This window comes from Triticum aestivum, chromosome 1B (assembly GCF_018294505.1).
Source record: "Triticum aestivum cultivar Chinese Spring chromosome 1B, IWGSC CS RefSeq v2.1, whole genome shotgun sequence".
Classification (NCBI taxonomy): Eukaryota; Viridiplantae; Streptophyta; class Magnoliopsida; order Poales; family Poaceae; genus Triticum; species Triticum aestivum.
Genome location: NC_057795.1, coordinates 476,117,457 through 476,189,545, shown reverse-complemented (window position 1 = coordinate 476,189,545; position 72,089 = coordinate 476,117,457). Strand labels below are relative to the sequence as shown.

At 45.7% G+C, this 72,089-nt stretch overlaps 2 protein-coding genes across 2 annotated transcripts; one reads left to right on the top strand and one right to left on the bottom strand.

The window, feature by feature from the left end:
• Nucleotides 1–34,311: 34,311 nt before the first annotated feature.
• Nucleotides 34,312–36,121, top strand: LOC123092876 (WAT1-related protein At5g07050). The gene is made up of 4 exons (XM_044514732.1): nucleotides 34,312–35,020; nucleotides 35,112–35,270; nucleotides 35,369–35,520; nucleotides 35,607–36,121. Exons 1-4 carry the CDS (start codon nucleotides 34,382–34,384, stop codon nucleotides 35,869–35,871), a joined length of 1,215 nt encoding a protein of 404 aa, XP_044370667.1. The 5' UTR covers nucleotides 34,312–34,381; the 3' UTR covers nucleotides 35,872–36,121.
• Nucleotides 36,122–41,432: 5,311 nt separating this feature from the next.
• LOC123132539 (65-kDa microtubule-associated protein 5) lies at nucleotides 41,433–47,103 on the bottom strand. The gene is made up of 11 exons (XM_044552368.1): nucleotides 46,856–47,103; nucleotides 46,115–46,318; nucleotides 45,715–45,969; nucleotides 45,420–45,635; nucleotides 44,590–44,745; nucleotides 44,321–44,480; nucleotides 43,288–43,439; nucleotides 43,057–43,144; nucleotides 42,559–42,632; nucleotides 42,390–42,464; nucleotides 41,433–41,852 (listed from the first exon to the last, which is right to left on the bottom strand). The coding sequence occupies exons 1-11, from the start codon at nucleotides 46,922–46,924 to the stop codon at nucleotides 41,571–41,573; spliced, it is 1,731 nt and encodes a 576-aa protein (XP_044408303.1). The 5' UTR covers nucleotides 46,925–47,103; the 3' UTR covers nucleotides 41,433–41,570.
• Nucleotides 47,104–72,089: the final 24,986 nt, after the last annotated feature.

Genomic DNA, 72,089 nt, shown 5'->3' with positions numbered 1-72,089 from the left:
GCCCGCAGGAAGGTGACGAGCTCGCTTTCCTATTTGCTGTCAAGGGTGGAGCTTATGGTGAACGCTCCCCCCGTGTCGTCCTCCTTGACGGGCACCTTCTTGGTCTCTGGTGGTCTAGCTCTGGACCTCTTGCTCTTGCCAGCGAAGCTCCCTGGCACGTTCTCAACGGAAGCACAACACCCCGAGGAGGTGTGCTTGTCGGAGTGGGTGTGAGGGGTCTCGCTGGTCTTCTTCTCCACTGGGACTTTGTCGGCGGGAGCAGGTGCCTTAGCGGCAGCTGCTGTTACTGCTTCCCGGTAGAGTTGGTCGGCGCAGATTAACGCATCTTTCTTGTCGGAGGGGATGGTGATGATGTTCATCGGCCTGGGCATCTTTAGCATGTTGTAGGCGTAGTGTGAAGCTGCCATGAACTTGGCTAGCGCCGGGCGGCCGAGGGTCCCATTGTAAGGCAAGGGGATCTCGGCTACATCGAAAACGATCCTCTCCGTCCTGTGGTTCAGCTCGCCTCCGAATGTCATAGGCAGCATGATCTTTCCCTTTGGCTGGCTCCTCCCCGGGTTAACCCCTTGGAACGTACCCATATCCTCGAGGTCTCCATCAGGGATTTGCAGCCTTCTGACCACAACAAGCGAGATCAAGTTCAGGTCGGCCCCGCCGTCAACCAACATCTTCGTCACCTTGAGGTTGTGGATTGTTGGTGAAACTAACAATGGCAAGCACCCGACCGCAGTGGTGCGGTCAGGGTGGTCCTCAGTGTCGAAGATGATGGGCGTGTTGGACCATTTCAGCGGCTTCCGTGCATCAAACGATTGCTCCACCGCTATGATCTCACGCGCCCACTGCTTGAGTTGACGGTGGGATGTGTGCAGCGAGGCGCCACCATCGACGCACATGGCCTCGGTGGCTTTTTGAAACTCGTGGTCGCCGGACTCGTCATCCTCGTCATGATCATTGTCTTCCTGCTTCTTATCGCGGCCCTGGGCGGGCCTCTCTTGCTAATTATCCTTGCCGCGGCGGCCTCCTTGGCCGCCATGTTTCTTGCCGGATCCCTCGGCACCATTTGGGCCTTTTTCCTTGTCCTGCCGCTCATACTCGGCTCTCTGCTTCTCGGCGAGCAGCTCTACCTACTGGCAGTTTTGGAGATCATGGCCCTTGGTGTGGTGGATCTTGCAATACTGCTTGTCGGAGCCTCCTGGCTTATCGGCAGCCGCCAAGGCCCGGCAAGCGGCACACCCGGCAACCTCCTTGCTGCGGTCACTTGCCTTGGGTTTCTTGGTGGCACCGGTATCGTCGGATCCCTCGACGGCAAGCACGGTCTTACTCCTGCGCTTCCTGTTACGGCGCCGGCCCTTCTTTGCAGGGGTGGCGATGTCATCTATGGAGTCAGTTTCCGCGTCGGCGTCTTTGTCGGGGTACTTCCTTCCTTCCTTAGGATGAGCGCATCGATTGGCCAGAACATAGAGCTCGGCCACATCTTTAACCTTGTTCATCGCCAGCTCTTCTCGCATCTTGCGATTGCGCACATTCTGATGGAACGCACTAATCACGACGGCAGGATGAACGTCGGGGATGTTGTACTGCACTCGGTTGAACCTCTGGATGTACTTGCGCAGGTTTTCTCCTTCCTTCTGGGGGATGATGTGTAAATCACTCGCCTGTCCATGAGCTTGGTGACCTCCGGTAAAGGCGCCAACTAACTCATGGCACAGATCCGCCCAAGAAGAGATGGAATCCACCGGCAAGTGCATTAACCATGACATAATGTTAGGCTTGAGCGCCAACGGGAAGAAGTTGGCAAGCACCTTATCGTCGCGGGCCCCAGCAGGTTGCATCGCGATGGTGTAGATGCTGAAGAACTCCGACGGGTGAGTCTTGCCATTGTACTTCTCGCCAACGTCGGGTTTGAACGTGCGGTGGGAGGGCCACTAGAACTGCCACAGCTCACGGGTGAAAGCAGGACATCCCACCTCGTAAGGTAGGCCGTCGTAGCCCCCCGGCGTTGGGTGGTCCGTAGCGGGCCCTGCCCGCTTGTCCGACTAGTGGCGCGCGTCACGTCGGCGCTCGATCGTAGTTCGAGCGTCCTCATGAGCCCGCTCCCGAAGGACTTGGCGCTGATCGCGGTTAGTTCGCGGGTCGGGATGGAGATATCATCATGAGCGTTGTCGCGACGGACCGACGCCCGAGGCTGTCGAGACGGAGGAGGGGAATGCACCATGGCCGCATCGCCTCCGGCACGATCTCCATTGGCATGCGGTGGCCCAGCAGAGCGATGGCCCACGGGTCCCGCCGGACGCAACTCATCATTGTTGGCGATGTCGACGAGGCTCCGGACGGTGGCCCGCCATTCGTCAAGCTTCTCCACGGCGGGAGGAAAATCGAGGAGCAGCTGCCCACGCTAGGGCTTCCGCCGGCGTGGGTGACGGCGAAGGCTGGGTGGACCGCGATGCGCCTCGACTCCTAACCATGTTAGAAGGAGCTGCGTCATGGCTGGCAGCCGTTCGCCACCTCCATCAGCACCTCGGCGCGCACGCTGGCCCTCTTCTTCATGTGATGGACGCACGGGGCTCTTCCCAGGGCGGCGCGCATGGTCACCAGCAGGGTGACGCTGCTCATCACGCACAACCTGAGAGGAGCGCACCGTGGGCGTCGGTGTCGGCGTCTTGGAGGTCGCCTTGCCGACTCCTGGTGGGACGGTGGCACCCCTGGAGGGCCCGCGCTGCCTGCGGGGGGCCCGACTCCACCTCCGGAGCCTGCAACTGGTGGCTCATCGCCTGGCGTGTGAACGACGCCACTCGCCAGGCCGGGACTAGTGGGATGATGCAGATGTTCGCGGGCCGCGCCATGTGTTCTCTCCGCAACTGGCCTGCTGCTGGTCCGCGCCAGTACCAACCCGGTCCTGGACGAACCGATCGCCATGGTCATCTTCTTCTTTGGAGCCAGGGCGATGAAGAACAGCTAGGTCGACTGCTAGGCCAGATCCTCACAATTGCGAGCCACTACCTGGCGCGCCATAGATGTCGGTGGGAAACGACACCTATGGGATCACTGGAATCCCTTCTACGGTTGCGGGGCACGGGGATCGTGAGGAGAGCAGGACTAGTAGACAACACAACGGGGATTTAGCCAGGTTCGGGCCGCAAAGATGTGTAAAACCCTATGATCCTGCTTTGGTGGATCTATTCAGTGTTCCTGAGCTCTTGAACTAGCTCTAGGTGTTGCGAGGTTCCAGAGAGCCGAATCCTTCCTCCGTGTGCCACGTGCCTCCTTTTATAGACGAAAGGGGCTGCCACAATGGCACACAGGAGGTGGAAAGTGCTACAGTGTTGCGAGCTTATCGCTGGCATTACAGGACAAGACGCATTTAATGCGAGGCTTAGGTGTCCCTCCGCTTTATTGGGGACGGGGGCGAGGCCCGTACCGTCCGTCGCTGCTCCATCTCGCTTCGACACGCGCCCTGGACAGCGGTGCATGCAGTGCCATGTAGGCATGCAAGCAGCTGAGGTGGCGCGGTGGGGGAGCCTCCACGAAGGGTTGCATGTTGCCACGCAGGTGCCTGCCCAGCTGGCTGGGTCGGCAGCTGCATGCGAACGGTGGCGAAGACTTGGCTGGTGCGGGCCTGGCAGTGGCCCCACCGATGCGCTTGGCGAGGGTCTCATCGGGTGGCCCGGCAAGGGTCTTGCTGGGTGGCCCGGCAAGGACCTTGCCGTGGCGCGCTAACGTCACCGGCAAAGATCTTGCCGAGGGTCTCGTGGGTTCCTTTGGTGAGGATAGTTGCTATCCTCATTTGATCTTGAGCATTTTATGTCTTCACAAAGATCTGCATACCACCATGGAGGTGCCTCCCGAGCCCTGTCCGACGCATTTATCTAGCGTCGGCGGGCTCGAGGGTGTCTCACTTCGGCTGGCGTGGGCGAGCCGCCCCGGCAAGGGTCTTGCCGGGGATGCTGAGGCTGCCCCTGCAAGGGTCCTTGCCGGGGAAACCTGCTACGCCTACCTGATCTTTGTGGCCTTGGTTCTTGTCGTTGCTCTGTTTACCTTGTGGCTTTGGCTTCTTCTCCGGCTTCCCTTTTCTGCCATGACTATGCGTGGCCGTGGTGGGAGGCTCTGACTTCCCATGCATAAGTAAAGGGGTCAAAAGCAGGGCCCCTACTTTTGTACACTGACACAATTATTCAGGTCTAAAACTAATCCTGATGGTAGATGTAGAGGTAGTGTGCCGAACGCGATCACATCGACTTTGGAACCATTTCCCACGCGCATCGTCACCTCGACCTTAGCCAATCTTAACTTTATCCGTAGCCCCTGTTTCGAGTTGCAAATATGAGCAACAGAACCAGTATCAAATACCCAGGCGCTACTGCGAGCATTAGTTAAGTACACATCAATAACATGTATATCAAATATACCTTTCACTTTGCCATCCTTCTTGTCCGCCAAATACTTGGGGCAGTTCCGCTCCCAGTTACCAGTCCCTTTGCAGAAGCACTCAGTTTCGCTTAGGTCCAGACTTTGGTTTCTTCTCTTGAGAAGCAACCTTTTTGCTGTTCTTCTTGAAGTTCCCCTTCCTTCCTTTGCCCTTTTTCTTGAAAGTAGTGGTCTTATTGACCATCAACACTTGATGCTCCTTTTTGATTTCTACCTCTGTGGCCTTTAGCATCGCGAAGATCTCGGGAATAGTCTTGTTCATCCCTTGCATATTATAGTTCATCACAAAGCCTTTATAGCTTGGTGACAGTGATTGAAGAACTCTATCAATGACACAATCAACAGGAAGATCAACTCCCAACTGAGTCAAGTGATTATGATACCTAGACATTTTGAGTATGTGTTCACTGACAGAACTATTCTCCTCCATTTTTCAGCTGTAGAACTTGTTGGAGACTTCATATCTCTCAACTCGGGCATTTGCTTGAAATATTAAGTTTAATTCTTGGAACATCTCATATGCTCCATGACATTCAAAATGTCTTTGAAGTCCCGATTCTAAGCCGTATAGCATGGCACACTGAACTATCAAGTAGTCACCAGCTTTGCTCTGCCAGACGTTCTTAACATCATCAGTTGCATCTGCAGCAGGCCTGACACCTAGTGGTGCTTCCAGGACGTAAGTCTTCTGTGCAGCAATGAGGATAATCCTCAAGTTATAGACCCAGGCCGTGTAGTTGCTGCCATCATCTTTCAACTTAGCTTTCTCTAGGACCGCATTAAAATTCAAAGGAACGATAGCACGAGCCATTGATCTACAACAACTTAGACATGAAAAATACCATCAGGTACTAAGTTCATGATAAATTAAAGTTCAATTCATCATATTACTTAAGAACTCTCACTTAGATAGGCATCCCTCTAATCATCTAAGTGATCACGTGATCCAAATTAACTAAACCATGTCTGATCATCACGTGAGATGCAGTAGTTTTCAATGGTGAACATCACTATGTTGATCATATCTACTATATGATTCATGTTCGACCTTTCGGTCTCAGTGTTCCGAGGCCATATCTGCATATGCTAGGCTCGTCAAGTTTAACCCAAGTATTCTGCGTGTGCAAAACTGGCTTGCACCCGTTGTATGTGAACGTAGAGCTTATCACACCCGATCATCACATGGTGTCTCGGCACGACGAACTATAGCAAAGGTGCATATCAGGGAGAACACTTGTACCTTGAAATTTAGTAAGGGATCATCTTATAATGCTACCGACGTTCTAAGCAAAATAAGATGCATAAAGGATAAACATCACATGCAATCAAAATATGTGACATGATATGGCCATCATCATCTTGTCCTCATGATCTCCATCACTGAAGCATCGTCATGATCTCCAACGTCACCAGCGCGACACTTTGTGTTCTACTCGTGCATATAACATCTACGCATAGACCTGGCTCTGATGCCACTATTGGGGAACGCGGTAATTTCAAAAAAATTCCTACGATCACGCAAGATCTATCTATGTGAGGCATAGCAACGAGAGGGGAGAGTGTGTCCACGTACCCTCATAGACCTAAAGCGGAAGCATTTAGTTAACGCGGTTGATGTAGTCAAACGTCTTCGTGATCCAACCGGTCCAAGCACCAAACATACGGCACACCTTCATGTTCAGCACATGTTCAGCTCGAAGACGTCCCTCGTACTCTTGATCCAGTTGAGGTCGAGGGAGAGTTTCGTCAGCACGATGGCTTGGTGACGGTGATGATGAAGTTACCGGCGCAGGGCTTTGCCTAAGCACTACGACGGTATGACCGAGGTGTGTAACTTTGGAGGGGGCATCTCACATGGCTAAACAATTGTCAACTTGTGTCTAAGGGGTGCCCCCCTTCCCCGTATATAAAGGAGTGGAGGAGGGGAGGGCCGGCCCTCTATGGCACGCCCAAGGGGGGAGTCCTATTCCTAGTGGGAGTAGGATTCCCCCTTCCCAAGTTGGAGTAGGAGAGGAAGGAAGGGGGAGAGAGAGGGAAGGAAAGGGGGGGCACCCAATTTGGATTGGGCTTGGGGGGGCACCCTCCACCTGGCCGCCTCCTCCCCTCTCCCACTAAATCCCAATAAGGCCCATACACTCCCCGGGGGGTTCCGGTAACCCCCCCCCCCCCCCCCCCCCCGGTACTCCCGTAAATGCCCGAACTCATCCGGAACCATTCCAATGTCCAAACATAGTCGACCAATATATCAATCTTTATGTCTCGGCCATTTAAAGACTCCTCGTCATGTCACCGAACAATCTTCGGTACAACATATCACATAAACTCATAATACCAATTGTCATCGAACGGTAAGCGTGCGGACCCTACGGGTTCGAGAACTATGTAGACATGACCGAGACACGTCTCCGATCAATAACCAATAGCGGAACCTGGATGCTCAAATTGGTTCCTACATATTCTACGAAGATCTTTATCGGTCAAACCGCATAACAACATACGTTGTTCCCTTTGTCATCGGTATGTTACTTACCCGAGATTCGATCGTCGGTATCTCAATACCTAGTTCAATTTTGTTATCGGCAAGTCTCTTTACTCGTTCCGTAATACTTCATCCCGCAACTAACTCATGAGTCACAATGCTTGCAAGGCTTATAGTGATGAGTATTACCGAGAGGGCCCAGAGATACCTCTCCGAAACACAGAGTGACAAATCCTATTCTTGATCTATGCCAACCTAACAAACACCTTCGGAGACACCTGTAGAGCACCTTTATAATCACTCATTTACATTGTGCCGTTTGGTAGCACACAAAGTGTTCCTCCGGTATTCGGGAGTTGCATAATCTCATAGTCTGAGGAACTTGTATAAGTCATGAAGAAAACAGTAGCAATGAAACTAACACGATCATAATGCTAAGCTAACGGATGGGTCATGTCCATCACATCATTCTCCTAATGATGTGATCCCGTTCATCAAATGACAACACATGTCTATGGTTAGGAAACATAACCATCTTTGATTAACGAGCTAGTCAAGTAGAGGCATACTAGGGACTATATGTTTTGTCTATGTATTCACACATGTACTAAGTTTCCGGTTAATACAATTCTAGCATGAATAATAAACATTTATCATGAATTAAGGAAATAAATAATAACTTTATTATTGCCTCTAGGGCATATTTCCTTCATATTTTGCTTAGTACGAAGGTAGCATTATAAAATGATCCCTTAACTAAATTTTCAAGGTATAAGTGTTCTTCCTGAGTTTGCACCGTTGCGACAGTTCTTCGTGCTGAGACACCACGTGATGATCGGGTGTGATAAGCTCTACATTCACATACAATGGGTGCAAGACAGTTTTGCACATGCGGAATACTTAGGTTAAACTTGACGAGCCTAGCATGTACAAACATGGCCTCGGAACACTGGAGACCCAAAGGTCGAATGTGAATCATATAGTAGATATGATCAATATAGAGATGTTCACCATTGATGACTACTCCATCTCACGAGATAATTGGACATTGTTTAGTTGATTTGGATCACGTATCATTTAGATGACTTGAGGGATGTCAATCTAAGTGGGAGTTCTTAAGTAATATTATTAATTGAACTTAATTTATCATGAACTTAGTCCTGATAGTTTTTTGCATATCTATGTTGTAGATCAATGGCCCGTGCTACCGTTCCCTTGAATTTTAATGCGTTCCTAGAGAAATCTAAGTTGAAAGATGGTCGTGGCAACTACACGGACTGGGTCCATAACTTGAGGATTATCCTCATTGGTGCATAGAAGAATTATGTCCTTGATGCACCGCTAGGTGAAAGGCCTACTGCAGGAGCAGTTACTGATGTTATGAACGTCTGGCAAGCTCGATCTGATGACTACTCGATAGTTCAGTCTGCCATGCTTTATGGCTTAGAATTGGGACTTCAAAGATGTTTTGAACGTTATGGACTATATGAGATGCTCCAGGAGTTGAAGTTAATAATTCAAGCAAATGCCCGATTTGAGAGGTATGAAGTCTCCACCAAGTTCTATAGCTGCAAGATGGAGGAGAATAGTTCTGTCAGTGAACACATACTCAGAATGTCTGGATATCATAATCACTTGACACAGCTGGGAATTAATCTTCCAGATGATTGTGTCATTGACAAAGTTCTTCAATCACTGCCACCAAGCTACAAATGGTTCATGATGAACTATAATATGCAAGGGATGGAAAATACTATTCCTGAGCTTTTCGCAATGCTCAAAGCTGCGGAGGTAGAAATCAAGAAGGAGCATCAAGTGTTGATGGTTAACAAGACCACTAGTTTCAAGAAAAAGGGCAAAGGAAAGAAGGGGAACTTCAAGAAGAATGGCAAGCAAGTTGTCACTCCCGGGAAGAAGCCCAAAGCTGGACCCAAGCTTCAAATTGAGTGCTTCTACTGCAAAGGGACTAGTCACTAGAAGCGGAACTACCCCAAGTGTTTGACGGATAAGAAGGATGGGAAAGTGAACAAAGGTATATTTGATATACATGTTATTGATGTGTACCTTACTAATGCTCGTAGTAGTGCATGTGTATTTGATATCGGTTCGGTTGCTCATATTTGTAACTTGAAACAGGGACTACGGATTAAACAAGGATTGGCTAAGGACGAGGTGATGATGCGCGTCGGGAATGGTTCCAAGGTCGATGTGATCGCCGTCGGCACGCTACCTCTACATCTACCTTCGGGATTAGTTTTAAACCTGAATAATTGTTATTTGGTGCCTGCGTTGAGCATGAACTTATATCTGGATTATTTTTTAATGTGAAACGGTTATTCATTTAAATTAGATAATAATGGTTGCTCTATTTATATGAGTAATATCTTTTATGGTCATGCACCCCTGAAGAGTGGTCTATTTCTGTTGAATCTCGATTGTGGTGATACACATATTCATAATATTGATGCCAAAAGATGCAAAGTTGATAATGATAGTGCAACATATTTGTGGCACTGCCGTTTAGGTCATATTGGTGTAAAACGCATGAAGAAACTCCATGCAGATGGACTTTTGGAATCACTTGATTATGAATCATTTGATACTTGCGAACCATGCCTCATGGGCAAGATGACTAAAACTCCATTCTCCGGAACAACAGAGTGAGCCAATGACTTATTGTAAATAATACATACTGATGTATGCGGTCCGATGACTATTGAGGCTCGCGGTGGGTATCGTTATTTTCTGACCAGATGATTTGAGCAGGTATGGGTATATCTACTTAATGAAACTCAAGTCTGAAACATTTGAAAAGTTCAAAGAATTTCAGAATGAAGTGGAGAATCATAGTAACAAGAAAATAAAGTTTCTACGATCTGATCAGAGAGGTGAATATTTGAGTTACGAGTTTGTCCTTCATTTAAAACAATGTGGAATAGTTTCACAACTCACGCCACCTGGAACACCACAGCGTAATGGTGTGTCTGAACGTCGTAACCGTACTTTATTATATATGGTGCGATCTATGATGTCTCTTACTGATTTACCACTATTGTTTTGGGGTTATGCATTAGAGACAGCTGCATTCACGTTAAATAGGGCACAGACAAAATCCATGGAGACGACACCTTATGAAATGTGGTTTGGCAATAAACCTAAGTTGTTGTTTCTTAAAGATTGGGGTTGTGATGCTTATGTCAAAAGGCTTCATTTTGATAAGCTCGAACCCAAATCGTAGAAGTGCATCTTCATAGGATACCCTAAGGGGAAAATTGGGTACACCTTCTACCACAGATCCAAAGGCAAGATTTTTGTTTCCAATAATGGAACCTTTCTAGAGAAGGAGTTTCTCTCAAAAGAAGTGAGTGGGAGGAAAGTAGAACTTGATGAGGTAATTGTACCTTCTCTCAATTTGGAAAGTAGCTCATCCGGGAAATCCATTCCCATGATGCCTACACCAACTAGAGAGGAAGCTAATGATAATGATCATGAAACTTCAGATCAAGTTACTACTAAACCTCGTAGGTCAACCAGAGCACGATCCGCACCAGAGTGGTATGGTAAGCATATTCTGGAAGTCATGTTACTTGACCATGATGAACCTAAGAACTATAAAGAAGCTATGATGAGCCTAGATTCCGATAAATGGCTTGAGGCCATGAAATCTGACATAGGATCCGTGTATGAGAACAAAGTATGGACTTTGGTGGATTTGCCCGATGATCGGCGACCCATAGAGAATAAATGGATATTCAAGAAGAAGACTGATGCTGATGGTAATGTTACTGTCAATAAAGCTCGACTTGTCGCAAAAGGTTTTCGACAAGTTCAAGGAGTTGACTACGATGAGACTTTCTCACGCGTAGCGATGCCTAAGTCTGTCCGAATCATGTTAGCAATTGCCGCATTTTATGATAATGAAATCTGGCAAATGGATGTCAAACCTGCATTCCTTAATGGATTTCTTAAAGAAGAGTTGTATATGATACAACCATAAGGTTTTGTCGATCCTAAACATGCTAACAAAGTGTGTAAGCTCCAACGATCCATTTATGGACTGGTGCAAGCATCTCGGAATTGGAATATAGGCTTTGATGAGGTGATCAATGTTGGGGAACGTAGCAGAAATTCAAAATTTTCTACGCATCACCAAGATCAATCTATGGAGATTCTAGCAACAAGAGAGAGGGGAGTGAATCTTCATACCCTTGAAGATCGCGATGCAGAAGCGTTACAAGAACGCGGTTGATGTAGTCGTACTTGCAGCGATTCAAATCGCGGAAGATTCGATCTAGCACCGAACGGACGGCGCCTCCGCGTTCAACACACGTACAGCCCGGGGACGTCTCCTCCTTCTTGATCCAGCAAGGGGAGAGGAGAAGTTGAGGGAGAACTCTGACAGCACGATGGCGTGGTGGTGGTGGAGCTCGTGGTTCTCTAGCAGGGCTTCGCCAAGCACTACGGAGGAGGAGGAGGTGTTGGAGGAGGGAGAGGGCTGCGCCATGGAAGAGGTGCGGCTGCCCTCCCACCCATCCACTATATATAGGGGCAAGGGGAGAGGGGGAGGAGCCCTAGGGTTTCCCCTAGGGGGGCGGCCAAGCAGATTGGATCTCCCTAGGGAAAATCCTAGGGAGACTTGCCCCCCAAGCCAAGCAGGTGGAGGATTGCCTCCCAAGCCAGGTGGAGGCGCCCCACCTCCCCAAATAACGTGGCAAATGGTGTGGGGGCGCACCACCCCTTAGCGGGCTGGTTTGCCCCTTCCCCTTTGGCCCATGAGGCCCTCCAACACTTGTCGGGGCTCCCGAAACACCTTTCGGTCATGCTGGCCATAGCCTGGTAACCCCGGAACACTTCCGGACTCCAATACCCTTCGTCCAATATATTGATCTTCATCGCCGGACCATTCCGGAACTCCTCGTGACGTCCAGGATCACATCCGGGACTCCGAACTACCTTCGGTAACCACATACTATTTCCCATAACAACTCTAGCGTCACCGAACCTTAAGTGTGTAGACCCTACGGGTTCGGGAACCATGCAGACATGACCGAGACGTTCTCCGACCAATAACCAACAGCGGGATCTGGATACCCATGTTGGCTCCCACATGTTCCACAATGATCTCATCGGATGAACCACGATGTCGGTGATTCAAGCAATCCCGTATACAATTCCCTTTGTCAATCGGTATGTTACTTGCCCGAGATTCGATCGTCGGTATCCCAATACCTCGTTCAATCTCGTTACCGGCAAGTCACTTTACTCATTCCGTAATGCATGATCTCATGACTAACCACTTAGTCACATTGAGCTCATTATGATGATGCAATACCGAGTGGGCCCAGAGATACCTCTCCGTCATACGGAGTGACAAATCCCAGTCTCGATTCGTGCCAACCCAACAGACACTTTCGGAGATACCTATAGTGCACCTTTATAGCCACCCAGTTACGTTGTGACGTTTGGTACACCCAAAGCATTCCTACTGTATCCGGGAGTTGCACAATCTCATGGTCTAAGGAAATGATACTTGACATTAGAAAAGCTCTTAGCAAACGAACTACATGATCTTGTGCTATGCTTAGGATTGGGTCTTGTCCATCACATCATTCTCCTAATGATGTGATCCCGTTATCAATGACATCCAATGTCCATGGTGAGGAAACCTTAACCATCTATTAATCAACGAGCTAGTCAACTAGAGGCTCACTAGGGACATGATGTGGTCTATGTATTCACACATGTATTAAGGTTTCCAGTTAATACAATTATAGCATGAACAATAGACAATTATCATGAACAAGGACATATAATAATAACCATTTTATAATTGCCTCTAGGGCATATTTCCAACAGTCTCCCACTTGCACTAGAGTCAATAATCTAGTTCACATCACTATCTGATTGTAATCAATTCAACACCCATGGGGTTTTATCATATCTCGCTTGTGAGAGAGGTTATTAGTCAACAGGTCTGAACCTTTCAGATCCTTGTGTGCTTTACAAATCTCTATGTCATCTTGTAGATGCAGCTACTGTTGGGGAACGTTGCAGAAAATTAAAATTTTTCCTACGGTTTCACCAAGATCCATCTATGAGTTCATCTAAGCAACGAGTCTAGGGAGAGAGTTTGCATCTACATACCACTTGTAGATCGCGTGCGGAAGCTTGCAAGGTGATGATGTAGTCGTACTCGACGTGATCCAAATCACCGATGACCAGCGCCGAACGGACGGCACCTCCGCGTTCAACACACGTATGGGACGGGAGACGTCTCCTCCTTCTTGATCCAGCAAGGGGGAAGGAGAGGTTGATGAAGATCCAGCAGCACGACGGCGTGGTGGTGGATGCAGGGCGTCACAGCAGCAGGGCTACGCCGAGACTACGAGGGAGAGATGTAACGGGGGGAGGTGGAGGCGCCAGGGGCTGGTGTGTTCTCCTCCTCTCCCCCCCCCACTATATATAAGGGTGCCAAGGGGGGGGCGCCGGCCCTAGTAGATGAGATCTACTAGGGGGGGCGGCGGCCTAGGGGAGGTTTCCCTCCCCCCCAAGGCACCTAGGGGTGCCTTCCACCACTAGGACTCCTCCTAGGGGGAAACCCTAGGCGCATGGGCCTATAGGGGCTGGTGCCCTTGGCCCATGATGGCCAAGGCGCACCCCCTACAGCCCATGTGGCCCCCCGGGACAGGTGGCCCCACCCGGTGGACCCCCGGGACCCTTCCGGTGGTCCCGGTACAATACCGATAACCCCGAAACTTGTCCCGGTGCCCGAAATAGCACTTCCTATATATAATTCTTTACCTCCGGACCATTCCGGAACTCCTCGTGACGTCCGGGATCTCATCCGGGACTCCGAACAACATTCGGGTTTCTGCATATACATATCTTCATAACCCTAGCGTCACCGAACCTTAAGTGTGCAGACCCTACGGGTTCGGGAGACATGCAGACATGACCGAGACTCTCTCAGTCAATAACCATCAGCGGGATCTGGATACCCATGATGGCTCCCACATGCTCCTCGATGTTGTCATCGTATGAACCACTATGTCGAGGATTCGATCAAACCCCGTATGTAATTCCCTTTGTCAATCGGTACGTTACTTGCCCGAGACTCGATCGTCGGTATCCCAATACCTTGTTCAGTCTCGTTACCGGCAAGTCACTTTACTCGTACCGTAATGCATGATCCCGTGTCCAACACCTTGGTCACATTGAGCTCAATATGATGATGCATTACCGAGTGGGCCCAGAGATACCTCTCCGTCATACGGAGTGACAAATCCCAGTCTCGATCCGTGTCAACCCAACAGCTACTTTCGGAGATACCTGTAATGTACCTTTATAGTCACCCAGTTACGTTGTGACGTTTGGTACACCCAAGGCATTCTTACGCTATCCGGGAGTTACACGATCTCATGGTCGAAGGAAGAGATACTTGACACTTGCAAAGCTCTAGCAAAACGAACTACACGATCTTTTATGCTATGCTTAGGATTGGGTCTTGTCCATCACATCATTCTCCTAATGATGTGATCCCGTTATCAACGACATCCAATGTCCATAGTCAGGAAACCATGACTATCTGTTGATCACAACGAGCTGGTCAACTAGAGGCTTACCAGGGACATAGTGTGGTCTAAGTATTCACACGTGTATTACGATTTCCGGATAATACAGTTATAGCATGAATACAAGACAATTATCATGAACAATGAAATATAATAATACTTTTATTATTGCCTCTAGGGCATATTTCCAACAGTCTCCCACTTGCACTAGAGTCACTAATCTAGTTACATTGTGATGAATCGAACACCCATAGAGTTCTGGTGTTGATCATGTTTTGCACGCGAGAGAGGTTTAGTCAGCGGATCTGCGACATTCAGATCCGTGTGCACTTTGCAAATCTCTATGTCTCCATCTTGAACATTTTCACGGATGGAGTTGAAACAACGCTTGATGTGCCTAGTCTTCTTGTGAAACCTGGGCTCCTTTGCGAGGGCAATAGCTCCAGTGTTGTCACAGAAGAGTTTGATCGGCCCCGACGCATTGGGTATGACTCCTAGGTCGGTGATGAACTCCTTCACCCAAATTGCTTCATGCGCTGCCTCCGAGGCTGCCATGTACTCCGCTTCACACGTAGATCCCGCCACGACGCTCTGCTTGCAGCTGCACCAGCTTACTGCTCCACCATTCAACATATACACGTATCCGGTTTGTGACTTAGAGTCATCCGGATCTGAGTCGAAGCTAGCGTCGACGTAACCCTTTACGACGAGCTCTTCGTCTCCTCCATAAACGAGAAACATGTCCTTTGTCCTTTTCAGGTACTTCAGGATATTCTTGACCGCTGTCCAGTGTTCCTTGCCGGGATTACTTTGGTATCTTGCTACCAAACTTACGGCAAGGTTTACATCGGGTCTGGTACACAGCATGGCATACATAATAGATCCTATGGCTGAAGCATAGGGGATGACACTCATCTCTTCTTTATCTTTTGCCGTGGTCGGTGACTGAGCTGAGCTCAGTCTCATACCTTGTAACATAGGCAAGAACCCCTTCTTGGACTGATCCATTCTGAATCTCTTCAAAATCTTATCAAGGTATGTACTTTGTGAAAGACCTATGAGGCGTCTCGATCTATCTCTATAGATCTTGATGCCTAATATATAAGCAGCTTCTCCAAGGTCCTTCATTGAAAAACACTTATTCAAGTAGGCCTTAATGCTGTCCAGAAATTCTATATCATTTCCCATCAGGAGTATGTCATCTACATATAATATGAGAAATGCTACAGAGCTCCCACTCACTTTCTTGTAAACGCAGGCTTCTCCATAAGTCTGCATAATCCCAAACGCTTTGATCATCTCATCAAAGCGAATGTTCCAACTCCGAGATGCTTGCACCAGTATGGATCGCTGGAGCTTGCATACTTTGTTAGCGTTCTGAGGATCGACAAAACCTTCCGGCTGCATCATATACAGTTCTTCCTTAAGATGCCCGTTAAGGAATGCTGTTTTGACGTCCATCTGCCATATCTCATAATCATAGTATGCGGCAATTGCTAACATGATTCGGACGGACTTTAGCTTCGCTACGGGAGAGAATGTCTCGTCGTAGTCAATCCCTTGAACCTGTCGATAACCCTTAGCGACAAGTCGAGCTTTATAGATGGTAACATTACCATCCGCGTCCGTCTTCTTCTTAAAGATCCATTTGTTTTCTATCGCTCGCCGATCATCGGGCAAGTCTGTCAAAGTCCATACTTTGTTTTCATACATGGATTCTATCTCGGATTTCATGGCTTCAAGCCATTTGTTGGAATCCGGGCCCGTCATTGCTTCTTCATAGTTCGAAGGTTCATTGTTGTCTAACAACATGATTTCCAGGACAGGGTTGCCGTACCACTCTGGTGCGGAACGTGTCCTTGTGGACCTACGAAGTTCAGTAGTAACTTGATCCGAAGTACCTTGATCATTATCATGGTTTTCCTCTTCAGTTGGTGTGGGCATCACAGGAATGGTTTCCTGTGCTGCGTCACTATCCCGCTCAAGAGGTAGTACTTCATCGAGTTCTACTTTCCTCCCACTTACTTCTTTCGAGAGAAACTCTTTTTCCAGAAAGCATCCGTTCTTGGCAACAAAGATCTTGCCTTCGGATCTTAAGTAGAAGGTATACCCTATAGTTTCCTTAGGGTATCCTATGAATACGCATTTTTCCGACTTGGGTTCGAGCTTTTCAGGTTGAAGTTTCTTGACATAAGCTTCGCATCCCCAAACTTTTAGGAACGACAGCTTAGGTTTCTTTCCAAACCATAATTCATACGGTGTCGTCTCAACAGATTTAGACGGTGCCCTATTTAAAGTGAATGTAGCTGTCTCTAGAGCGTATCCCCAAAATGATAGCGGTAAATCGGTAAGAGACATCATAGACCGCACCATATCCAATAGAGTGCGATTACGACGTTCGGACACACCGTTTCGCTGAGGTGTTCCAGGCGGCGTGAGCTGTGAAACGATTCCACATTTCTTTAAGTGTGTACCAAATTCGTGACTTAAGTATTCTCCTCCACGATCTGATCGTAAGAATTTTATCTTTCGGTCACGTTGATTCTCCACCTCATTCTGAAATTCCTTGAACTTTTCAAAGGTCTCAGACTTGTGTTTCATTAAGTAGACATACCCATATCTACTCAAGTCATCTGTGAGAGTGAGAACATAACGATATCCTCCGCGAGCCTCAACGCTCATTGGACCGCACACATCGGTATGTATGATTTCCAACAAGTTGGTTGCTCGCTCCATTGTTCCGGAGAACGGAGTCTTGGTCATTTTACCTAAGAGGCATGGTTCGCACGTGTCAAACGATTCATAATCAAGAGACTCTAAAAGTCCATCAGCATGGAGCTTCTTCATGCGCTTGACACCAATGTGACCAAGGCGGCAGTGCCACAAGTATGTGGGACTATCGTTATCAACTTTAAATCTTTTGGCATCTACACTATGAACATGTGTAATATTACGCTCGAGATTCATTAAGAATAAACCATTGACCATCGGAGCATGACCATAAAACATATCTCTCATATAAATCGAACAACCATTATTCTCAGACTTAAATGAGTAGCCATCTCGTATTAAACGAGATCCAGATACAATGTTCATGCTCAAACTTGGCACTAAATAACAATTATTAAGGTTCAAAACTAATCCCGTAGGTAAATGTAGAGGCAGCGTGCCGACGGCGATCACATCGACTCTGGAACCATTCCCGACGCGCATCGTCACCTCGTCCTTCGCCAGTCTCCGTTTATTCCGCAGCTCCTGCTGTGAGTTACAAATATGAGCAACGGCACCGGTATCAAATACCCAGGAGTTACTACGAGTACTGGTAAGGTACACATCAATCACATGTATATCAAATATACCTTTGGTGTTGCCGGCCTTCTTATCCGCTAAGTATTTGGGGCAGTTCCGCTTCCAGTGACCCTTCCCCTTGCAATAAAAGCACTCAGTCTCAGGCTTGGGTCCATTCTTTGACTTCTTCCCGGTAACTGGCTTACCAGGCGCGGCAACATCTTTGCCGTCCTTCTTGAAGTTCTTCTTACCCTTGCCCTTCTTGAACTTAGTGGTCTTATTGACCATCAACACTTGATGTTCTTTCTTGATTTCAGCCTCTGCCGACTTCAGCATCGAGAACACTTCAGGAATGGTCTTTTCCATTCCCTGCATGTTGTAGTTCATCACAAAGCTCTTGTAGCTTGGTGGGAGCGACTGGAGGATTCTGTCAATGACCGCCTCATCTGGGAGGTTAATGTTCAGCTGGGTCATACGGTTGTGCAACCCAGACATCTTCAGGATGTGCTCACTGACAGAACTGTTTTCCTCCATCTTACAACTGTAGAACTTGTCGGAGACATCATATCTCTCGACCCGGGCATGAGCTTGAAAAACTAGTTTCAGCTCTTCGAACATCTCATATGCTCCGTGATGCTCAAAACGCTTTTGGAGCCCCGGTTCTAAGCTGTAAAGCATGCCGCACTGAACGAGGGAGTAATCATCAGCGCGAGACTGCCAAGCATTCATAATGTCTTGGTTCTCTGGGACGGGAGCGTCACCTAGCGGTCCTTCTAGGACATATTGTTTCCTGGCAGCTATGAGGATGATCCTCAGGTTCCGGACCCAGTCCGTATAGTTGCTGCCATCATCTTTCAGCTTGGTTTTCTCTAGGAACGCGTTGAAGTTCATGTTGACATTAGCGTTGGCCATTGATCTACAAGACATATTTGCAAAGGTTTTAGACTAAGTTCATGATAATAAAGTTCTAATCAAATTATGAACTCCCACTTAGATTAGACATCCCTTTAGTCATCTAAGTGTTACACGATCCGAGTCGACTAGCCCGTGTCCGATCATCACGTGAGACGGACTAGTCATCGTCGGTGAACATTTTCATGTTGATCGTATCTTCCATACGACTCGTGTTCGACCTTTCGGTCTCCGTGTTCCGAGGCCATGTCTGCACATGCTAGGCTCGTCAAGTTAACCCTAAGTGTTTTCGCTGTGTAAAACTGTCTTACACCCGTTGTATGTGAACGTAAGAATCCATCACACCCGATCATCACGTGGTGCTTAGAAACGACGAACTGTAGAAACGGTGCACAGTTAGGGGAGAACACTTCTTGAAATTTTATAAGGGATCATCTTATTTACTACCGTCGTCCTAAGTAAACAAGATGCATAATACATAATAAACATCACATGCAATTATATAGTTGTGACATGATATGGCCAATATCATATAGCTCCATTGATCTTCATCTTCGGGGCTCCATGATCATCTTGTCACCGGCTTGACACCATGATCTCCATCATCATGATCTCCATCATCGTGTCTTCATGAAGTTGTCACGCCAACGACTACTTCTACTTCTATGACTAACGTTTAGCAATAAAGTAAAGTAGTTTACATGACGTTATTCAATGACACGCAGGTCATACAAAAAATAATGACAACTCCTATGGCTCCTGCCGGTTGTCATACTCATCGACATGCAAGTCGTGAATCCTATTACAAAGAACATGATCTCATACATCACAATTCATCATTCATCACAACTTCTGGCCATATCACATCACATGATCAATCGCTGCAAAAACAAGTTAGACGTCCTCTAATTGTTGTTGCATCTTTTACATGGCTGCAATTGGGTTCTAGCAAGAACGTTTTCTTACCTACGAATCACCACAACGTGATTTTGTCAACTTCTATTTACCCTTCATAAGGGCCCTGTTCATCGATTCCGCTCCAACTAAGGTGGGAGAGACAGACACCCGCCAGCCACCTTATGCAACTTGTGCATGTCAGTCGGTGGAACCGGTCTCACGTAAGCATACGTGTAAGGTTGGTCCGGGCCGCTTCATCCCACAATACCGTTGAGCAAGAAAAGACTAGTAGAGGCAAGTAAGATGACAAAATCCACACCCACAACAAAGTTGTGTTCTACTCGTGCAAAGAGAACTACGCATAGACCTAGCTCATGATGCCACTATTGGGGAACGTTGCAGAAAATTAAAATTTTTCCTACGGTTTCACCAAGATCCATCTATGAGTTCATCTAAGCAACGAGTCTAGGGAGAGAGTTTGCATCTACATACCACTTGTAGATCGCGTGCGGAAGCTTGCAAGGTGATGATGTAGTCGTACTCGACGTGATCCAAATCACCGATGACCAGCGCCGAACGGACGGCACCTCCGCGTTCAACACACGTACGGGACGGGAGACGTCTCCTCCTTCTTGATCCAGCAAGGGGGAAGGAGAGGTTGATGAAGATCCAGCAGCACGACGGCGTGGTGGTGGATGCAGGGCGTCACAGCAGCAGGGCTACGCCGAGACTACGAGGGAGAGATGTAACGGGGGGAGGTGGAGGCGCCAGGGGCTGGTGTGTTCTCCTCCTCTCCCCCCCCCCCCCCACTATATATAGGGGTGCCAAGGGGGGGGCGCCGGCCCTAGTAGATGAGATCTACTAGGGGGGGCGGCGGCCTAGGGGAGGTTTCCCTCCCCCCCAAGGCACCTAGGGGTGCCTTCCACCACTAGGACTCCTCCTAGGGGGAAACCCTAGGCGCATGGGCCTATAGGGGCTGGTGCCCTTGGCCCATGATGGCCAAGGCGCACCCCCTACAGCCCATGTGGCCCCCCGGGACAGGTGGCCCCACCCGGTGGACCCCCGGGACCCTTCCGGTGGTCCCGGTACAATACCGATAACCCCGAAACTTGTCTCGGTGCCCGAAATAGCACTTCCTATATATAATTCTTTACCTCCGGACCATTCCGGAACTCCTCGTGACGTCCGGGATCTCATCCGGGACTCCAAACAACATTCGGGTTTCTGCATATACATATCTTCATAACCCTAGCGTCACCGAACCTTAAGTGTGCAGACCCTACGGGTTCGGGAGACATGCAGACATGACCGAGACTCTCTCAGTCAATAACCATCAGCGGGATCTGGATACCCATGATGGCTCCCACATGCTCCTCGATGTTGTCATCGGATGAACCACTATGTCGAGGATTCGATCAAACCCCGTATGTAATTCCCTTTGTCAATCGGTACGTTACTTGCCCGAGACTCGATCGTCGGTATCCCAATACCTTGTTCAGTCTCGTTACCGGCAAGTCACTTTACTCGTACCGTAATGCATGATCCCGTGTCCAACACCTTGGTCACATTGAGCTCAATATGATGATGCATTACCGAGTGGGCCCAGAGATACCTCTCCGTCATACGGAGTGACAAATCCCAGTCTCGATCCGTGTCAACCCAACAGCTACTTTCGGAGATACCTGTAATGTACCTTTATAGTCACCCAGTTACGTTGTGACGTTTGGTACACCCAAGGCATTCTTACGCTATCCGGGAGTTACACGATCTCATGGTCGAAGGAAGAGATACTTGACACTTGCAAAGCTCTAGCAAAACGAACTACACGATCTTTTATGCTATGCTTAGGATTGGGTCTTGTCCATCACATCATTCTCCTAATGATGTGATCCCGTTATCAACGACATCCAATGTCCATAGTCAGGAAACCATGACTATCTGTTGATCACAACGAGCTGGTCAACTAGAGGCTTACCAGGGACATAGTGTGGTCTAAGTATTCACACGTGTATTACGATTTCCGGATAATACAGTTATAGCATGAATACAAGACAATTATCATGAACAATGAAATATAATAATACTTTTATTATTGCCTCTAGGGCATATTTCCAACAGCTACCACGCTCTATTTGGAACTATTCCAAATAACTGCTCTACTATATGAATCTGGTTTACTACTCAGAGTCATCCGGATTAGTGTCAAATTTTGCATCGGCGTAACCCTTTATGACGAACTCTTTTACCACCTCCATTATCGAGAAAATTCCTTAGTCCACTAGTTACTAAGGATAACCTTGACCGCTGTGTTGTGATCCATTCCTGGATCACACTTGTACCCCTTGACCGACTCATGGCAAGGCACACTTCAGGTGCGGTAGACAACATAGCATATTGTGGATCCTACGTCTAAAGCATAGGGGACGACCTTCGTCCTTTCTCTCTCTTCTGCCGTGGTCAGGTCTTGAGTCTTACTCAATACTCACACCTTACAGCCAAGAACTCCTTCTGTGCCGATCTATTTTGAACTCCTTCAAAATCTTCTCACGGTATGTGTTCATTTGAAAGTACTATTAAGCGTTTTTGATCTATCCTTATAGATCTTGATGCTCAATGTTCAAGAATCTTAATCCAGGTTTTCCATTGAAAAAAACTTTTCAAATAACCCTATATGCTTTCCAGAAATTCTACAGCATTTCTGATCGACAATATGTTAACAACATATACTCATCAGAAATTCTATAGTGCTCCCACTCACTTCTTTGGAAATACAAGTTTCTCATAAACTTTGTATAAACCCAAAATCTTTGATCATCTCATCAAAGCGTATATTCCAACTCCGAGATGCTTACTCCAGTCCTTAGAAGGATTGCTGGAGCTTTGCATACTTATTAGCATCTTTTAGGATTGACAAAACTTCTGGTTGTATCACATACAACCTTTCCTCAAGAAAATCATCGAGGAAACAATGTTTTGACATCCTATCTGCAAGATTTCATAAATAATGCAGTAATGCTAACATAATTCCAACAGACTCTTAGCATCGCTATGAGTGAGAAAGACTCATCGTAGTCAACTCCTTGAACTTGTCGGAAAACATCTTAATGACAAGTCGAGCTTTCTTAATGGTGACAGTTACCATCATTGTCTGTCTTCCTTTTAAAATCCATCTGTACTCAACAACCTTACGACCATCGAGTAGTTCTTCCAAAGTCTATACTTTGTTTTCATACATGGATCCTCTCTCAGATTTTATGGCCTCGAGCCATTCATCGGAATCCGGACCCACCATCGCTTCTCCATAGCTCGTAGGTTCATTGTTGTCTAGCAACATGACCTCTAAGATAGGATTATGTACCACTCTAAAGTAGTACGCATCCTTGTCGACCTACGAGGTTTGGTAGTGACTTGATCTGAAGTTTCCTGATCACTATCATCAGCTTCCACTTCAATTGGTGTAGGCACCATAGGAACAACTTCCTGTGCCCTGCTACACACTAGTTGAAGTGATGGTTCAGTAACCTCGTCAAGTCTCCACCATCCTCCCACTCATTTCTTTCAAGAGAAACTTTTCCTCGAGAAAGGACCCGTTTCTAGAAACAATCACTTTTGCTTCCGGATCTGAAATAGGAGGTATACCCAACTGTTTTGGGTGTCCTATGAAGATGCATTTATCCGCTTTGGGTTCGAGTTTATCAGGCAAAAACTTTTCAGATAAGCATCGCAGCCCCAAACTTTTAAGAAACGACAACTTAGGTTTCTCTAAACCATAGTTCATATGGTGTCATCTCAACGGAATTACGTGGTGCCCTATTTAAAGTGAATGCGGTTGTCTCTAATGCCTAACCCATAAACGATAGTGGTAATTCGATAAGAGACATCATGGTATGCACCATATCCAATAGGGTGCATTTATGATGTTCGGACACACCATCACACTATGGTGTTCCAGGCGGTATTAGTTATGAAACAATTTCCGCAAGGTCTTAATTGTGTACCAGACTCGTAACTCGGATATTCATCTCTATGATCATATCATAGACATTTTATCCTCTTGTCATGATGATCTTCAACTTCACTCTGGAATTACTTGAACCTTTCAATAATTCAAACTTGTGTTTCATCAAGTAAATATACTCAGCATCTACTCAAATCATTTGTGAAGTAAGAACATAATGATATCCACTGTGTGCCTCAGCACTCATTGGATTGCACACATCAAATGTATTACTTACAACAAGTTGCTCTCTTGTTTCATCTCACTGAAAAACGAGGCCTTTCAGTCATCTTGCCCATGTGGTATGATTTGCATGTCTCAAGTGATTCAAAATCAAGTGAGTCCAAACAATCCATCTGTATGGAGTTTCTTCATGCATATATACCAATAGACATGGTTAGCATGTCTCAATCTTTTCAAAACGAGTGAGTCCAAAGATCCACCAACATGGAGCTTCTTCATGCATTTTATACCAGTATGACTCAAATGGCAGTGCCACAAGTATGTGGTACTATCATTACAATCTTATATCTTTTGGCATGAACATGTGTATCACCACGATCGAGATTCCATAAACTCATTTTAGGTGCAAGACCATTGAAGGTATTATTCAAATAAATAGATTAACCATTATTCTCCTTAAATGAATAACCGTATTGCGATAGACATAATCCAATCATGTCTATGCTCAACGCAAACACCAAATAACAATTATTTAGGTTTAACACCAATCTCGATGGTAGAGGGAGCATGCGATGCTTGATCACATCAACCTTGGAAACACTTCCCAACACATATTGTCATCTCGCCTTCAGCTAGTCTCCGTTTATCCGTAGCCTTTTATTTCGAGTTACTAACACTTAGCAACTGAACCGGTATCTATTACCCTGGTGCTACTAGGAGTACTAGTAAAGTACACATTAATATAATGTATATCCAATATACTTCTGTCAACCTTGCCAACCTTCTCATCTACCGAGTATCTAGGGTAGTTCTACTTCAGTGACCGTTCCTCTCATTTTAGAAGCACTTCGTCTCGGGTTTGGGTTCAACCTTGGGTTTCTTCACTAGAGCAGCAACTGATTTGCTGTTTCATGAAGTATCCCTTCTTGCCCTTGCCCTTCTTGAAACTAATGGTTTTACTAACCATCAACAATTGATGCTCCTACTTGACATCTACTTTCACAGTGTCAAACATCGTGAATAGCTCAAGGATCATCATATCTATCCCTGATATGTTATAGTTCATCACGAAGCTCTAGTAGCATGGCGGCGGTGACTTTGGAGAACAATCACTATCTCATCTGGAAGATAACTCCCATTCGATTCAAGCGATTGTAGTACTCAGACAATCTGAGCACATGCTCAACGATTGAGCTTTTCTCCCTTAGTTTGCAGGCTTAAGAAACTTGTCGGAGGTCTCACACCTCTTGACGTGGGCACGAGCCTGAAATCCTAATTTCAGCTCTTGGAACATCTCATATGTTCCGCGACGTTCCAAAATGTCTTCGGTGCCTCAATTCTAAACTGTTTAACATTACGCACTGAACTATCATGTAGTCATCAAAACATGTATGTCAGATGTTCGCAACATCCGCAGACGATGCTCGAGGTTCAGCACACCGAGCGGTGCATTAAGGACATAAGCCTTCTGTGTAGCAATGAGGATAATCCTCAGTTTACGGACCCAGTTCGCATAATTGCTACTATCAACTTTCAACTGAAATTTTCTCTAGGAACATATCTTAAACAGTAGAACTAAAGCATAAGCTATGAGATAATTTGCGAAGACCTTTTGACTATGTTCATGATAATTAAGTTCATCTGGTTATTTAATGAACTCCCACTTAGATAGACATCCCTCTAGTCATCTAAGTGATACATGATCCGAGTCAAGTAGGCCGTGTCCGATCATCACGTGAGACGGACTAGTCATCATCGGTGAACATCTTCATGTTGATCGTATCTACTATATGACTCATGTTCGACCTTTCGGTCTCTTATGTTCCGAAGCCATGTCTGTACATGCTAGGCTCGTCAAGTCAACCTAAGTGTTTTGCGTGTGTAAATATGGCTTACACCCGTTGTATGTGAACGTTAGAATATATCACACCCGATCATCACGTGGTGCTTCGAAACAATGAACTTCCGCAACGGTGCACAGTTAGGGGGAACAGTTTCTTGAAATTTTAATGATGGAACATCTTATTTATGCTACCGTCGTTCTAAGAAAATAAGATGTAGACATGACAAACATCACATGCAAATCATAAAGTGACATGATATGGCCAATATCATCTTGCGCCTTTGATCTCCATCTTGAGGCACGGCATGATCACCTTCGTCACCGGCATGACACCATGATCTCCATCATCATGTCTTCATGAATTTGTCTCGCCAACTATTACTTCTACTACTATGGCTAAAGGTTTAGCAATAAAGTAAAGTAATTACATGGCGTTATTTAATGACACACAGGTCATACAATAAATTAAAACAACTCCTATGGCTCCTGCTGGTTGTCATACTCATCGACATGCAAGTCGTGATTCCTATTACAAGAACATGATCAATCTCATACATCACATATCATTCATCACATTCTTTTTGGCCATATCACATCACATAGCATACCCTGCAAAAACAAGTTAGACGTCCTCTAATTGTTGTTGCATGTTTTACGTGGCTGCTATGGGTTTCTAGTAAGAACGTTTCTTACCTACACAAAGCCACAACGGTGGTATGCCAATTGCTATTTACCCTTCATAAGGACCCTTTTCATCGAATCTGATCCAACTAAAGTGGGAGAGACTGGCACCCGCTAGCCACCTTTATGCAACAAGTGCATGTCAGTCGGTGGAACCTGTCTCATGTAAGCGTATGTGTAAGGTCGGTCCGGGCCGCTTCATCCCACAATACCGCCAAAACAAGATAGGACTAGTAACGGTAAGCAAATTGAACAAACCAACTCCCACAACTACTTGTGTTCTACTCGTGCATAGAATCTACGCAATAGACCTAGCTCATGATGCCACTGTTGGGGAACGTAGCAGAAATTCAAAATTTTCTACGCATCACCAAGATCAATCTATGGAGATTCTAGCAACAAGAGAGAGGGGAGTGAATCTTCATACCCTTGAAGATCGCGATGCAGAAGCGTTACAAGAACGCGGTTGATGGAGTCGTACTCGCGGCGATTCAAATCGCGGAAGATCCAATCTAGCGCCGAACGGACGGAGCCTCCGCGTTCAACACACGTACAGCCCGGGGACGTCTCCTCCTTCTTGATCTAGCAAGGGGAGAGGAGAAGTTGAGGGAGGACTCCGACAGCACGACGGCATGGTGGTGGTGGAGCTCGTGGTTCTCCAGCAGGGCTTCGCCAAGCACTACGGAGGAGGAGGAGGTGTTGGAGGAGGGAGAGGGCTGCGCCGAGGAAGAGGTGCGGCTGCCCTCCCACCCATACACTATATATAGGGGCAAGGGGAGAGGGGGAGGCACCCTAGGGTTTCCCCTAGGGGGCGGCGGCCAAGCAGATTGGACCTCCCTAGGGAAAATCCTAGGGAGACTTGCCCCCCAAGCCAAGCAGGTGGAGGATTGCCTCCCAAGCCAGGTGGAGGCGTCCCACCTCACCAAATAACATGGGAAAGGGTGTGGGGGGCGCACCACCCCTTCGTGGGCTGGTTTGCCCCTTCCCTTTTGGCCCATGAAGCCCTCCAACACTTGTCGGGGCTCCCGAAACACCTTTTGGTCATGCTGGCCATAGCCTGGTAACCCCGGAACACTTCCGGACTCCAATACCCTTCGTCCAATATATTGATCTTCACCGCCGGACCATTCCGGAACTCCTCGTGATGTCCAGGATCACATCCGGGACTCTGAACTACCTTCGGTAACCACATACTATTTCCCATAACAACTCTAGCGTCACCAAACCTTAAGTGTGTAGACCCTGCGGGTTCGTGAACCATGCAGACATGACCGAGACGTTCTCCGGCCAATAACCAACAGCGGGATCTAGATACCCATGTTGGCTCCAACAGCGTCATGCCAAAAGTGCGGAGGCACATTGGCATGAAAGAGAAGAGTCCTAACGCAGTCATTAAGAGTGCGAAGGATGCGCTCAGCACGACCGTTCTGCTGCGAGGTATACGGGCAAGTGAGACGAAAAATCGTGCCATGTGTGGTGAGAAGATTACGAACAACGGTGTTGTCAAACTCCTTCCCGTTGTCTGTCTGCAACGCGAGAATGGGTCGACCAAACTGCGTGAGAACGTAAGAGTAGAAAGCGGCAAGGGTGGATATAACATCCGACTTGCGGCGCAACGGGAAGGTCCACACATAATGCGAAAAATCATCAAGTATGACAAGATAATAAAGAAAGCCCGTATTACTTGCAACAGGAGATGTCCAAACATCACTATGAATTAATTCAAACGATTACGATGCAACAAAGGAAGACGGCCTAAACGGAAGACGAGCATGTTTGCCCAGGCGACATGCATGACACGAGTGATCCTCGTTCTTATTACACGTGAAAGAAAAACTCCGAAGTATGTGGCGAAGGGTGGCAGGATTAGGATGACCCAAGCGAGCGTGCCAGAGATCCACTCCGGTGGCGAGAGCGACAGGGGCGGCGGAAGTGGTGGAGGTGGCGGAGTGAACCGGGTAGAGCTCGTCGGGGCTGTCACATCGGTGGAGCACCATCCGCGTGCGAGCGTCCTTAACAGAAAAACCATATTCGTCAAATTCAACAGTGATCGGATTTTCACGTGTAAGAGAACGAACGGAAACAAGATTTTTAATAAGGTCAGGAGAAACAAGAATATTAGACATGGATATAGGAGTGGAGTTAGATGGAAAATATGTATGTCCAATATGGGTGATGGGAAGAGAAGAACCGTCACCGACGGTAATGCAGTTGGAGGTGTGGACAGGATGCGCAGTGTGGAGGTTACCGGGATACGCCGCCATATGAGCGGTGGCGCCACTGTCCATGTACCAATCGCCGCCACTGGTGTAGCTGGGCGGGGAAGGGGCGGTGTGGAGAACCGCCAGAAGGGCCGGGTCCCACGGTGCCGGCGGGAGGGGCGGCGCAGCCGTCAGGGGCAGCAGCGGCGGCCCACCTCGCGGCGGCTGCTGCCTGTAGGGCGCTGCATAGGGCTGCGATGCGGCGTAGTACGCCTGGTGTGACGGAGGCCGAGTGCCGAGAAGGCCCGGAGTAGGAGCACGAGGAACCGGCATGGAGTAGGCATGGACAACGCTGGTCCATGGGTTCTGGCCGGCGTACCACGGAGCCGCCGGCTGAGGGGCCGGCTGCTGCTGGCGAGGTGCTCCTCCCTGAGCACCGCCGCCGCCTCCCTGCTTGCGGCCACCCCGGCGGCCGCCGCGACGACCCCCTCCCCCCCCATTGGCCGCCGGCTGGGGCGGCGGGAAGGGGGCGGCTGGGGCGGGCGGGAAGCCGGGCGGGAAGGCGGGCGCCACCGGCTGGGGCGGCATCGGGCGGGGCGGTGGCGGGGCCGAGCCCCCGCGGGTGCCGGCGACAAGGGCGGTGTGGGTCCCACGCGTCTGTGCCACCCGCATCCGGCGCTCCTCTAGCTTGAGGTACGCGACCACCTTGGCGAAGGTGGGCTCCGGGATGAGGGTGAGGTTGGAGGCGGCGTTCCCGAAGTCCTCATTGAGGCCGCCGGAGAGGGTGCTGATGAGGAGCTCGTCGCCGATCTTTTCCCCCAGATCACGGAGCTCATCGGCGAGCTTCTTGAGGCGCATGCAAAAATCATCGATGGACGAGTCAAGTTGCTGGCACCCGTAGAACTCACCATAGAGGAGGACCTTGCACTGCAGCCGATTGTCGGTGAAGAGGCCGTTGAGCTTGGTCCAGACCGCATAGGCGTCATCCTCGTCGTTCACCACGGTGTGGAAGATGTCGCTGGAGATGGTGAGGTAGAACCAGCGAATGATGGTGGCGTCGAGGATCATCCACTCCTCGTCGTTGATCATGAGCGCCGAGTCCACGGTGCCGTCCACGTGGCCGTGTAGGAGGTACTCACGGAACACAAGCAAAAAATACCGCTTCCAAGCGGAGTAGGAGGCGATGGTGTGATCGAGCTTGACCGGGACGCGCTCATGGATGTTGAGGTCGCGGACGAGGGTGACATCGGGACCGGCGAACGGGTTGGAGACGGTGGAGGAGGAAGAACTCATGGTGGTTCGGCTCGGGTGGTTGGGTGCGGCGCGGGTTAAGGGAGAGAGGGGGTAGGGCGCGGCGCGGGGAGAGAGGGAGGGGCGCGGCACGGGTGGAGGGAGGCGGAAGCAGTGGGGCGCGGCGGCGGCGGCCTCGGGGGGAGGCGGTTGCGGCGGCGAGCGGGGCGGGGAGGGCGGTGCGGCGGTGACCAGCGGCGGCGGCGGCGGCTGGTGACGGCGGCATGAAGAGGCGGCGGCGGCGCGGAGGCGCGGCGGCGGCGGCGGCGGCGGCGCGGAGGCGCGGCGGCGGCAGCGGCGGCTAGGGTTAGGATCTTGCTGCGATAGATACCATGTAGAAGGACAAGTTATGGGCTGTGCAATCTCAATGTATTGATCGGTGCACCAGGCACGTATATATAAGTACAGAGGTGGGCCACAACCTCAACTATACAAGGAAACAAGAGGTGGGCCCTACACACACATATACACGTACACAATATACTCAACATTTTGTGTAAATTATTAAAGGATGTCGACCTACCCCTTTTTTGCGGGAAGTCGACGTACCCTTTGAATCGAACCGTGTAAATGGATTCCGCAGATACATATTATTTTCCTTATGCGTGTGGCAGGTGTTTGCGCCATATCTCACATATCGAATCCAAGCTGGAATTTCGTCCCATCAAATTAGACATGATCGATATCTGCGCTGAAAATCCTGACGGCGGTTCCCATATCTGCATGCACGTCTGATGGGCACATGCAACTACCAGGCAGGCATCGAATGCGTGCTCCGTCAGCACCGATCGAATCCGACGCGCTCACTATCTAGCTGGGTATCTAGGTACGTAGTACGTAGCACACAGACAGAACTTGTTCATCTCCAACATCTGGGCGCCGGCCGGGGGAGATCCTCGTCAGACTAATTTCATTTCTGCTTCTCACTTTTCTGGCGAGTGGCGAATAATCAACGCGGATGTTGCAACGAAAGAGCACTAGCTAGTTTGATCATAGATATAGATGAATTCCATCATGCCGTATATGTGCGTGCATGCATGCCGTCACGCCGTATATATTCGTCGAGGAATCCTGAGGATTTTGTTAATTTCTGAGAAGCCAGGTGGTCTGGGAATTGTACACAGCTGCGAGAGGAATTTTCCCGCGGGATCTGTGAGGCTCAAGGATAAAATCGTGGCCCATGCCGTGCATACCTGGGCATGCAGGTGTAGGCTTGTAGCCGCTGCATATGGATGCGGAAATTAGACATGCAGGTGCGAGGATGAGGAGTGTTGTGCTGATCTTTCGGTGCAACTCTTGGCCTAAGAATCCGGCAAATTGCCGCGGATGAATATAATCGCGGTCGTGCGGGCTTTTATCCGTTGCAGATATGTGTTTACTCTCTCTCTCTCTCTCTCTCAAAAAGGTTGCAGATATGTGTTGTTAAATAGGGCGGGTCGTGCCTGCTTATCAGCCACATATGTAGCTTCCACGCTGGCCGGAACGGCCATCGCATCGTAGATAACACGTCGTCCACTTGTATTGTTTCTCAAGTTGATGCGTGAGTGCTTGACCTCGCGCCGTGCTGCTTTGAGCTCCACTGCATGCTCTGTGGCCTTTGGGGCCTTCCAAATATGCAGCCTCGTAGTGTTCATTGGCAATGCAATTTAAAGAAACGCTCGCAATCAGTAACAGACATGATGATTTCTTCTACGTCCAGCAGTGTTCCTGTTGCCGCTACAAGCTACATGCTTTCTCTGCTGATTTTCCAAGCTGTCTCAGCCTTTCCTTGGTTTTTTTTTTCTCCTGTCACACAGGCGCTGACAGAAGGCGCGCGAGCGGCCGGGGGAGTCGGGCCAATGCCGCGCAGACACGGGAGCAAACGGCAAAGCCTCGCGGGATGTGGCGTCACGGCGCACCAGCTGAGTCCACATCGGCCGCCACCACTCTCGAGTCTCGACTCCGCCTCACTTATTCACAAAACAGGCTCTAGACACGATCGGCAATTCGATGCCGGGCTCGTCTATCTGTCATCTTCGATCGGGATGAACAGTAAATGTAAAATAGTTCAAAATGTTAATATAACATTTGGCATCAAATTAAGATGATCGAATGCGAGATGTACGTGTAAAGTTTCAAGCAGTTTGGACATCTGAGGACCTCCTTGCGCACCTGAGCCCTCTTACAAAGAAGATCCCGGGATAACTGATCAGGACACACGCACACGGTTATGTTGCCGAAAACAAAACAAAAAAACATGAAGGACCGAAGACTACGCCACCCCACGCCCTAGGACGCCTAAACTCACGACAACACACTTAGAAGGGACAACGAGGCAAAGCGTCGCTGTTGCCGAGTCCAAATAGACAAGAGTCATCACCCTGAAACCCTGGCATGGAGAGGAGAACTCAATGATGCCCACGGGCGTCGCCATCGCCGGTGTCGAAGCGCGGGGCTTACACCCAGCAGCTCACCCATGGTAGCAAGAAGCCCCTAGGACAACTGCGGCAAGCACATACCTCCATATCCGGATCTGGACGCCGTCACTGCCAGCAACAGAGAACATGACCGAGCCACCCACGCTATACCCCTCGTCGCCCCACGACCAAGAGGCATAGTCACCACCACTGCCATGAAGCCCGCGGGAGAGCGAAACATGGGGACCACCATCCGGGGCCGCTGCCCCGGCATCCAAGCCTCGAGACCCTGCCAACCATCCACATCACAACACTTCAGCCCCGGTAGGAAGATTAGCATGCATCTCCTTCCACCCATCGCCTGACATCAGCCACCGGGTCTGGGCTGCACCTTCATGGTAGGATGCGTCGACACCTGCATCCCCAATCAGTCCCATTGGACCAGGGAGACACAACCCCAAGACTGTTGACGAGTCGCCGCCAAGCAGGCCCCGGCCAAAGCCCATGTCTTGATCCAGGCGAGCTCACACAATGCCAAGTCAGAGGCCACCCGACTTGATCAGTTTGACGGTGTAGCAGCCTCACGACCATCACCAGTGCACACCATGCTCGTGAGAAGAGGAAATCACCGCTCACGGACACATCCCGGGCCGAGCCCCACCTCACCTACGTGGAACACCCCCCCCCCCCCCCGGTCGCCCCGGCTTGATCTTTAGAAACAGCTTGCCCCCAAGCCAGAGCATGGGGGAATACTGGTGAAGAGAATTCTGGTCCTCCCAATGCTTTCGTTCACGTGGCAACACAGTCAACAAAAATATGTTGAAAGAGATGAAGAAACAAATAATGAATGAATAAGATAAATTAAAATGACCAACAATAAGAAAAAAAAATCAGAACATCCATTGAAGGCCGACAAATATTGTGAGAATTCTCCAAACAAACACCTTTTCAAAAATATTTATGATTTTTCGCATATTTTCCTCAATGAAATTTTATAATTTATAGTTTTTCAGTATTTTTTTATATTTTTGAGAATATGTTTTCCAATTATCATGATTTTCTTTACATTTAAAATATTATGTATTCATTTTGGCGAACTTTTTATTATCTTGTTTTTCTGCTATGCTGTTGTTGAAGTCTGTTTTTCGGTGTAACTAACAAGTGTGCGGAAGTTGCACTTAATTTGTAGGGAGTATCTAGAACTCATCTAGATGAGATATAATTTGGTCTCATTCAAAACAAGAATAGATACAACCCACATCAGGACACACGCATCTTATAGCATCACATTTAATGGCTATAAAAAATGAATGAGACCAAATTATATCTCATCTAGATGAGTTCTAGCAAAACTGTAATTTGTATGAGACATACGTCATCTCAGGTTACCAGACGGACACAGGGCACTGTTTGCCCAAGTTCGGACCTCCGCGATGCGGGTCACAGCCATATTCCTGCCTTGCATTGGATTATATTACAAAATGATATCAATAGTGGCGTACAGGTTGTTTCTGTCGAGTTGGGGCGGACAAACTAGACAGAATGTCTAGATCAGATCCAATGGCTCTATTGGTCCATCGAGATTAGCGTTCCGAAGACCCTATAGCGAGCTATCCTCTCCTTGTCGGGCAGACGGCTATTTGTAGTGGCCATGGTCGGTTGTTCGTCCGTGCATCGTCTTGATCTGCAGTCGCAATCCCTTCTGGACTCCATGGATGTTAGTGTATTTTTTGTTACCGATTGATTTTTTTTACCGTTATTACTAGATCAGATAATTATTTTGCAAACAAAAAAATGTGCCTGGTATAATTAGCAAAAAGCCAAGCAGAAATGCACATGTAATTGGAAGTTTGGAACAGAGGCAGCCGACGCAGGCTACACGGACTTGCATATGGATAAGTTCATCCGATCAACCGATCCATTCCTTCCATTCAAGCACAGTAGCAAACAACTAGCTACTCACAACCAACACACCAGTGGCACGCGAGCATCCGCACCAGTGTGGGAATAAGAGCATCCCGTGCAGCGAGCGAAGCCGCCGACCGGCGCCGGCCCCGCCACCTACGTAAGCTCTGGCCCCCGCACGCCCGTGGAGCGGCTATAAATACGAGCCCGCGCCGCTTGTCATTCCTCAGGCGAAGGAGCAACGGGCACACCACACCACTCCTCCACTCCACTCCACTCCCCGCCAGCACTTCACGTACCTAGCCAGCCAGCAATGGCGATGCAGCCGGGCGGCGAGGGGGAGACGCTGATGCAGCGGTGCAAGCCGTACGTGGCGATGATCTCGCTGCAGTTCGGGTACGCCGGGATGAACGTGATCACCAAGGTGTCGCTGAACCACGGCATGAGCCACTACGTGCTGGTGGTGTACCGCCACGCCTTCGCCACCCTCTCCATCGCGCCCTTCGCGCTCTTCCTGGAGCGCGGCAAGGCCCGCCCGCCGCGGATGACCCCCCTCGTCTTCCTCAACATCTTCCTCCTCGCCCTCATGGGCCCCGTCATCGACCAGAACTTCTACTACGCCGGCCTCAAGTACACCTCGCCCACCTTCTCCTGCGCCATGAGCAACATGCTCCCCGCCATGACCTTCGTCATGGCGGTCATCTTCCGGATGGAGAAGGTGGACCTCAAGAAGGCCAGGTGCATGGCCAAGGTGGCCGGCACGCTCGTCACGGTGGCCGGCGCCATGCTCATGACGCTCTACAAGGGCCGCGCCGTGGAGATGATCTGGTCCAGGCACGCGCACCTCCCCGGCCCGCACCAGGACGCCGCCGCCGCCGCCAAGGACTGGTTCAAGGGGTCCATATTCCTCATCATCGCCACCCTTGCATGGGCCTCCCTCTTCATCCTCCAGGTCTATATATAGCTAGCTCGCTTCCCTCCTGTCCATGCGACCATACATGCATGAACTGAGAATCCTAACAGGTAGTGTTTGGTGCATGCAGGGCCCGACGCTGACGAGGTACGACGCGCCGCTGACCCTGACGACGCTCATCTGCTTCGTGGGCACCCTGCAGGCCATCGTGGTCACCTTGGCCATGGAGCACACCACCGACGTCTGGAAGATCGGCTTCGACATGAACCTCCTCGCCGCCGCCTACGCCGTAAGCCTCACAGGCCATACTAGCACCATCAGATCGAGACAATAACTAAACATGGCATGGTACTGACCATGAATCTCTGTGAATATGTATGTGTGCAGGGTATCGTGACGTCGAGCATTGCCTACTACGTGCAAGGGCTGGTGATCCAGAGTCGGGGCCCGGTCTTCGCCTCGGCCTTCAGCCCGCTCATGATGATCGTGGTGGCCATCATGGGCTCCTTCATCCTCGCCGAGAACATCTACCTCGGAGGGTACGTGCATCTCAATCCTCATCTCCATGCATGAGAGACAAGATAGAGCAACAGTCAGTTACATTATTCTTGCTGTTTCTGGCCAGGATCATCGGGTCCGTCCTGATCGTGGCCGGGCTCTACTCGGTGCTCTGGGGGAAGCACAAGGAGGACGTGGAGAAGAAGGAGATCGAGGCGAGGGAGATCCCCGTGGCGATCAAGGGCGTCGAGGGCAACGGCAGGATCATGGACATGGTGGAGCTGGACGAGGTGGAGCTGGAGAAGGCCCAGGCCAACGGCAAGGCGGTCACCATCTCGGTGCCCGCCGCCGCCGGGGAAGCTGCCCGGGTGCAGCGCGACGACGAGAACTGATCGTTGGAGCAAGAGATAGGTGGATCTTGATGCTGTGGTGGTGCGGTGGTCTAGTGCTCTGAGCAGTGGTGGTAGTAACAGTAAGAGTATAACTGGTCTTCCTGGTGACGAACCTGGTAAAACATATGCTGTGAGGAAGAGCTTTGTAACGTCTCTAGCTAATTAAGCCGATGCTTTCTGTTTGTGGTAGCCTGTCTTATCTATCTGCATCTCTTGTATCAGCTACCCCCTTCAGAAGTTAATTATGACATATGAGCCATGATTATGCTATACCTCAGCTAGCTCTTCCAATCCTATATGAGGAAAGTGCTTGATCATGTCAGGCTATCCTGCTTCCCAACTCCTCGCCTAGTAGTGCACAAAAGGAATCATAGTCTTTGGGCTCACATGATTGATTGGACGTGGGATTTGTGGGCAGGCAGGCAGGCAGCACTCCTCAAACTCCGAAAGGGAAATAACCATATCTCTTTCTGCATTTTCCATATCTTTTCAATTCTATATATTTGTCAAATGTGCGTTTTCGCTACGTACCGTTCGGATGCGGCGGTTGGCGCATAGCCGTATATATCTTACATTATTCATGAACTTTACCCCCATTGCATCTTGAGAGGTTAGTTAAGATAATGCTCCCACCATACATGTGATGTACGTATGTGCTAGTGATTCCGAGAACCCTCTGTCTTAAGTAATTGGCAACTATGGCCTTAAAGAATCAGGGTTATTAACAAGTGATGAGAGCTGGAAGGAGCTAGGAATAAACATTTCCCCAGAAAAGAAAAGCATGGAATCCTACTTAGCGCGCACTCGCAAAGATTCAGTGTCAAGTCTTAAACCAGCATGAATCTCCTTTAGCCGGGAATAAAGATTCGAATCCGAGGTCCCATCCCCGGGCAAGTTGGTGCCCCAAAGCCCCGGGGCCAGGAACAAGAACAGTTATCTGAATCATGTGCCCCCTGCCTGCATGCCTCCTCCTCCACCACCTTTCTCATGCTCCGTCTTTTCGCAGTGTCAATCCTGGGCACGGCATGGCGGACCCGGTCGATCGACGAGCTCTCGTAGGTTCCCTCCCTCCACCTCCCTGGCTTCCATTGCCTTGGGGGGAATAGCAGGTTGCAGATGAGACTGGGATGTGCCAATGCAAGTTAATGGATTCTACATCACTGGCTACTTGGAAACCGAAAAACACGTTTCGCACCGCAAATTGTCCATGGTGATGGGTACATATCACTCCTTGTCCTGGCTCTAGTTAATCATGTTTTCAGACAGATCATTGCCTGAAGAAGAAGAACTGCAACAATAACAGTACATATAATGGCAAGTTTTTTTTTCAAGTGATAATGGCAAGTTTTTAATCACGCAAAGTGTCATGATCGATCCACATAGCGTCTTGGGAAGGCATTGCAAGACGACAAAAAAATGCGTGCTCAAATTGTTTGAAAACGCATTAGCTATGCCTACACATGCAAGATACGTTTCAAATGCAATTCTGCTTTATTAGCTCCTTTTTTCAGCTAGGACAGCACCAAAAAACGCACGCTTGTGACTTATCTGACTGCTTAGCGTGTAAGATGCTTGCTCCAGTTGGTTTTACGAGTAGACGATTAGCGAGTCTCCAAGCTTATCCCCCTGTGATCAGCCAGGGAAAGTGCTCCCACCGAACATCGGTCGACGTCTTGGAATAACCGAAAGCCTTCTCTGTGTAGAGAAGCAATGCTTAGCATAAAGCCAACCACACTCATAAAATTAGTGTTTCTACACTCAGCCCACACGCAGCAATTCGCTTAATCTCCGAAAACCAATGAAACCCGCTGTATGGCAAGTAGGTAACCTCAGCAGAATGCTAAAAACAGGGGCAGAAATGCTAATAGAATAAAGAGCATTACACGAGGCCGTGATCTTACTAAGATACCTTGTTCCAAACCAGAAAATGATACGGCATGGGCATAAAAATAAGAGCGAACTGTCAGATGGTGATATGCCAAAGGACAAACCATGTCACCCCCCTCAAATTGCAAAATATATGATACCACAAACCCGAATCGCCTTCTTGGTTTTTGTCTCTTGATATCCTGATATGTTATAAGCAGGCATCATGGGTGCTCTAAACAGCATGTCTGGTGTATCATAAGCTCCAGCACAGGTTCAGAAGTGCACAAATTTGTGGCCCCATCTATAATTGAGGTGTCAGTATCACCCAGATCCAATAAAAGAAGAGATTCGTAGATGACCAGGCCAACATTCAACCAAGGATAAAAACAAATTGCTACAATTGGTGGAACTTTTGTACTTTAACCAACACCTGATTTTTAACACGCCAAGTAACATCAGGAACCCTCGTGATTTAACTTTGCGAAAAATTACCAAAACAGCTTATGCTCAGTGCTTTAACTAACATGTAAAGCACTTTCTGTTGAGTATTTGTCGATATTAACGCCACCGTCGACTTCTCGGGCACCCAAGGCAGTGCAATCCTTAATTTTCTACTCATCCGACTCAGCATTAGTTGTCAATAGCTTTATGTGATGCATGCGGTAGCGGACTCCTTAGTTGCTTTTATTTTGAGTCAATTACACCACTGGTGCCACAACTTGGCGTGAAAAATCAGTTTAGTGCTAAAACTTGTGGCATACATTAAATTGGTGCCACAACTTGGTTTTGGCGTGCATATACGATGCAAATTACGTTTCTATACGAAGAGGGTGTTGATTAGGCACGCCAATATGACATGGGCCCGCTGTCAGCAAGGCAAAGAGGACATGTGGCCTGCTATTTTGCACAAAAGAAACCTCTTAATTTTTTCCTCACAAAAAAGCTCTTGCCACGGCCGCAAGGGTCCACTTGTCAGCGTCTCAAAAATAATTAAAAAATGGCACCTGCAAGGATTCAAACCGCTGTCCTGTAGCTCACAGCTGCGCGCGGCTAACCGCCTGAGCAAGGACAAATTCATGTAACAACTGGATCCTGCCCCTATATATTTTTTGAATATTATGCGGGCTACAGTCCCGACAACCCATTTTACACTGTTCTTTTACGAATTTATAGGATATTTATAAATTATAATCGTGCGTTATAAATAATATACATATTAATAAATTAATTTAAATTATAAAATAATCATTTATTAATTTAACATTATCCATGTAAATTATAAATAAAGAACTGTTCATGTAATAATTTGCACATTGGATAAAAACATATACTCAACAAATGCTTATATAAGTTTAATTTTTGTCACATTTTTAAATAAATATTAATGTAATATACAAAAGTATTCATGCTTTAAAAAGTGTTTAATTTTATACTATATTTTAGTAAATGCTTTTATAAGTTTAAAAATGTCACAGTTTAAAAAAATCATGTAAGTATATAAAAGTGTTCATGCTTTAAGAAAGTTTTTAGTTTTCTATATATTTTCATAAATTTTAAATATTCACAGTTTCACCAAATTATTCATGCAGTACATAGAAGTTTTCATGCTTTAAAAAACATATATCCGCATAGTGTAATTTTTTTTACACGTATAGTGTAAAAATAGTTGGCTGGGATTCGAAGCAGCAATATCTGGGCATCAGGTGTGAGTGGCCACCGCACCACCCAGCCGTGTTACTTTTTGTAGGAATTTATAAAATATTTGTAAATTATATTCTTATGTGAGAAATAATGATAATATAGAATAATATTATGTTATAAAAATATTCAAGTATTATTTAAAACTTATCTATATTATTAAAAATATTTATGCAGTATATAAAAGTGTTCATTGTTATTTTGAAATTTACTTTATTTATAGCACATTGTTACAATAATCATGTATTTATAAAGTGTTTTCAAATAACAGTGCAAAATGCGCTGCTGTGACTCCTTTCCTCTTAAGATAGAAAGTTTATACTCTCTCCATCCGGAAATACTTGTCATCAAAATGAATAAAAATGAATATATTTAGAACTAAAATACGTCCAGATACATCTCCTTTTGTTCATTTTGATGACAAGTATTTCCGGACGGAGAGAGTATATGCTACGTATCAATTTTATTATAAGGAACGTTGACGACTGTACTGGTGTGGCATTTGCTCCTGCAGGTCACGGAATCGAATCCCATTGGCGACAATTTTTGCAAAATGTTGTGGGTTGCTGACAGATGGACCCCGCACAGCTCCATCCATGAGAGAAATGTAAAAAATTCTGAGGTTTTTTTTTTGCAAGATAAGCTCCTCGTCAACCTGTCCCTGACAGCGGGCCCGTGCCACGTTGGCGCACCTAATCAGCACTGTGTTCGTATAGAAACGTGATTTGCACCGTATATGCACGTCAAAGCCAAGTTGTTCCACCAGTTCAATGTATGCCGCAAGTTTAAGCACTAAACTGACTTTTCACGCCAAGTTGTGACACTAATGGTGTAATTGACTCTTTTATTTTCCATGTTAGACCTGAACTGTGGTGTGAACTAGTTGTGCATGTTACATCCTGTGTGTTGCACTACGATTCAAGACCTACACGCCAAATCCTGTGTGTTAACATCACCGCTGTCTTTATAAAAGTCACTAGGTAGTTCAGGCGCGTCGTCTTGCGAGGGAAGGAGTAATTTCTTCCACTTTCTAAGTTGAAAACCACCTGGCTGCTGCTGTGCTCGAGGATAATAACAGAGACCTAGTGGTAATTAACAATGAGCACTATTCTTGGTTCCAAGGTCGCATTTTATTAAGTTTCGCACTGAAGGAACACCCATAACTTCAACTAAAATGCCGACTAGATGAATGCTACTTTGGGATCAGATCTTGGGGGCATATGTCACTGAATTATTTAGCTGGAGATTTACTGTCACTTTACCTGCTGGATTAGCAACAAGAGAGTAAAGAGAGTAGACATGAAGCACCAAAGCTGCCTTTAGAATCAATGGAATGACCAAGCAAGGCACACTAACATGTAGTGTGCTTGAGTGAGATCATTACACTGGAACTGAGCACAGACAACTACTAAGGCCTTGTACAATGGGAGGTGCTTAAGGAAGATGCTTAATGAAATAAACCAGGTTTTTTTAAGCACCGGTGCTTATTTGTACAGGATAGACACTTAACTAAGCGTCTCTCCTGTAGAAATAGGCACTGGTGCTTAAGAAAAAACCGGTTTATTTTTCTAAGCATCTCTCTAAGCACCTCCCATTGTACAGGGCCTAATGAAGACTGCGCATGAGGGAAAAGAGCTACGACTCAGAAGGAACCGTAGATTGTTCGGTCATGTGATGGCAAATCTCAAATCCACACTATGACATATTTTCAAATTTTCCCAACAGTTTTTGTTGATGACTTTTAGTCATTAAACATTGACACTACAAGGTAAGAGTTTCTGAACATGAGGCAACAAACTGCTGAATCCTAACCCAGACTGGACCAGCAAAAACTGTACTTTTTTCACAAAAGGATAACCAGAGATCAAAATAACTATATATAATTGACGCATATTATATAAAACAGAAAGCTTCTTCAGCGCAAATATCTGAGATATCGAGTTTCTATTCTGCAGACGCATTTTTTTAGGGATATTCTGCAGAAGCATTGTGCGGGAGCAGAAACAGGTTTTGCATCAGAAGTTAAGATCAACGATTCAAACAATTCAAGCATTAACAAGCAGTTAACCTATATGAGACCAAACGTATGAAAGTACAGGCTAGAGGCCAACTTGTTGGAGGTGGTTACATTTTCACATGTAAGAATTGTCTGAGCAATCCTTGGGAAGAGAAACATAATTTGCCGGTATAGAAGCAGCTGTCTTGCCAGTATCCTTCATTTTTCCACAAGACAAGCCTCCCTTGCGTGAAACTGGGGTAGTCACACGCCGGCTGTTAGGAGTTCCACCAACAATGTTGACATTAGTACTCTGCCCAAGAGGTTTCCTTGCCGAAAGCGGGCGCATAGGACTAGGCTTTGCTCCATATGGCGCACCTTGTTCTGCTGCAAACTGTTCTTGTAGTTTCTTAAGTTCCTGGAGATAGTTAAAACATTTCAGCAACCCATTAGAGTTGAAATTAGTAGCAGGAAAGCCAACATACAAGGTAACACACCCATCCTAACTCTCCTATCAACTCCCCAAATAAGTGATGTGGAGAAGAGAACAAAACATCTAACATGTGATATGGTGAATGAGAATTGTAAGAGGCAATTTGAGCTATCTTAACGAGGGAATGGCTCGATTATTACTTCCATGTTGATCATTTGTACTCATGATACTGACCCAGATTTGAATATATATCTCCAGAAATGTTATCAGAGAAGATTTCAAGAAAGCTAAAGAGGGAACCTACAAAGACACCAGACACACACACTGATGAATGTGACAGATTGAGTGGAACAAGAGGCATGGAAAATATGAAACAAGTATTACTTGTTGTATCATTTGTATTCATGATACTGAGCAAGGTTACAATATATATTTCCAGAAATGTTCTCAAGAAGCTAAAAAAAGAGGCCGAACACACTGATGAACAAGGATTGAGTGGAACAAGAGGCATGGAGAACCAACCCGTGATCGACGTTTTTCCTCTTCCTTTTGTTGTCTTTCAGAGGTGTATTTTTCTAAGCTATCCAAAAGCCTCTTCTGTAAATGAATGCGGCAAATGTTACATTAGTAAGATGAAATTGACAAATTGAAACATATTCGTTTGAAAAGAGCATTTGGTAACTGAACTTGCCTTATCATACATAAATGGCATGCCCTTCTCCTTTTCCCAAGCATTAACTTTAGTAGTCAAATTCTCCAGCAGGGCTACATGGTAAAACAATATTGAAGTTGAGAAACAGAGGTATCAACAAAAACTTCTGTTAGAGAAATCAAACCTAAACATCAGTAGGACAAACACCAGAAAACAGAAGGAAATGAGTGTCAGAGATAGTTAAAATGTTATAATTGCCATGCTCATTGTAAATTAAACTAACTGGGTGTACCTTGACTAACAGGTGCATCAAATGACCCATAAGCATGTTTCCAGAAGATTTCACATTGTTGAATATTTTAAATAAAGCTTCAGTTATGTCCAACTATAGTATTCATCTAGAACAAATTAAGCAGCGGGTAAAATTCAACATAATCACAGCTATTGTCCAAGCAATCCAAAATGATAATCACGTAAAGGCTCATCCAAACAATAGAAATTACCAGTAGACACACACACACAAGTATAGAGGCATACATGGAATTTTGCTGACCAATACCCTTGCCTTCTCCGCGCGCTTGAGATTTATGTGAGCTCCTCGACCAGCATTATAGCGATTTTGATCCTGAAATTGAAACCATATAAATGGTCTATGGCAGATGCAACAATGTAATACTTTGACTAAAGATAACTAGCTGGTCGATTAACCATTGGAACAAGTATAGACCAAAGAGCATTTAAAGTTAAGAAGAAGAAAATTCAATTTACCCCCTCATATTCACCGAGCCAACCCTCCTCTTCAGTTGCTGATGTCCATTTTTCCACCTTTTCTAGAATGTCCTTTCTGCTTAGAGCAAGATCTCTTGCTTCTGCAATTCGGTCATCCATATCTGTAAGCAGCTCTGAGAGATCTGCTCTACCTACAAAACAAAGTTTATACATTGTCAAATTCAACAGATAATAGTACTGTGCCATTAGGGAATAAACTAAGAGCAATATGGTAACAGTAAAATATCTTCCTTTAGGAAACTACCGTTGAGATACTTAGTAAAAACAACTGAGTACTTATAAAAATAACCTCATGTCACTGGCATTTCAAAAAATGCCACTATTTGAGTATTATCAGCCTTTACTTCTGCAATTAAATATTGCCATTTATTTTAGACGATTTTGATGATTAAATCCAGTTGTTTCTGGAGATGTTTATTTTATCATGATTAATGCTCCACAACTTTTATGCCTTAATGCTTCGAGTCTAGTAGAAATATGCAATTGTGCTGGGTCAATTGCCAAGGGAAATAAGTTGCTATGATGGATATGTTAAAAGTAAAGGAACTGAGTGCTCCAAGTTTAAAACTTGTGTCTGATGTGCCAACAAATCCAGAACAGTAGCTCAAAAAACTTAATGTAAGAAACAAAGACAGCTTTTAAACAGAATAGTGCATACAATATTAAGAAACCAGCATTTCAACAGAACAGCAATTTTCTCATCCAACCGCCCATTACTGCATGCTCTTTTAGTTTTGATAAGAGCTTATTCAATTTGTGTCAAAATTGATCTGCCTAAATATTCAAGCTGACACTAGAAGACACAAAGTTGAAAGACAGTTTCAGAACCTACCTACCATTGCATTTGACTAAGAAATTCACAGAATTTTAAGGTGAGATAGAAACGGCAACGTTATATAACTAAGGAGCACCAGTTAAATCATGCATCAGGTAGTTCTTAATGGAAACAAAACTGTATAAAATAACTTCAGTTATGTATCTTCAGGATGAAAGGCATGGGAAAGAAGTGAACCAGAATCAATAAGCTCGGTGAGAATCCGCCACTCATGATCGCTGTCAATATGCATGTGAACACTTCTGTAGATTTCTTCAAGCTGAGTCATTTTCTTTAAGACAAGCTCTTTCATTTTGCTAGCTTTCAAATGCTTCAGCCTCTTGACCTCAACCTCTACCTAAACAAGGGGGAAAAGGAATTTTACATGAAAATTAGTATAATTTGAAGAAATTAGCTTGATGAAAATCCAAAGAAAATAAGTAAATAAATAGACAATCAATTGTAACCTTCTCAATAAGGTCATGTGCAAGGCATCCTTGGGGCATCACTGTATTGGGTGAGACTGAAATCAAAGAGGTAACATGATCAAAGCATTTCTGTTCATCTAATGGTGTGTCCATTAGACTCCATAACTCAATGAGTGTGCTTCCAAGATCTTGTAGCTGCAATAGATAATGCAAATTTCAACAATGTGGATCTTTGATACAAAGAAATATGGAACAATATTTAGCAGAAGTTGAAAGGAAAGCATGCTAAAGTGCACAAGTCCATAAACCATACACTGGTCAAAAATTAAACAGAATTAGGATGGCAATTACAGTATGAATGTATGATTGATTGAAGAATTTTGAGCGCTGCCCAATGAACAAATACACTGGTCAAACCATGTCATGTATAATGTATGTGAATCATAATGGAATGGCATAAAACCAAAGAAATCATACTACAAAAGGTATAGAAAAAAAATCATGATATGCTTTGCTAAGCTGAATCGCATCATAATGTCAAGTCTCAAAGTCAATGACTCACATACTGGAGGTCAAATAGTAAAACAATATACGCCAAGGTGAAAGCATTGAAGTAAGATACATGCAGACTCCTGCTTTTATTAAATGTACAGGTACATTCAATCATAAGAGTGACAACCAATACAACATATTCAACAGTTCAGAAAATAAATCATGATATGATTTGCCAGGTCAACTACTCAAACACAATGCCAGGCCCATACTGGACGTCAACAGTAAAATAAATATACACTAAGGTGAATACATTAAAGATACACAGAGACCCATACTTTTGTTAAATGACTAACATGAACAGCAAACATCAGTACCTTCCGCAGCCTCTGTTTCTTTTCTTGATTTAGTGCGTGAAGTTTTCCTGCAAGCCTATCAAGTGTGCTATCACTTATACTCATGGATTTGATTCTTTCCAATTCAACAAAGCTGGGATGAACTTCATATAATGTCTTCTTAAGATCAAGAGACATCATGTTGCACATTTCATTAATACACTTGATCTGACCATCAATCTTTTGCAGTCTGAGATTCTGAAAACATCAGGACAAACAATTTAAGCGTCGGAGTTGAAAGATTCAGGAAATGATAGGCTTATACCAGGTGCCTAACCTTTTCTGTTTGGAGCTCATTAAGCTGGGTTTTCAGTTCAGCCAGTCTTCCTGTAGATAGGTCAGTCTCATCCACTAAAGGAGCTGCAGGATCCCCATGATTAATAGTTCCTGAAATCTCAGCTTGTAGACGAACTATATGCAGCTGAACAGCCAAAAATTCATTTATGCGCTCATCTCTCCGCCGTCTCAGATCATCCAGAACTGGCTCTAGTTTTGCAAGTTGTTCCATTAATGTACCCCCAAGCTTCTCCACCTAAAGAACAAAAGCCAAACATAGCACATAAGACTGGAGCATGATATCAGCAAAAGGCACGGAAGGGATCAGGAAATAATATTTTTTATGAAAGGATCAGGAAATAATATATTTTTTGAAAGGATCAGGAAAAAAAATCACTGACCCTAGAAAAGGATTCACGCTCTCCCAGAGCAGAAAGTATCTTTTCTATCTCAGCTTCGCCCAAGGACATCACTTGAAGCAGGTCTGCCTTTTGCTTTCTAGTTTGTTCAACTTTCTTCCTGTAAACATTGAGGCAGTCCTCCTCCAACTGCAAGATCATCCTATCTCTTTCCAGTTCATCCGGGCCTATCTCTCCCCATAGTTCCTGAATCAACAAATGCGATCTTCAGCAAAAGGCTGACAGTACATACGGCAATTACATGAGAAGTGATGCTTATAAAGACACGAAAGGATCAAAGAAAACTGCATACTTAGCAGTTAGCACCAGCAGACAATGAGGCAAACATGTAAACAGGGGGAAATTTTGGGCAACGGCTTACCAGAATCATAATCACGGACCAATTAACTACCACAAGCAGTACAACAACCATCAGTAAGCACCGAGAGATGCAATGTGGCAACCGAATTCGGGGATTAGGCAGCAAAATAACCAAGACCAAGAAAACATCAAGAGATGCGCAGGTCACCACCGAATTCAGGGACTAAGCAGCGAAATAACCAAGATCTTTTAACCAAGAAAGCATCAAGAGATGCGCCTAGAACCACCGTCTACACAACTTTCCGGCAAACAACGCAGCATCACGAACGCGACGAAACGAAGACCGGGTCGGTCCTTTACCCAAGAAACTAGCACCAAAGTCGTGCGCCAAGAAATGGAATCACAGGAGAGGCGAGACCGTACCTGCAGTTCCTGGAGTAAAGAGCCGCAGGAGGCGCGCGTGGGCGGCGGCGGCGACGGCGGAGTCGCCATGGACGAGGACGACGGGGCGATGGAAGAGGGGTTGGATAGATCTGGGCTCTGGGAGTGGTCTGCGGGCGCTCCCTCGCCTAGGTTTATAGGGAGGGGGGAGGGGGGTTTGAAAGGGGAGGAGCGGGAGGAGGAAGGGGAACGATGGGACGACGAAGAGGGGAGGAGGGGGAGAGGATTTGAAAGCGGGTGCGGCGTTCTCGCCGACTTTGCTGGGCCGTGATTGAAATTGAAATTGAAACCGGTGGGGTTGTTACGCTCTAGCCGGCCTAGTCTACTCTGATTGATTGATCGATCCGGAGCAAGTGGCGAGAGCAACTAATTACCAGCACTTCTTCGGGGGAATCGGATCCTCTAACATTAAGAAGGAAAGTTAGAGAAACTATAATCCCCTAACTTTCCTTCTTGCAATCCATATGATTAAGGCTAAAATGATTTAAATTAATATGCAAATTACAAATTTAATGTGTAAATTAATCATTACATACAAACAATTTGATGGTAAAATAAAATTAATTATAGATTATTTATATCTACAGTAAATATCAATAGTAAATAATCCACTAAATGTCTCTAACATTCCTTCTTCATTTTACACTATGATTACATTGTAGCATCGTGACTTTACTTCTCTAAGTTAGAGGATTCGCCTCCTTTTTCGGGAGCCTCGCAACGATCAGCGCCACTTGACGCGCTCTCAGTCATTCGTCACATGTCGCGCTCTGGACGCTCCCTCCAGATTTTGTTTTTTTATATTTTTCCGCACGCGTTTTCGGCTTTTTAAATGATTTTTTTCAGGTTTTTTCGACGTTTTGGTTTTCCACCGGTTTTCCCTAGCTTTTCGACAACAACAAAAATTCAAAAAAAAAATATTGCGCAAAAAACACATTTTTTCTTTCGCAAGAGTCACGGCAGTGCCTCTCGGAAACGAAAAAAAACGCAGTTTCTGTATTTTTCCTTTCGCGAGAGTCACGGTTTTGCGTCCGCAAGAGGCACGGTTGTGCTTTCGCGAGAGTCATGGTCGTGCCTCTTGGAAACGGAAAAAAATGTTTTCTATTTTTTTCGTGAGAGTCACGGTTTTGCTTCCGCGGGAGGCACGTTTGTGCTTTCGCGAGAGTCACAGCCATGCCTCCTCGGAAACGGAAAAAAACGCGTTTTCTGTTTTTTTTCTTTCACGGGAGTCACGGTTTTGCTTCCGCGAGAGGCACTGTTGTGATTTTGTCAGAGGTACGGGCGTGCCTTTTTCGGAAAGGAAAAAAAGCCGTTCTCCCGGTTCGGTTTTTTCGTCGGTTTTTTTGTCCTTTTTTTGTGAAAAAAAGTTCGCCAAAACCTATCAACATGGGATCTACTTTTGAAGATCTCGACGCGAGGAATCCAATGGCGAAAACGGTTCAAGATTTGGACGCACAGTTTAAGAGATAAAACATTTTGAACAAACGGATCTACGAAAAAAGAAAAAAAACTCCCAGCGCGCCACTTGTCGCAACCTGAAAAAGTTGGAGTGATCTTCGCAAAGAGTACTCCTTAATTAGTGATTTTGGCAAGTGGCGTTCAAAATTTCCCCGGTTTTGGGTACAGTTTTAAAGTTTTTTTTACTAAATAGGCTAGGCTTGTTTTTTCTCTCCACCCCTTTTTTTAGTCTGCATATAAGATTTGATCAAAGTCAAACTTTGTTAACTTTGACTAAGTTTATAGAAAAAATTATCAAGATTCACAATATGAAATCAATATTGTTACATGCATCATGAAATTAATTTTCATAACATAGAACTTTAGTATTCTAGATATTGATATTTGTTTTCAGAAAGTTGGTCAAACTTTACAAAGTTTGACCAAATCTTATATGCAGACTAAAAAGAAACGAAAGGGAGTACTTTTGTACTCCTTCCGTTCAAAATTTGTTGATGCTCAAATGGATGTATTTAGAAGTATTTCAGTGCTACATACATCTATTTGAGCGCCATGGAGGAAGTATTACTCATGACGTACATTTTTCCTCTGGTCCTGGCGGCTAGGGTCTAGCCGTCGTCAGGAGGCCAATCTTTCAGCGCTATCCTCCGATGGCGACCTCGGTCGTTGGTGGTGAGGGAGGTCGCCGGATCCACGCGCGTGGATCGTTTTACTCTCTCATAGTCTAGGTTTTTAGCCTGTTCATCGTCTTGGCTTCAGCGGCAACGATGACGGCGCTGAATAAAGATTTTTTGGATCCATGCCTCACGAGGCCTTCGGTCCAATGTTTGGGGGTGAATTTGGAAACCGGTCTGTTCAAGTAAGGATGGCATGGCGGCGGCGGTATCCTCGTGGTGGACCTGTGTCCTCGGGCTCCGCCGTTGCAACAACGTTTGCTCTAGTGTCGGCGCGGAGCTTGGGAGGTAGTCCAGGAGCGGATGCAGATTATGGTCTACATCGACGACATCTGGAAGACGAAACTTGTGCTGGGTTCGTGGTTCGTGGATGGCAGGTACGGTTTCCTCCTTCGGCGTCTTAGTCGTGGTGGGGTGCCAGATCTGGAGTTCGATGGCGTGTTCGAGGTGTTACCCCGGTCTGATTCATTCAACGGCAATGGCTTCACTTTTGGTGAGCCACCTTGGAGGTCTGTAAAGCTGCATATCAGCGATGGAGTCGCGTCGAGCTCGGGTGAGGAGGTGGTCTGTCATTCTTTTCTTTGGTGGCTGTTATGGTGGTGCCGGAGGTAGGTGACGGACATTGATGTGAAGCTCAGAGATGTTCTGCTGTCTTTTCAGTTTTGTCATGTCCTTACATGACTTGTACTTTGATCTTTATAATATGAATGAGACATGTATTACCATGAAAAAAAGAAAGTATTACTCATGGTTTAAGGATTATAATCCCACCTGATAATGTGTGGCTCCTTCTGCACCGGAACCAATCCATTACGACATTGGGACCTATCAGAGTTTGTGTGACTAGCATAATTAGCGGTTATGACATATGTGAATAATTTTGCAAAACAAGTGTAAATATATAAGAATTAGGGACAATTCCAATCTTTCCCCTAATTTGCGTCCACTCTTATCTTTATCCCTAAAAATCAGGTGCCTAACTTTGCCCCTCTTTCAGTCTTGTGCGCTTATGAAAATACCCCATTGTGTCGTTTTCGTCCGGTCAAAGGGGTTTGACAATCTCCAAAACATTTTATGGACATTTTTAACCCTCGCTGCATATGTCACTTACATGTGGGCCAGGGGAAATACTTTCACGACAATACTATCCACTCTCACTGACCGATGGGGCCAGTCAAAACTGACTATGTCAAGTCAAAACTAAACATGGGATGTTGTGTTTTGAAGGAAATATGCCCTGTAGAGGCAATAATAAAGTTCTTATTTTATATTTCCTTATTCATGGTAAATGTTTATTATTCATGCTAGAATTGTATTAACCAGAAACGTGATACATGTGTGAATACATAGGCAAGACACCATGTTCCTAGTATGCCTCTACTTGACTAGCTCGTTAATCAAAGATGGTTAAGTTTCCTAGCCATAGACATGTGTTGTCATTTGATAAACGGGATCACATCATTAGGAGAATGATGTGATGGACAAGACCCATCTGTTAGCTTAGCATAATGATCGTTCAGTTTTATTGCTACTGCTTTCTTCATGTCAAATACATATTCCTCCGACTATGAGATTATGCAACTCCCGGATACCGGAGGAATGCCAAACATCACAACGTAACTGGGTGATTATAAAGATGCTCTACAGGTATCTCCAAAGGTGTTTGTTGGGTTGGCATAGATTGAGATTAGGATTTGTCACTCAAGTATTGGAGAGGTATCTCTGGGCCCTCTCGGTAATGCACATCATAAGAAGCCTTGCAAGCAATGTGACTAATGAGTTAGTTGCGGGATGATGCATTGCGGAACGAGTAAAGAGACTTGCTGGTAACAAGATTGAACTAGGTATGAAGATATCGATGATTGAATCTCGGGCAAGTAACATACCGATGACAAAGGGAATAACGTATGTTGTCATAACGGTTCGACCGATAAAGATCTTCGTAGAATATGTTGGTGCCAATATGAGCATCTAGGTTCTGCTATCGGTTATTGACCGAAGAGGTGTATCAGTCATGTCTACATAGTTCTTGAACTCGTAGGGTTCGCGCGCTTAACTTTCGATGACGATTTGTTTTATATGAGTTATGTGATTTGGTGACCGAATGTTTTTTGGAGTCCTGGATGAGATCACGGACATGACGAGGAGTCTCTAAATGGTCGAGAGGTAAAAATTTATATATTGGATGATAGTATTCAGACACCGGAAGTGTTCCGGAATGTACCGGGTACATATCGAAGTACCGGGGGGGGTTACCAGAACCCCCCCCCCTCGTGGGAAGATATGGGCCATATGGGCCATCGGAGGGAGACACACTAGCCCACAAGGGGTGGCGCGCCCCCCACCAGGGAAGGAGGCCGAATTAGACTAGGGAAGGGGGCGGCGCCCCCCTCTTTCCTTCTTCCCCTCTCTCTTCCCTTCTTTCCCCCCTCCGGTAAAAGGAAAGGGGGGGGGGGAATCCAACTAGGATCCCAAGTAGGATTCCTCCTACTTGGGCGCACCTAGGTCCGGCTCCCTCCCCCTCCCTTCTTTATATACGTGGGGAGGGGGCGCCTACAACACACATCAATTGTTCCAAGCCGTGTGCGCCCCCCCCCCTCCACAGTTTACGCCTCCAGTCATATTCTCGCGGTGCTTAGGCGAAGCCCTGCACACATCACATCACCATCACCATCACCACGCCATCGTGCTGATGGAACTCATCTACTTCCTCGACACTCTACTGGATCAAGAGTTCGGGGGGCGTCATCACGCTGAATGTGTGCAGAACTCGGAGGTGTCGCACGTTTGGTACTTGGTCGGTCGGAACGAGAAGACGTTCGACTACGAGAACAGTGGTGCTTGATGGCAACAGATGATTTGGTAGACCATTTCACTCTTCTGCAAAAGAGCTACATTTGGTTGGAGGGACTTGCGATTGAACATAGGAGTAAACCTCTCCGTCCTATTCTCCTAGGCATGAAGCTCATTAGACTTTAGTTAGTAGATTCTTCTCGGCGATCTCCAAACCTTCAACAAACTTGCTTCGCGAACCACATTTACACTTTGTTGCTAAAGACTTTGACTTGGTGAGGACAATACTCTTCGTCACTCAAGACGAATCCTAACCATATAGAGAGTTGGCAGCTCTCAATAGTAATAAGCACAAGAACTCTAAACTTAGATTTACTGTGATGCTCAACCACTATCTAAGTTTCTACTCTTGGTTATCTCTTAGTGGATCTTAAACTCAAATCTTTTGAAGAGGGATGCTCTATCAATCTTCTCATAATCTCAAGCAGAGCAGCCAACGAATCACATTAATGTGGGGTGACTATTTATAGCCGCAACCTTCTGGGAAAGGAAATGACCATCTAGGACATGCGGTCCAGCCAATGGCCAACCGACACATTTCCAGTAGTAAGAATTTTGGGCACATGGCAACTTTACTTGAGGAACAAGTAAAGATGACTCCTCGATTCGAACCATATCTCTTGCAGCCCAGAAGGTCAACATCTTAGGCTGGCAAGTAATGTTTCAGAGCACAAAGAGATTTCTCTCAACTCTCATAGGTTTCGGTTAAGCATCACAACAAACATTTGTCTCAAAATACGTATACCCCCTTAGTACTATGGTGGTCCTATGACACAAATAAGAGAAAAAGAACGACGAAACAAATGATATACTTTGCTTCACATTCAATCTTCTCGACAGCAGTAATTTCTTCTCAGACACCTTGAGTACAAATTGCTTCACTTGAGCAATATTTTTAGGGGTCAACTCCGTCACACAATCTTCTCAGTATTGTTTCTTCTCGAAACATATCTATCTTCTCCGTTGCGCAGTACTTCTTGGTTGAATTTATCTCAAACTTCTCATCAGAATGTAACATTATTCTCAATACGCCAGGGATTACTTCTCTCTGTATGCACTAGGAAACAAAATCAGTCCCATACTGTTTCTGACAACAATCTCGAAAACACAAGGGGGCAAGACATTGCACCAACAATCTCCCCCCTTTTGGACGATTGTTGACAAAACAGATAATCAACGGCGAGTGTATTAAAAGGTAATCGATAACATGTGGAAAGTAAATCAAAGATAAAATATGCTCCCCCTAAATGTGGGAAGCTCCTGAAAGATTTGAAGTTCAATATTGATACGTCCATTTTGCATCATGATTTCCTACTGTTATTTATATTGTTTTGGTCATTATTCCACCTTATGATGCAATTCTAATGCCTTTTCTCTCTTAATTTGTAAGATTTACATTGAGAGGGAGATTGCCAGCAGCTGGAATTCTGGACGTGAAAAAGCTATAGCAGAGATACCTACTCTAATGAACTCCAAATGACCTGAAATTTCACGGAGATTTTTACTGAATATATAAAAAATACTGGAGCAAAAAAATACCAGAGCAGGCCACTAGCTGCTCACAAGGCAATAGGGCGTGACCACCCCCACCCCCAGGCATGCCCTAATGCCTTGTGGGTCCCATAACTGGCCTCCGGTGCCCATCTTCTGCTATATGACGGGTTTTGACCTAGAAAAAAAATAAAGAGAAGACTTTCAGGATAAAGCACCGCCGTCTCGAGGCGGAACCTAGGCAGGAGCACTTTTCCTCTATGGTGGAGCGATTCCGCCGGGGATACTTCCCTCCGGGAAGGGGAAATCGAAACCAATGATCCTCTCATTGTGGGAGGACCAATCTTCATCAACATATTCACCAGCACCATCTCATCTCAAATCCTAGTTCATCTCTTGTATTCAATGTTTGTCCCAAAAGCACAGATTGGTACCCGTGGGTTGCTAGTAGCACTACTTTAGGATGGTCCAAACCCGACACTAGAATCAGAGAACCTTCGATGAAAGTGTGTGTGATGCATTAATTGCAAACGGTGTTGTAAGAAAACCGTCAAAAATGATACAAATTGTTTGCGATGTCGGAGACATCAAACACAATTCAAATTATAGTTGTGTGTGCGATGCTTGGCATATAATTCACTCAAATAAACTGTTTGCGATGAGCATAACAAAAGAAACGGGCAGCCAGATGAAGGTGTGTGCGATATACGGCATACAGTTCACTCAAATGAACTATTTGTGATTAGGCAACACAACAGAAACGGTCAGCCAGATCAATGTGTGTGCGATAGAGCACATATAGTTCACTCGGATGAACTGTTTGCATTGAGTCAAGAGAACAAAAACGTTTCAACTGAATAAGATGTGTGTGATACGTGAAAAACAGATCCGTAATCAGAAATGTGTGTGAATACCAATAATAAGACAAATGATTGCTGATAATAAGCCGTGTGTGTTCTTGGCAAACGCTTGTTGGTATACAACTGTCAATAATTGATGAAATCATCACCGACGGGTTCCCTAGCTTAATCCGTGTGTGATGTGATTGCATACAGAACAACAACATATATACTTTATAAGGACTTGATTGCATAACCAAATTAAACATCCAATTAGGTGGCTAGCATACACATGACATTTGCACACACCAAATTAAACTATTACACGCATAATTAACTAGGGTAAACGATCATATGATCATCATCTACTTCTTGTTGTGACACTTGTCGCCGCTACTCTGTTGGTGGCTCAATCTGGCCTCGTCGATTATGGGAAGGAGGCACTTCCTCATGTCAACGATTCTCCTGTGCATATCATAGCATGTCTACACGTTCTTGGCCGCGAACCTGAGGTGAGGTTCATCCAGTTGCTGTATCTAGGCACCATGTCAGGATACATGAAGTGTTTTGTTGGCATCCTGCTTCATCTTTTCGTGGTAGGGGTCGATGATGGCCAAGGCGAGTTCATCCAAGGAGTCCTTCGTGCTGCCCCAGACCCTGTAGTGGTCACAGATTTCGACAAGTTTCTTGCTGGCCAAGCCAGTAACCTTGAGTGCTTTTACATCGTCAGAGGTTTCCACCGTAGCAAACTTGTAGTTGGTGCTGATGAAAAACCTGGCGAAATAGTCACAAGGCTCTGTGACATGCAGTAGTGGTAGATGAGGACATGATGGCACACGCACAACTGGGCTACGGCAACCTTCTGGTCTATGTGGGGGTGACCGCCGGTGTACTGGAGGTCGATGCCGACCACCTTGTACTTGTCTTTAGCAAGCAGCTACTCCACTGTACTGATGTAGTCCTCCACCACGACCGGGTCAATGGTGTACACCACCGAAAGATCTGTCTCCCTCACGTGGGGTCTCCACTTTATGCTCGCCAAACTCCAATGGAGCGCCACTAAATATCCTCTCTGTATGTGTCATCGTGGGTGTGCTTATTGTGTTGTGGGGCGCAATCGAAAGGTTGAAGAAACTAAGGTTATAATGGTCACAGGAATTAACAGTGAAGTCGGACGCCTGGAATATTGGCACGCTCGGATGGCAGTTCTAATTTGCAGCGGTAACTCCATTGTGTCGCACGTAACTGCATCGTGGCAACGCGCGCGGCGCAGCCGCATGCATATGGGGCCCCCAACATGATCGTGTGCCAGCCCCGCCAACCGCTGGCAGAGCACGCGGAGGGACGCGAGCAGAGTGCTCCATGGATGCGTCAACAACGAGCAAGCATATCCATATAGTAGTTGAACACGTAGGGAAAAGCCGTCCACAAGCTGAGCGCGCGGAGGGATGCGAGAAGAGGCCGACACTGTGATACGTGGAAAATAAGATGAACTGTGCGAGTGATGGTGGAGACATCAAGCACGATTCAGATTAGAGTTTCATGTGCGATACGTGGTATACAGTTGATCCATCTGAGGTGTTTGTTATGGAATAAGCCATGTGTGTTGTGCGCAAACGCTTGATGCTATACAATTGTCAGTGGTTGATGAATTCATCACCGACGGGTTCCCTAGTGTGGTCCGTGTGTGATGTAATATGCTCTGTCTGCACAACATCTATGCTCTGTCTACACAAGAACAACATATATACTTATAACAGGACATGATTGCAAAACCAAATTAAACATTCAATTACGTTATATAACAAATACCATAAATATTGCAAGGTTCAAATTCTAGCATTACAAGGCCCAAATTCAAAGATTACAAGGTTCAACCTTGTCACGCCCAAGATGCGACCCTATCCTAAAGGAACTCGAAGGTCCCACCAAGGATAGAAGCGCATCTTGAAGACGCTTTTGCAAGGTGGATATCATTACATCAACATTACATAATACATGGGGATACATACAAGGGGCATACAATGCCACACGAATACAACATCAACTTACATAAAAGCAACATCCGACTACAGATGAAACACAAACAGAAGATCAAACGACATCCACCCTGCTAGCCCAGGCTGCCGACCTGGAACCTATCCCCTGATTGAAGAAGAAGTAGAAGAAGAACTCCAAACAAGCAAACATCGCTCTCGCGTCATGATCATCGCAATACCTGTACCTGCAACTGTTGTTGTAGTAATCTGTGAGCCACGAGGACTCAGCAATCCCATTACCATGGGTATCAAGACTAGCAAAGCTTAATGGGAAAGGAAGGGGTACAGTGGTGAGGTTGCAGCAGCGACTAAGCAATGTATGGTGGCTAACATACGCAAATAAGAGCGAGAAGAGAAGCAAAGGAACGGTCGTGAAGCTAGCAATGATCAAGAGGTGATCCTGAACACCTACTTACGTCAATCATAACACAGAAACCGTGTTCACTTCCCGGACTCCGCCGAGAAGAGACCATCACGGCTACACACACGGTTGATGCGTTTTAATTCGGATCTGGTGTCAAGTTATCTACAACCGGACATTAACAAATTCCCATCTGCCCATAACCGCGGGCACGGCTTTTGAAAGTTTAAACCCTGCAGGGGTGTCCCAACTTAGCCCATGATAAGCTCTCGCGATCAACGAAGGATATACCTTCTCCCAGGAAGACCCGATCAGACTCAGAATCCCGGTTTACAAGACATTTCGACAATGGTAAAACAAGACCAGCAAAGCCACCCGATGCGCCGACAATCCCGATAGGAGCTGCACATATCTTGTTCTCAGGGCAACACCGGATAAGCGAAGCGTACAGGTAGCGACGTAACTCAAGTTGCCAAGGGATGGTCCCGCACGGTGCTCTAGTTTGGACCAACGCTTAGACAAGCACTGGCCCCGGGGGGGCTATAATAAAGATGACCCTCGGGTTAATTACTCCCAAGGGAAATGTAGGTGGTGGTGAGGCAAATGGTAAAACCAAGGTTGGGCCTTGCTGGAGGAGTTTTATTCAAAGCGAACTGTCAAGGGGGTCCCATAAATCACCCGACCGCGTAAGGAACGCAAAATCCAGGAACATAACACCGGTATGACAGAAACTAGGGCGGCAAGAGTGGAACAAAACACCAGGCATAAGGCCGAGCCTTCCACCCTTTACCAAATATATAGATGCATTAATTAAATAAGATATATTGTGATATCCCAACAAAATCCTGTCCACCATGGAGCAATCTTCAAACTTCACCTGCAACTAACAACGCTATAAGAGGGGCTGAGCAAAGCGGTAACATAGCCAAGCAACGGTTTGCTAGGAAGGGTGTCAAAGGTTAGAGGTTCATGGCAATTTGGGAGGCTTGAGGAGCAAAAGATAGGTAACGCAGCATAGCGATAGAACGAAGCAACTAGCATAGCAATGATAGTACTGAGATCCAGGATAGCGGTCATCTTGCCTGAAATCCCGCTAGGAATAAGAACGAGTCTATGAAGAAGATGAAGCCACGAAGATGAACCAAGCATAGACGAACGAATCCTCACGATCGCAACGAAACGGGAACTATCGAGAAGAAGCACACAACATAGTAAACACACCACACATGAACAAGGCATGATGCACAACAAGCATGATGCATGACAAAGCTACATGAAGCTACTCATGGCAAGAGACGATGCATACAAGAGCAACACATCAAAGCAAGTTTAAATGAGGCCGGGAACAACATATAACAATTCCGGTAAGTCCTCATATGCAAATTTCGAAATTGGTCCAGATCTGAATAAACCTTATGTTCAAGTTTTTAAATAGCAAGTTAAGGTGCACCAAGATGATCTACACGAAATTCTAGTCAAGTTACATATAAAGTTCATTAGATTCGGAGCTACAGCCTAGAAGATATGAGCAAAACAAGTTGAACATGGCATTGATGCAAAATGAATACAAACATCAAGCAAACACCTCAAAACAAGGATGCAACATGATAATATGAGACTACATGCAAAAACAAGCAAGTTTCATATAGAGCACACTCAAAACGGAGCAACGGTTCAACACATACATTATACAAGTTATAGCAACAATCTGTCCAAAACAGCAACTAGGCATATTGCAAGCATCAAAACAACATACTACGGCACCTCAATATGAAAACAAAAGGCATGGTCATGATGTACAGGTAAAGCATAACAAAACATGAACATGTAAAGCATAACAAAACATGAACACTGAGCTATCTCCAGAAATCACTAGAACATGCTCAAACACACATGGCAAGATTGCAAATAATATCAGTTCAGACTTTGCAGAAAATAACATCAGGTTGCAATGTTTAGAGCTATCAAACAACATGTTACAGGAAATTATCATGGCAAACAAAGGCATGGCATGAATCTACTATTTGCATAGAACAAAAGTCCCTTACTGACCATAAGCCAAAGAGGATCAGAAAATATGATGGCACCCATGTAAACAAGGCAAGTTATATGACAGATTCATACATGGCAGGAACAACGATAAGTAGGCATGTTGGTGAGCTTGAACCACTCACTACAGAGCAATACATGGCATGACAAGGCAATAAACAATAAGAAGACATGTTTATGAGACAAACCAAGGCAAGAACAAGTTCATAGCATGCAAGGATCAACTACAACAACCTTGGCAAAATTGAATAACATGTAAACAATCTGCCAGGAAACATTTTGAAGCAAAAGTAGAGCACGAAAATGACATGCTAGACTACTCCATAATTGCAACCAGGAGAACGAATGGCTCGAGAACAACCATATGTTCAAAACACCCTTACTGAAGTATATCAAAATATGCATGGATCTCTCTGTAGCATCAAGTTTACATGGCATGAAAATAACAGCAGAACAGGGACTAAAATCAGCAACATCATGAAGCCTAGTTTACATGCTTGTGCTAGTCACCACATTGATCACAAAAATACATGGTAAACACCTCTGTAAAGAAGACATGGCATATTTCAAAACACATGTAGACATCAACCTCATAGGATGCACACATCAATCATGGCAAAAATGACAAATGAGCATGTTCTGTTAACAGACAGCAGACAACATCATGAAGCACTCTTCCAACGATGATTCAGGCATCAAGATGAGCTCAAATGAATATGATACAATGGAATGAAATGAAGTACTCGTTGAGACGAACAATTTGACATATTACACGCACGAAACGGAGCTATGGATGCAGAGATACGGCATAATGAAGAAGGCATGATAATACTGAAATATTCGGGACTTAGCAGATTTTCGGGGTCAACCTTGTCGGATCTCAGATCCAGATCCGGGCATGGAGCTCGAGGTTGGCCGGAGTGGATGCGGTGGCCGGGGCAGGGAAGGTCACCGGAGGCCGGGAGGAGGTGGATCCGGCCGGAGGGAGGCCAAGGCGGCGGGGTCCGGCGCGGGAGGGCGACGACGGAGCACGGGCGCGGCGGCCAAGCACGGCCCCGGGCTGGAACCGGCCGGGCGGCGCGGAGGCGGGCCAGCGAAGGGCGGCGGGGCAACTCGGCGGCGGGGCGGCGGCGAGCGCAGGCGGCGGCGGGCGGAGGCGCGCCGGACGCGGGGCGGGCGATGCGGTCGGGCCGGGCGGGCCGGACATGGGCCCGCAGGGCCGCGGCGGCGCGGGGAGGAGAGAGAAGGCCGGCGGGGACAGGTGTCGCGCCCGGATTCATCGGGGACGGCGGTGGACGTGTCCGGCGAAGGAGCAGACATGTCCAGCGCAACGCGGAGGGAAGATTTAGGGTTTCGTCTGCGAATTTGGATGGGGGATGCCTTTTTATAGGTAGAAGGAGCTAGGAGAGTCCAAATGAGGCACGGTTTTCGCCCACACAATCGTGATCGAACGACCGAGAGCATGGAGGGGAGTTTGCTGGGTTTTGGGCCACTTTGGAGGGGTGTTGGGCTGCAAAGAGAAAGGGGGGTTTCGGGCTACGCGGTTAACAGTTGGAGTACCAAACGACCTCCAAATGGCACGAAACTTGACAGGCGGTCTACCGGTGCTATACCAAGGCCGCTTGGCAAACCTCGGGCCATTCCGAGAAAGTTTAACACCCACTCACGAAGAGAGGCAAGAAGGGGACGCCGGATGACATAGGAGTGCCGGATTACAAAATGGACAACGGGGAAAATGCTCGGATGCATGAGACGAACACATATGCAAAAATGAAATGCACATGATGACATGGCAAAATGCAACACACAAGCAAACGACATGGCAACGAAGGCGAATAACTGGTGGACACCTGGCGCAACGAATCCGGGGCGTTACAACACTCCTCCACTAACAAGAGATCTCGTCCCGAGATCTTAGGACCGAGACGGAAGGGAAAAGGGATGAGGTGAAGCAAGAACTCAAGAGAAGAAGCAAAGAATCGAGAGCACTCGAGAAGAAGAGAGGAACGACGAGAATGACGAGAATCGAAAGCTCACGGAATCAGATAGACTATGAAACTACTCCGGTTAGATTGAGATAAGAAACGACTAAGACTGAAAGAATTTAGGAAGCACTCCGGCTAAACATGGAAAGAAAAGAACAAGAACTTGAGAGAATGGAATGAAATGAACATAGAAGGAAGGATTGAATGGAGTTGTTGAGAAAATCAACAAGGAAACGAATAAGCTTGTCGTGGACTTATGGATAACATCTCAGAAATTATGAGGTGATAACCAGCTGCAAACGGAAATGATTGGATAACTTAGAAGAACGAAGAAATGCAAAACTCCACTTCAAAAGAATACGGAGAATTAATTGCACTTTGAGATGCGAGAAGAAAAGATACTTGAACTCCACCAACAAGAATCTTGATGAACACTTGAGAAATGAATTAAATCATGAAGAACCACCATGAAGAACTCCAGTAACAAAAGGATGACGAGATAAAATGAAGGATGAAAGAATAAGATTAAGGCTTGCGATGATTTAGATGGAGGTTCCGACAAGATGGCCGAGGAAATTTAAACTCCGGAAAAGAAAGATGAAAACACTTGGAACTAGAGTTTATTCATCAAGAACAGACTCCGAAGAAAAAGGATTACTCACTTGGATGAAATAACAATAAGATTTATTGTATGCTCATCCTTCATCAAATTAAATTGATGACAAGCAATGGATTTTGCATACTACTTATTCTTGTCGAAAAAGGATTAAGGGGAAATAGCACAAAACTTGAGAAAGTCTTCATGAACCACCGGTAGAATTGAAAAGAACGAATGAATTAATATGATAACAAATGAAAAGGGGTCTTGAGCGAACCACCGTTAGAATTCGGAAATGACTGACGAAAGAGAATGAATCACCGGGAAGAATTAGAAGAACCAATAAGCTAGAGGGGATTTAGATGCAAAAGAACGAAGAGACAATGAGCTGATCAAAGAATACTTGACAGATGCACCGGGATAATTAGAGGACGATAGTTGGAATGATGAATCTTCGGGAGAACGAGCAAGATTCAGAGGAAAACCTGTTCTTCGGTCTTCAAAGCTGAGAAGGACGACGAGAAACACCACCAAAATTGTTGAGAAACTCCGGAATAATGAAAAAGAGGAAAGGTAGAACCCGAGATGAAAAGAATTTGAAAGCGATCTTGGAGATGGCATTTGACTGATGAAATCCATTCTTATGTCAAACTCGCAAAGAATTAGGGATGGCTCCGGAATAATTAGAAGAGTCAGGTAAGATCCTGGAAAAAGACCTGTGGGTTAGGGCCCACTGAAGAGAAAACACCGTTGAAAGGGATTGTCGTAAAGATAGATGATGCACCGGAACAATTGAAATATTTGAATGAGGTGACAACCTCGAATAAATTTGAACGCAGCCGAATCTCCTGAGATGACTTGAGCACTCCGGAGGGATAAACTGGCAAGAGGCAAACCAGCGGGGAGAACACTTGATCGAAGGAAAGAATATAATCACTACCAAAAATTAGAATTGAATCCACCGGAGAAGAAAAAGAGATGAAGAATGATGAACGAGACGAGAATTCACTAGTTGAGATAATTGACGGAAACCTGAAGAGGCTCCGCACGAATGAAATTGATGGATGTTACAGACTCAAGCTCCGGGAAGAAAAAGGGGTGGGAGGGCGGGAAAAACAAAGGCAACTTGGAAGGGAGAACCAATGAATATCTTGAAGAGAAAACACTGGTTGAAATCATTGAGGAGAGGGAGCAAAAACTTCACACGAGTAGGATGGATACTTGATTACGGACTCCGGTTCCGAGAGGAAGAAGGGTGGGCGGGTGGGAAAATAAAACAACTGAGGATTGAACTCAAAGATGAAGAGGCTCGAGTCAACTTGATGAGAAATGCACTGGATGCAAAGAGCTGAGGAACAACGATCGGAAAACCAACTGTGAGATCCTAAAAGAAGTTTGAAGGGGAAGAGGAGTAAGTCAAAACACCTACGTCAAGATTCCTGACCAGGGCGACGAAGAGGCGGAGGAGTAAAAAGAATTCCTACTCTCTGATATAACTAGACTCTGAAAATAGTTTTCTTCTAGACTCGACAACGGCCAAACTACACGATCAATCAAGGGGGCTCCTAAGGTCGGTCAAGGCTCTGATACCAACTTGTCACACTCAAGATGCGCTTCTATCCTTGGTGGGACATTCGAGTTCCTTTAGGATAGGGTCGCATCTTGGGTGTGACAAACCTATTCTGACAAATCAAATTCATCTTCTTCAGAATCTTTTTCATGCATTATTTCTGCGAAAGGATCAGCCACTGAGAAGTCATATAGCGGCTTGATATAGTGAATTCCAAATAATCTGTCATATGAAGTTAGAAACTGAAATTCAGCTTCGGCAGAGCCTTTTCCATTCAGCTGTAGACGCCTACGCTCTTTAGAAAACCATTCACTTTTGCATAATAAATATAGGGCAAGGTGCATTACCTTGAGCAACCTTGCTTTCTCAACAAAGAACCTGGCGAATTTAATTTCTGGTGTGGTGCCTTGGTACTCGTTAAAAGTAATTTCTATGAGATGAAGATCAAGGCATTCAATGGGATTGTTATATTCCCGAACATTTTCTACTTTCAGGCCTGCTAGTATGTGGAAACAAAGACAACATATTAGTGCCTAGTTGTAGATTTGAATGCCTTGAATGACCCCTTTAAGAAGAATATTATTGTACCTGAAGTTCGCTAAATTCAGCACACGAATAGCCCAACACTGTCAATTTCGATGCGTGAATGACGCCGATTCTTGCTGGACCTAATTTATCAAGTACATACGATCTCTCGAGGAAAACCACATTCTCAGTGACCATATCGTGAATCACCTCAACTGACAACCTTGGGCGGCGCCAGCAATGCAAATAAATCGTATGGACATTCACTGAGGTGATGTGGAGGCTAGTAAACCCATCCATCGCTTGAAGACAAAGGTACTCAAGCACTGTACAGCCGACGAGAAGGCGCTCCAAATCCTCCTTCGAGATGCGGACATCCATGAGCTCGATGTGCTTAAGTTTAGGGAGGTGAAGAGTGTGTGCGACATCAATCATGGGGAAAAGGCACTGCATGAACATAGCACGGCGTAGCGTGGGCACGAGGCGGAGCGCAGACGGCGGCAACGAGCGCGGACGTCCAACATGAAAGATGAGCTCCTCGAGCCGATCTAGGGCTAGGGATAAGAATTAGTAGTGAAACCTAGGTTTGGCCTTGAAGTTGGACTGAACTTGCCGATAGCAAGGCATCTGACCGACCCAGGGTGTGTGCCGAGAATGTGGAACAATGCATCCAGGCGTTGGTGCTCCCCGCTGCAGAGCTCATCGTCGACGATGAGGTCCAGGGGGTGGCACTACAAAAAAAATACACTTCCGTGATGATACGTGTTTGTCACAGTAGGTCGCGTTTTCTGTCATGCATGTACATCCATGACAAATTTATGACAGAACCAAGATAGTCATACCTGTGCTGTCGTAGAAGTGTTCCATGACATTACCAAAATTATCATCACAGAAGTGTCCACTTCCATGACGATAAATCGCGCGTCACAGAAGTGCTTTCATCAAGGGTGACCGACACGTGGCATCCACCGTAACGGAACGCCGTTAAGCTATCGGGTCAGATTTTGGATCCGATAACCCGTTAACAGCCACGACCAATGCCGATTTTCCACGTGTAAAATTCTCATTGGCTGACGGATCCACGCGTCAGCTCCGTGTTGGCATAGGTGTCACTCATCCAACGGTCGAGATGACCTATGATATGTTGACACGTGGACCGGCCCAAAAGTGGCCCACAAAGTTTAAATGGGCCGGCCCAACCGAAGGCCCATAAGATTTAGTGGGCCATAATGGGCCGGCCCAGCTAAAGACCCACAAAATTTAGCGAACCATAATGGGCCGGCCCAGCTAAAGGCCCACACGAATTTGCAGACCATAATGGGCCGGCCCAGCTAAAGGCCCACCAGATTTTCCGGACCACAATGGGCTGGCCCAGCTAAAGGCCCACAAGATTCTGCAGACCATAATGGGCCGACCCAGCTAAAGGCCCAACATTCTCTGTCAAATTGGCCCGTCAATGGCCTGTCCTAAACTTGTCATCAATGCGGCCCATGGTCACTTCTGGCCCGTTAACTGTCCGCTAAGTAATTGGGCCGAATTACGGCCCGGTGTATTTCCAGCCTATTAAAGGTCCGGCTTCATTTGGGCCCATTTACAGGCCATGAAAACTTTCGGCCCATAAACGACCATAAAGGATTTGGGTCATATTCGGCCATGTCTGACATTCGGCCTATTAGAGGCCCACTATAGATTTGGGCCACTTTCGGCATGTTGTCATTTCTGGCATGTTAACACCGGACGTAAACCATGGGCCATATGTGGCCCAACGTCATATCTAGCCCGACCGAAGTTCTCGCCCGTTAAAGGCCCGTGTATTAGGTCAGCGCATTTACGGCCCGTCCGAATTTTGGCCCGTCAAAGATCTGCATCGTAAATGGGCCACCATTTCAGCCTGCTAAGTCCAGTGGGTTATTTGGCACAATCAGGGCCCAATCTCACTTTCGGTCTATTAAAGGCACATGTTTTTTATGGGCTCGAGATATTTACACCTGTAAAAGGCCTAATTTTACTGAGGGCCCAAATTATGTTTAGGCCTGTTAAAGGCCCACTATGGGCATAGGCTTACCAAAAAAAATATGAAAGCTTATGCTAATTTAGGCCCAGATATTTTTAGTGGGCTACATGCCAATTTCGGCCCATAATCGTTTTTAGCCCAATTGGAATGGGCCCGATGAATGTTGGCATGTTGGGCTCCTACGAAGCTTTCGGCCGAATACATTACTAAGATAAACCTACACTATACAAAAATAGCGTCGTAATTACTACAGCGTGTGGCAGCATCATAAATGTTGTATCACAACAAAATAAATTCCAACCATACAACAAAAGGCCTGTTGGCATAAAGTTTACAGTCCTTCCAGATAAAAGCACAATCAGATGTATAGAAGCACAGATCATTTGACCTGAGTGCTAATGTTTCAGGCTGTAGAATCTGATGGAGCAGCACGATCTCCACCCTTTTTCCGCCATTGCTCTTGAACAACGAAGTGAATGTCTGATAGTCTGGTTTCAAAACCATTCATATCTTGATGACATTTCTCAACCACTATTCTTGTTTCCGAAACAACGTCCATTAGGGATTGGACTTGTGTCTAGAGCACAGATATATCACTCTGTCTAGCAGGAATATTTTGTTCAGAAGGCGATTTGGATGAGGTTACCTTGACAACCAACCCAAAATTACGCAGGAAGGTGCTTTTTGCACTGTTAGTGGAGAGATACTGACGCACTGCAGCAAGAGGTGACATTGTGCCTATCGTAGCCTCGTCACCTTTAGGTGGTTGTGGTTGTTCAATCATTTGTTCCATAGCTTCCTGAAAGTTTGAACTTGTAGATTAGTGTACCAGATAATTTACTAATGAGACAAAAACAAATAAAGTAGGTTAAACATTTATACATAACTTATTTTGGTGAACTACTATAATACATTAGCATGTATTGTAGTGCCAACTACATAATAAAATCACTTTCGGAACATATGTCCATGTAGCATGCCTACTGTATTGTCTATTTCCTCACATTCGTTGACATCTAAGGATAAAGAGACATGGTTTAAAGTAGGATGAACATAGTATGACATCATTCATATCATGGGAAAACAGATATAAAACAAACAGGCTATTTTATCACTATGTGCGCACGTGAACATAACAACTAGATTACGGATCAAGACCAAAACAATATCCTTCATCTCTTTTAAACCATGTAAGGTGAAATGATACGTTGAGACAACTGTGTATAAAAGTGAATAGAGTAACTGACATTGGCTGCAAACCAAGTAGTTAAATGAACACATCGCAGTACCAATCAGTTCAAGGCAGGAGGAGTAAGGACTTACAACAGCGGCTTGAACTGGTGTGCTCATGCCCTTCATCTTGCTGGTGTGGCACTCCTTGAAGATTTGCACTGCATTCGGTTCAGGTTCTTTTTGGTCCGCACGGGCTTTCCTCTATATTTGGAACAAGTCAATATAGATACAATAATATGGCACACAAAAAAGAAGGAAGTAGCAGCTATTTACAAGAGCCTCACAGTGTGCAATATAGCTACAAGATCCTGTTGTCTGTTGGAATTTCACTTTAGAACGGTTGGTTTTGTTCTTCAAACAGTTAGCCTAGGACAAGATACACTCGTAAGGCACATACATAAATACAAGTTCAATATGTGGTCTGTTCAAATACATATCGCCTACCTGATACTTTGGATCAGACCAGTGTTTAATGAGGGCTGTCCAGTCTTCATCTGTAATATATTCCACTGGAGATGTTTGAGTGATTTCATTGTTAGCCTTGCCTTCAAAGTGAGATTTTCTATGGTGGTACCGATACTGTCGCAGAGCAGACTGAAAAACATGAGTGCATGCTTGTTTAGTTGCATCATCTTTCGGATCCAACTTGAACCTCATTTGTTGAAAAAAGAATGTGAGTCTTATTAGGAGGAAGCTAGAAAGTATGGGACAGAGCAAGACAATATTACTAATTGCAATGAATAACATTACTTACGGATAAATGGTCAAGGAAGCTGTTAAACTAGGTATTGTCTTTCTCATTCCTGTACTGGATCCACATTGGGAGGATACGTGCATGACACCTAACAGCAACAACTGCCTCTGATACTAACTTGGCTGACTCTGTAGCATCACGTGGCCTTTTTAAACCTGCCTCAAAATGGATCTCCATTCTTCCTCCTTTAGATTTTGTTAATCTGTCAAGCATTATCCCTGATGTCTGTTTCCGCTTGCGCCGTGGTGCTAGTTCAACAACGAATATGGAAAGTGTTAGTGTGCATCAAACTGTGAGAGTACATATAAAGGAGCATGCAACTGCAACTTGACTCGGTCAGGTACCATCTTGGTGTTGATGCTCATGAGGTTCATCTGATCTTGCCAAGTCCTGTTGTGTCAGCAGTGCTTCAGAAGTAGTGTTAGGTGTGAAGGCAGCTTGGGAATTGGCCAGTTCCGGAGCAAACGAACGAGTAACTGGTTGAGATGCTGGTACAATTGAAGCGGATGCTGCAGCTGGTGGAGCAGGTGATATTGTGTTTGTAGATTTAGCCGGTGGACTTGGACCTTCTACTGCACTATAAGTACGAGCAGAATCTCGATGACAGATCCTTTTCCGTTTCACCCAACGAGTAACATCACTCCCTACTATATTATTTTCCTTGCTCTTTTTTGACTTTTCCATGTCAAGCTGTACCCACAACACAAAAGAATAAAATCACTCTTTCAGAACTCATTGATGCATGATACAGACAAGCAATACTTTGATGTAAGACAACCGTATGAGGATGGAATATGTAAGAAAAACAGGACGACATGACATATTCACAACTACGATGTGCAAACTAAGCAGAAGGATTTTCAAGAAAATAGAAGTAATGCAAGCTAGACACCATATGAAAGATGCAACCAATATTACTCTGCCAAGTTAAATGTGTGTTGTCATAAGTGGCAATTCGAAAAATTAGAAGCAGTACAACATAGAAATCAATGCAAGATGCAACCACTATCAAACTGCCATGTTAAAAGCGTCCAATCATGAGTGACTGATGCAGGATACACAACAACAGTACTTTGATGTAAGAACATGGTATGATAGATAGATGCAGTGTATTCTAGACACAGAAAGCCATGTCATATGCACATGTATTACGTATAAACTCGGCAGGTGCAATTTAATCAAAATAGAAGAAATACAGGCTAGACAACATAGGCAACATGAAACCAATTATCACACTGTCAACTTAGAGCAAGCACCTGCGATGGTGGAGTACGGGAGATGAACTCATCATGTAGACTTGGGACTTCAACTTCATTAGCAGTGGCAGTGGCAAATCTAGAGAGTCTCTGTTTGCGTCGGTGCGGAGGACCACCAACATCCCCTAACTTACTCTTTTCCTTCCTATTTTCTGATATTGCCTTATGAAGTCAAAACCACAAGAAGATGAATAAAATTAGCTCTGCATAACTGGTTGATGCATGATACAGACGAACACTACTTTGATGTAAGGCAAGCGCAAGATAGGATGATGGAATATATACAAAAAAGACAGCATTTCATATTCACACGTACGATAGGAGGATGGAATACGTATGAAAAAACAGTAAGATGAAGGCATTTCAACAAAATTAGAAGAAATGAAAGCTAGGCACCATATGAACACGCAACCAATATCACTCTATCAGGTAAAAAGTGTCTCGTCGTAAGTGCCATTTCAAGAAATTAGAAGCAGTACAAGCTAGAAGACAATGCAAGATGCAACCTACATCACAGTCCCAAGTTAAATATGTCTTATGGGTAAGTGATCGTTGCAGGTATAAGTTGTAAGCTACGTAGATGCAATTCAACATAATCAGAAGCAATACAAACTAGACATCATACGGAAAACGCAACCACATATAACAGTTCCAAGTAAGAGCAAGCACCTGTGATGGTGGAGTAGGGGAGATGTGCTCATCATGTACACGTATGTTCTAGAAACAGGAACACGTGTCATATTCACATGCATTATGTGTAAAGTAAGCAGATGCAATTCAAGTTAGAAGCAATACAAGCTAGACATCATACGCAGCATGCAACCACATATAATAGCGCCAAGTTAGAGCAAGCACCTGTGATGGTGGAGTAGGGGAGATGTGCTCATCATCTACACAGCTACGTTGACTGTCTAGCCTTGTGAATCTTGTTAGGAGGATGGCGGAGTAGAATCTGTAGAGAACCTTTGTTTCAGTTGCTCGGAAGGACCACCATCATCCAATGCCTTGCCAATTTCCTTCAGCTTTATTGATTTTGCATCGTGAGGTCATATCGACAAGAAAAAGGAATATCATTCGCTCTTCAGAACTCATTCATGCATGATACTGACAAACACTACTCTGATGAAAGGCAAAGTCATGATACGAGGATGGAATATGTATGAAAAAATGGACAGCTTGACATATTCACACCTATGATGTGGTAACTAAGAAGAAGGCACTTCAACAAATTAGAAACACTGCAAGACACCATATGGAAGGTGCAATCAATATCACTCTGCCAAGTTAAAACTGTCTCGTCATAGGTGGCGTTCATCAAACTAGAAGCAATACATGCTAGAAATCATATTCAAGACGCAAACCAATATCACACTGCCAACTTAAAGGTGTCCCATCATAAGTGATTGATGCAGGATACACAAGAAGAGTAGTTTCATGTAAGAACATGGTGTGATAGACAGATATAGTATGTACCCAAAACAGGAAAGCATGTCATATTCACATGTATCATGTGTAAGCTAAGCATATGCAGTTTACACTTAGGAGCAATACGAGCTAGACACCATATGCAACATGCAACCAGATATCACACTGCCAAGTTAGAGCAAGCACCTTGGATGGTGGAGTAGGGGAGCGGAGACTTGGACCTTGTAATGCACTATCAGTACAAGGAGAATCGGTACAGATGCTCCGTTTACATTGCTGCAGAGGACCACCACCATCGCCTTGCTTACTCTTTTCCTTGCTCTTTCTTGATTTTGCCTTGTCAAGTCAAAACCACAAGAAAAAGGAATAAAATTTGCTCTTCAGAACTCATTGATGCATGATACTGACGAACACTACTTACATGTAAGGCAACCGCATGATAGGAGGATGGAATATGTATGAAAAATAGGACGGCGTGACATATTGACATGTATGATGTATAAAGTGTAAACTAAGCACAAGGTGCTTGAACTTGTTAGAATCGATGCAAGCTAGAAACCATATGAAAGATGAAACCAATATCACTCTGCCAAATTAAAAGGGTGCCCTAACAAATGTATTTGACCAAATTAGAAGCAATACATGGCAACAGGCTAGAAATAATATGCAACATGCAATGAATAAAGGTGACTCATCGTAAGTGATTGATGCAGGATACAGAAGAGAGGTAGTTTCATGTAAGAACAAGGTTAACACATAGATGCAGTGTGTACCAAAAATAGGAAGGCATGTCATATTCACAGGTATAGTGTGTAAACTAAGCAGATGCAATTTACCCTAATTAGAAGCATTACAAGCTAGACACCGTATGCAACATGCAACCACATATCACACTACGAAGTTAGAGCAAGCACCTGTGATGGTGGTGTAGGGGAAGTGCGGTCTTCAGGTACATAGCTACGTTCAATATCTTCATTTAGGCTTGCTATTTCTTGAGAATCATGTGGAGAGGATGAAATTGCATTCTTTATAAGAGTATTGCATCTCATATTAACCCACGCGCGTGACTGTCTCATCATAAGGGATAGATGCATGATACACAAGAACAGTAGTTTGATGTAAGAACATGGTGTGATAGGTAGATGTAGTATGTACCAAAAACAGGAAGGCGTGTCATATTCACATGTATAATGTGTCATATTCACATGTATAATGTGTAAGCTAAGGAGATGCAATTTAACAAATTAGGAGCATTGATGAGGGATACACAAGAAAAGTAGTTTGATGTAAGAACATGGTTAATAGAAAGACGTAGTATGTACCAAAAATAGGAAGGCATGTCATATTCACAGGTATAATGTGTTAACTAAGCAGATGAAATTTACCCTAATTAGAAGCATTACAAGGTAGACACCATATGCAACATGCAACCACATATCACACTGCCAAGTAAGAGCAAGCACCTGCGATGGTGGTGTGGGGGAATTGCGGTGATCAACTACAGAGCTACGTTGACTATCTTCATTTAGCCTTGCTGTTTCTTGAGAATCATGTGGGGAGGATGACACTGCACTCTTTAAATGAGTAGGGCGTCTCACAGTAACCCACCCAGGTGACTATCTCATCATAAGTGATTGACGAGGGATACAAAAGAGCATTAGTTTGATGTACGAACATGGTTAATAGACATATGTAGTATGTATCAAAAACAAGAAGGCATGTCATTATGAAAGGTATAATGTGTAAAGTAAGCATATGCAATTTAACCAAATTGGAAGCAATACAAGCTAGACACCATATGCAACATGCAACCACATTTGACAGCGCGAAGTTAAAGAAAGCACCTGGGATGGTTGTGTGTGGCAATTGAGATCATCAACTGCAGAGCTACATTTACTGTCTCCAACTGCTGACACTGCACCCATTAGAGCGCTGAAATGCTTAGTGCTTATCTTCGAATTACACTGGAGCGACTTCTGTCTTTTCTTTTCTGCATTCATCAACACTGCGTCAGAGTCTGAAATACCCATGCACAAAAAACAATAGTGTGAGTATGAGTGAAGTGTGTGCACAATTAGTACAGTGTAAAGGT

Excerpts from the sequence above, each read along its gene's own strand:
- LOC123092876 (XM_044514732.1), top strand. The coding sequence starts at position 34,382 with ATGGCGATGCAGCCGGGCGGCGAGGGGGAGACGCTGATGCAGCGGTGC. Across the intron at positions 35,021-35,111 it reads CCTCCCTCTTCATCCTCCAG|GGCCCGACGCTGACGAGGTA; the intron begins GTCTATATATAG and ends TGGTGCATGCAG. Across the intron at positions 35,521-35,606 it reads GAGAACATCTACCTCGGAGG|GATCATCGGGTCCGTCCTGA; the intron begins GTACGTGCATCT and ends GTTTCTGGCCAG.
- LOC123132539 (XM_044552368.1), bottom strand. The coding sequence starts at position 46,924 with ATGGCGACTCCGCCGTCGCCGCCGCCGCCCACGCGCGCCTCCTGCGGC. Across the intron at positions 45,636-45,714 it reads ATGAGCTCCAAACAGAAAAG|AATCTCAGACTGCAAAAGAT; the intron begins GTTAGGCACCTG and ends TGATGTTTTCAG. Across the intron at positions 44,481-44,589 it reads CACATGACCTTATTGAGAAG|GTAGAGGTTGAGGTCAAGAG; the intron begins GTTACAATTGAT and ends CCCCTTGTTTAG.